The sequence below is a fragment of the Cornus florida genome, unplaced genomic scaffold (assembly GCF_030987335.1).
Source record: "Cornus florida cultivar Cherokee Brave unplaced genomic scaffold, ASM3098733v1 CherokeeBrave_3.0.0_Hap2_Chr02, whole genome shotgun sequence".
In the NCBI taxonomy this organism is placed as follows: domain Eukaryota; kingdom Viridiplantae; phylum Streptophyta; class Magnoliopsida; order Cornales; family Cornaceae; genus Cornus; species Cornus florida.
Window position 1 is genome coordinate 45164670 of NW_026775572.1, and position 72089 is coordinate 45236758.

The 72089-nt window shown below is 34.7% G+C and overlaps 2 protein-coding genes and 1 pseudogene across 2 annotated transcripts in view; all 3 read right to left on the reverse strand.

The window, feature by feature from the left end:
- Positions 1-23101: 23101 nt before the first annotated feature.
- Positions 23102-44521, reverse strand: LOC132296164 (amino acid transporter AVT1I-like; annotated as a pseudogene).
- A 6536-nt stretch (positions 44522-51057) lies between these two features.
- LOC132286905 (amino acid transporter AVT1I-like) lies at positions 51058-54508 on the reverse strand. The gene is made up of 3 exons (XM_059789334.1): positions 54415-54508; positions 53413-54023; positions 51058-51570 (listed from the first exon to the last, which is right to left on the reverse strand). Exons 1-3 carry the CDS (start codon positions 54506-54508, stop codon positions 51058-51060), a joined length of 1218 nt encoding a protein of 405 aa, XP_059645317.1.
- Positions 54509-70443: 15935 nt separating this feature from the next.
- The window catches only part of LOC132294851 (amino acid transporter AVT1I-like), a 3046-nt gene continuing 1400 nt past the window's right edge, over positions 70444-72089 (reverse strand). Inside the window, exon 3 of the mRNA XM_059792855.1 lies at positions 70444-71033. Coding sequence (XP_059648838.1) covers positions 70512-71033 — 522 coding nt within the window. The 3' untranslated portion in view covers positions 70444-70511. The remainder of the gene's footprint in view (positions 71034-72089) is intronic.

Genomic DNA, 72089 nt, shown 5'->3' on the forward strand with positions numbered 1-72089 from the left:
TGTGAAAGAACTCCTAGCCTTTTCCCAAGTATCTGTCTGAACAACCGGTGCTGGTATCGGTGCCGGCTATACCTGAGGCTGATTCCGAAGTGCAGCTGTTACCCCTGCTTCTATAGCCCGAGCAAAAAAGTCGTGGATGTGAGAAGGATACTCTGGATTTCTACCCTGATCCTGAGCCTGCTGAACTTCTTCCTGCTCTTCCTGGAACTGACCATCATCTTGAAACCCAAGCATTTGTTGCTCTTCCTCTATTTGCTGACGCCGTAGGAGATATTGTTGCCTACGTGCCGTTCTCCTTTCCTTTCTTGTTCCTTGCATGTTCTGTCCTCTTCTAGCGTAAACCATCTGTTAACACAGAAAGACTGACATCAGTACCATTTCTAAACGAACCGTAAAGGAATACAATGAATCCTAAACTTAAACTCTAATCAAGAGAAAACGCTATACGGAAGTCTTATACGATAGAATCCTAGAGACACTGAACCTGGAGTGCTCTGATACCAACTGTGATACCCCTCGGATCTGATACATGGGTTGATCAAGCCCAAGCCCAAACCCGAGGGAATATCAAATAATTAATAATTGAAACAAACACGGATTACAAAAATGAAATAAGACTTAAATAATTAAGAGCTGAAAGAAATCTAAGTTTAAAAGTCCTTGAATAAAATAAAATTAAAATCCAGAAATTCAATCCTCCATAAAACCTCAAATAATTAAACAACTCGGGAATCCATCTCTAGTGGACCCCTAATAAAAATCCAAACGGAAATGAAACTACTAAAAACACATCTAAAGTAAACCATAGAGAGAAGTCCTATGTCGTCAAAAAAGTGAGTGATAGTCTCTACTCAGCACGATCAAGCCTATGACTGGAACTGTCGAACACCTGAAAAATAGAAGTGGGTCAGGCCCATAAACAAGTTTTATCCTTCTACAATCCAAGCAGAGACTCGATACGCATGTACATCCTAACCAACTCAACAATAATTATATAGTCCGTGAATATATATATATATATATATATATATATATATTCACACTAAAGGACTCTCACTGGACTACAAGCCGGTCTCAACCTGAATAGAGGCAACATGCAAAACGCACCTGAAGTGGGCATGTATACTTAAGCGTAACAGGGTACACCTCCAACCATCATAGCTAGCTATGCATCCCAATGCATATACGCGCCTTAACCATCGATCCTGAGACTCAAGCTCATATCGAGGTACCATAACAATATATTTAAAATCCATCCAGAATCCATAGTAGTGCCACTCAACCATTCGTTGCCTTGACACTACAAATCAATAGGATTTAACTTTTAGTTAATCCATTCCTTAATTCCATAGTAGGGAGGACTTAGCATTTTTGAGCTAATCCCCTTAGTATGCCACCGTCCCATACCGGTGCATATAATTCATCCATCCAACAGTTGATAATACAAACAAGGAATGTAAATAGCAACTAATCCATACATCCAATGATTGATAATTAAAATATCAAATATAAACATCAATTATTCCATACTAAGCATGATAAAATCCTGTAATTTAACATGCTTATTTGATACAACTCCGCACAGTCCAATAATTGATAATACAGATCCTACATGTAAACATCAATTAATTCCAAGTAAGCATAATAGAATATATAAATTCGCATGCTTATTTATAACACTGGAACATGATTTAAACTATAAAATCATTTTTGAAAAATTGCTAAAACAATGATGAACAATTTTAATCCTCCACATCTAAAATAGTATACCAATTTGAGTAAGAATTTTATACTGTTCAAACTATAATACAAGGTAATTAATTATGCATTAACAAGGCTCTTGGGAGTTTTAAATAAGCTCAAGACACCTCTGAGAACCTCCAGTATAGTTTCTAATTAAACTGGAACATCAAAATCCAAGTATAGGAGTAAAATCCATCGCTGAAATAAAAAAACAAATTGAAAATCTACGAAGGAGCAGGCTCCAAAAAGATGTAGAGTAGGCTCGAATTTAAGGTAGAGGAGGCTCAACTTTTAGGTAAAGGAGGCTCAACTTAGGTAGAGGGGGCTTAACTTTTAGGTAGAGAAGGTTTAACTTAGGTAGAGGGGGCTCAACTTTTAGGTAGATGAGGCTCAACTTAGGTAGAGGGGACTCAACTTTATGGTAGAGCAGGCTCAACTCCCTTGGAGCCGCCTCTACATCATGTGGAGCCGGCTCCACTTTAATGGAGCCGCCTCCATTGAAGGGTGCAACCACCTCCACTCTTCCCAGCCTTCGTCTTCCCCGACGCCGGCTATTTTCTGACTTTCTGATTGTCCTTGCTAAGGTTCCTAACCCTCTATTCTAGGTTCCAAACAGTCCCAACAATTTATTAAATTCATTATGCATCAATTAACATCAATTAAAACATGAATTATGCTAGGAAAATTACAAACAAGCAAACACCAATTCATGTAAAGGCATATTGTTATAATTGAAATTAACATGCGAACTAGATAATCTTTAATGTCTATTTACTCCTGAAGTTGTGTTAGGCATGTAAAGAACACGAGTCAAAGAGAAAGAGTTAGGAATAGAACTTGCCTTTGAGATTTCGGTTCAAAATCTCAGCGTCGTCTTCCTAAGGTTTCTGGCGAACGCTCTGCCTTCTCTCTCTGTCTTCTCCTTGGTTCAACCCTCGAACACACCCCTTTAATCTTTCCTTGGTTTAGCCTTAGTCCTAGCTAAACCCTAAACATAGTATTATGTTCCTCTCTGTTTCTTTCCGTCTCTCTGTGTACATGAACAGGGTTTACAAACCCTTGGCATACAGTTTTATTTATAGGTTTCACTAAAAACCTTAATTCTAGTTTAATTTAGAGACAGGAAAAGAACCATTCATATTATATCTAAGTCGGCTAAACATGAAGAACCTAAAACCCTAAAAAAATTAATAAAAAAAAATAATTAAACAATTAAATCAAATTTGCACGTAAACATATATTTAAGACAGAAAATAATTAAAACAAATATTCAATTAAATAATTCAAATAAATACAATAAATAAATAAAACAAATACTGCAATTAACTCAATTAATTAACCACAATTAAAACAAATAAGCAAGCAGCCAAATAAACCCATAAAAATGCAAAAATTACAATAAAACCATAAAATAAACTACCGAGACTATCCTTTTAAAATTAGGGGTATTACAAAAATGATTAAGTGTGCGCATCATGCGCAACCAATGACCCTAGCACGTGAGGACCATGCGCTGGCCCATCCGAAGCGAGAAGGAGCATGGCAGCGCGTGCCATGCACTGCCAGCTTCCACAAGTGCGTGTGGCACGTGGAAGGCGTTTCGCTAGCACGTGTGAGCGCGTGGGGGAGCAGTGTACCTGATTCTTGGCTCCTAGGCTACACAGGACATTACGGTGGACCTCCAGTCTTGTTTTTAGGACTATTTTGTACTGTTTTCGCTCATTAGAGAGTGAATTATTGCCCCAAAGTGGATTTTAAAGTTATTGTCCATTATTTAAAGATAGCGGGAGTTTAATGAGGTGCAATAATTATAGCACTTAGTAGTTATTTAGTTTTTAATGTTAAAAGCTAAATCCATTGGCCATTTCATTTATTTGTTTTTGCATGTCATTTATTTATTTATGTGATGTATGAAATGCATGGAATAGATAATTATTAATTAATTATTGTTCATGCAGATCCATAATATTTATTTAAATGACTTAATTTATATTAATTAAATTATGAAAATTAATTGGATTTAATTACTAATTAATTAGAGGGCACTTAAAGGGAAATGAAAAATTATTTTTTAAAAGGTGTGCCTCAAATTAAATATTAGTGAATCATTTAAAGTTCAAATATTTTCTAAATTTAACTGGATTAAGATCATGGCGTTTTGTATGCATTATATCATGTAAATGAATAAATTGAAAACCCTAATTATAAATGATTAAAAATTGAGTGGGAGCGGGGATTTATTTACATTACCCCATGGCCTTCGTTATTATAACCATTGTAATTAGATCTTCAAAAATAAGGTCCCACGCATGATTTAAAGAGTCTAAAAATTACAAGAATAGTTGTCTCATGAAAATAAAAATACTAAATGTTCATTATAATTAGATCTTTAAAAATAAGGCCCTACGCATGATTTAAAGAGTCTAGATTATAATGATAAGATATTTAATGTTTTATTTTTCGTTAGAGTATTAATAACGTTATACACTCAATCTAAAATTAATAGTATTAGCTCCCCAACGGAGTGGTCTACACTAGGTGATTTTAGAAAGGCTAAACAGAATCGGGAATCATTTCATATACATAGATAAGACATTATCTTAAGATATATGGAAATGATGGAATTTGCCTGCCAATAGCAATAATGAACTTCGTCAACCGAATAAGTTATTGGCGTATTGGTTATCCAATTTTTCATGCGCAGTGGTTAAGGACACACAAATATTTTAATAGAAGTGCTCACCCAATAGCAAATAAAACTCAACAATAGTAATAATGAACTCCTTCATCAGGATAAGTTATTGACGTATTGATTGTGTGATTTATTATACTACGAAGTTGAGGGACCCACATTAATTAAAGGGATTGTTCACCAATAGTGATATTGAATTCTTATTCTATTGAAACATGTGGTTGACAAACTCATTTTAATTTTAAATATGTATGATAGTATTAATAAGTCACCTTATTTATTGTATGAATGCATTTATATTCAGATTTTATGTCTAATCTATTTCATCTGCTTGCTAAATATATTCAATACAACTGGACCTCATTTATACGAACTAAAAAAGGAACTTAGATATTTTACTCACAACGTAAGAGTACAAAATGTGTTTACTACTCCTATACCTAATCATTTTACTTTAAGATACCCAATTTGACATTAATGCTTTTAATAAGTGAAATAAAGCAAATGATATAACTTGGTCCAATATTCTAAAGTTTATCTCGAATACGCTCCAAAACTAACATTTGCATTATTTCATTTTCTTCAAGTATCATGTTAAATGTCAATGAGTTGTTTTGGTGAGATTAGATAGAGTGTATGCCTTAGTACTGTGTCAAACTTGAATACCATTGAGATAGCCTAAGGAACTCCAGAAAAAGATCATATTTTGAAAATGATTGTTTATTATTTAAAAATTAACTAGAGATCAATGGAGCTGACTTGGGTGGTATTTTCAAGTTGACATGATTATTGCCTTGTTACTAAACTCGTTCGAATCTTTTAGTGAACTTAATAAGGAACCAGTTTGAGTTCACAATCGCCGATATTCTTATTGAGTTGGTAACATATGAAGGGATAATTAAAAGTACAGGCGTTTCTATCAATTTAACCTAGTCTATACCATCTTCTTCTAGGCACAAGTGGATGGGCAAAGGAAAAGAAGAAGGATGAAAATAGGACCAAGCTAGCACAAAACATGGGCATCCAAAAGGTTAAAGGAAATAAGGCAGTGTATGTTGAGGGCGAAGGAAACTGTTTCTTTTGCGGCCAACTAAGACACTCAAGGATGAACTGTCTAAGCAACTACGTAGCATAAAAAATATATATTTAATCATTGAGCGATGTTATGTGGTTGCATCTATTAATTCCTGATGGATAGTTTTGGAGCCACTAAACGTGTTTGCAATTCGTTGCAAGGATTTCAGAAATCCAGAAGTCTTGATGATATGGATATATATTTGTGTTTTGACCTGATGCCTAGGTTGTAGTTAAGTCAGTGGGAGTATTACATCTGAAATTAGAGAGTATGGGGATATTAGTATTAAATAACTATCTTTATGCACAAATATTAGACGCAATCTTATTCTTGTTTCACTTTTGGTTTATAAAAATTGTACTGTTACGTTTGATAAAACTACTTTTATAAAATTGAATAGATGTGTGATTACTTCTGGTGCATTGAAGATGGTTAATATACTACAATCAGAAACTCTTAATATTTGCAAGATGTAGAAACTAATTTTGCATTTTCTGGATTGAATGTTAAGAGAAAAATTTATTACTCATTGTATTTTTAGTATCTATTATTGGGTTATAATCAGTCAAAATGAGATTCAAAGATTGGTCAAAGAAGGTTTATTATTTAGTGAGGCGGGGGAGCCTAAACCAAACTTGTGAATCATGTATTGAACGACAGATAACCCTAAGGGTTTTAATCAGCCAAATGAAATAGACATAAAAAAACAATTAGAGTAGGTACACACTGACATGTGTGGTCTTATGAACATCCAAGCAAGACTACTCACGTTTTGGATACATTTACCTAATGCGCCACAAGTCTTAAACTTTTGGTGTATTTCGAGATTTTCAAGACTGATGTGGAGCCCAGATTAAGTAAACTTACCAAAACACTTCGATCTGATCGTGGATATGAGTATTTCTTGGGATAGTGCAAATACTATATGGTCAATAAGGGTGTTGTGTATCAATTTTTCTGGAATTGACGCTCAATGAATTGAGGTGTCAAATAGGAATAACAGAATTCTGTTTAACATGGTTAGATCTATGATCAGTTATGCTACATCATCTCTTTCATTTTAGAATTTAGCCTTAACAATATCGATACACATTATGAATTGCATTCCATCTTAGTTTGTCTCAAGGATACTTTTTGAGCTATGTTTTAACTAAATCTTAGTTTGAATCACATGCACAAGTGGGGTAGTCTTGCACATGTGCGCTTAATATGGACAAGTAAGTTGGAAGCAGATCATAGGCATGCTTGATTTGATGGCTACTCTAAAGGTACTAGGATGGAGTATTTTATGATCTCACTGATAAAAGCTGATTGTTTACACTCACTATTTATCTATAGGAGGATCATATTATGAATTTTTAATACATAGTGGCATAATGTTAGAGAATATGGTATGAATACCAGATGTACCACATATGAATACACTTATTATAGAGATTAAGAATTATATATGAATTCCCTATTGATGCGTTAACATCATCTAGTACACAGATTCCTGCATCGGTTGTGATACCCCTTAATTTTGGAACACGGGTTGATCAAGTCTGCGCACAAAACCAGGGGATATCAAAACAATTAAAGTATTTAAACAAGCACAGAATACAAGAAGAAATAAAAAGAATAAATAACTCGCTGAAGGAAAATCTATTAAAAAAACATTTCCATTAATAATTCTCCAAAAGTTATAACTCGGGAATCCCATAACTCAAGGACCCCTTAAAACATTATCCAATAATCTAATACCACTTAAAAATACACAAAATGAATAGATGAATGACAGTCTCCCAGCTACGGATCCTCAACCTCGAGACTGGAACCCTTAATAACCTAAAAAATAAATCGTGGGTTAAACCCTACGAGCAAGTTCTCTCTACCAGACCTCTGAAAACCAATAAGTAGATCATCTATGATCAAAACCAAACCTAATAAAGTTTTAAGTTTAATAACAATGATACACATATATATCAATAGTTATATATAGTATAACATTCACATCCCTTAATAGTTTCATTAATTTTCAAAACCATTAAATCATGATTAAAACATAATCATACCTAAACCAATTCAAAACTCCTTCTCTTTTAAAGAGAAACCCCTTCAACCTTAACCCCATTTTAAATAATTATTTAATCATTTAAATAATAAAATATAATTCAAGAAAAATTATATTTAATCCAAAACCCAATAATGAATTTAATTATTTAAACCATATAGCCAATACCTAGGCTTCGACAAATCATCCATGTCTCTACCAATATTATTTTATTAATATATATAAAATAATACACTAACGTCACTACTAGATTATTCTAATTTAAGAATATCTAATCCTAATCCAACTTATACATACAGTATCCATTGATGAATTTTAATCATCTAATACACAGGAATTTAATTATACTTTAGCAATTCAATCATGCCATTACGAATATATTTATTTATATATTGCCAACTCAACCATGCCTCTTTAAGTATATATATTTATACTTTGACAATTCAACCATGCCACCATAAATATATTATGACGACCCTAATTTTTAGGCCAGCGTGTCCTGTGATGAACCGTAAGGATGATCCGATAACGGATCCGAATGCGAAAGCAAAAACAGAAAATAAAACTCTAAGAAGTCAAAGTGACGTTCCATGAGGTCTTGGAACTCAACAAGAACTGATGCGGAAGCAAAAGATCGAAAATATGACAAATAAGCCCCCAGGGGCAAAATAGTCATTTCTGAAAATTGTAGATTCGGGTGCCACCGAGCACACCGCTGGAAGGACAATGAAAAACTAATCAAGATGGACTCAAGAATCGCATGATTCGGAGTCCGGACGAAAGAGAAACGGCATGACGAAAAAAAACGAGCACTTAAGGCAAAAAGAGTAAACTGGTAATTATTCAGGAAGAACCAGGTACAACGAGCACACCGTTGGAAAGACAGCGAAAAATTAGTCAACTTCAAAAAAAAATTCACTTGAATCGGAGTCCGGACGAAGGAGAAAAGCCCAAAAGAAGAGTTGACGTCGCGGCGGCCCGACGAGGGGGCCATGACAGCCCCTATGCACGCCCATGCGCGCGCCCATGCACGCCGCGCCCGCGCTGGGTGCACCATGGCTGGCAGCAACAGCCCATAAAGCTGCTGTGGGCTTATTTTCCAGAAAAATCCTGAACAGAGGCTGAATTTGGAGGCCTAGATGAATTTTTTTGCAAAAACACAAAGAAGAAACCCCCCTCAAAATTGAGTTTTCTACATGACTAGCGAAAGAATTCAAAAAAAAACACAATGTAAAATGCCCAAAATGCCCTCCCAAGAAATCTGGTCCAGAGGGTCGAAAAAGCTGCTATATAGAAAACTGAAAGCTGAACTTCGTAAGCGATTTCCGATGCCAAGACGACGTTTTCTGAAAAACTACGGAAAAGAAACCCCCCCTAAAATCATGTTTTCTATTCAACCATGTTGAAAGAAGAAAATAAAACCATCGTGAAAGGTCCATAATGCCCTTAGATCAGAATATGCAAAAAAAAATGCGAAATGAATTCACAAGAGGCTCAAAACACAAACGATAAGGTTTTACCCGGAAACGACGATGCACGCAAACGTAACTTACCTATTTGGACGTGCTACAACCACCGATACAAAACCCGACCCCCCAACGGGCAAAAAGGCAAAAATGGAACTTGGAATGAAAACTCGGAATCCAAAAATACAAAACGGGATCAAATGACTGTTTGGCCCTTGGCCACACTTCATACAAGATTAATAAGACCCTATAAAAAAATGAAAATGGAATTCCCACACCCGATGTAACCATGGTGAAGCAATGACTTGCGATTTTTTAAGATTTTCACAATATTTCATGAAGTTAAAAAGTACATAGAACACAATATACATGTCATTAGCCTCCGGTCTCGTCTCATACATATCAATTACATTGAAATGAGTGTACTTAAGTACATATTACATACATGGAATCAAATATATATATTTTGACATATAAGTCTACAAAATGACATTTCATGCTAACATTTGCATGAAATGGAAACTTGAAAGCTACACGACATCCAAGGAATGCTAGGCTTCACGAACCAAGTCTTCGTACCTGAAATATGCCCCAGTATCATAGGGGTGAGTAACATAAAGCTACTCGTAGGAGATGAGTATGCATCGACCTAGTATTTTACAAATTTATCACCTTAAGGTGAAACATGTTAAAGGGGCTCATGCCACCTAACATCTATGTCCAAGTGAGACTCGGGGAGCATCCTAAGCTACCTTAGAGTCTAAGCAACAAGAATCATGATATACATACGTGTATGAAACGAATCATGATTGGGATAATCCAAAGAACACGACAAGAAGAATGCTTGAGCATACATTAACATGAACTGCATTTTCAATACAATTGAACTAGATCTAGAGTAATCCATACAACATGACAAAAGCATATTTGAATACAAGTTAACAAGAATCACATTATCCATGCAATTCAACAACAAAAGAGCATGTTATACAATACAACAAGGTTTAAGTTCTCAAAGCCATCAACTTAGAATCTAAAGCACAAAATAACAGTAGTGGTTCATGCCACCTAACGTCTATGTTATAAAAGAATCAATAGGATCAATCCTAAGCTTTATTAGAACGTCAAAACACGATTTTCAATATCGATGCAATTTAACCAACATTGAAACTTCCAATACAACGCATAAAGCACAATTTCGCAAAGTTAACATCCTGTAACTTAAAACGGAACGACAAATAAGAAACAACAAGTTACAACATCATCTAGTTATCAACTTGAAAATGAAATGCGAAATCAAACAAAGTGGATACTCAGACGTCACGCCGGATCAGACCGACAACATAGTTACTTTAGGGTTACTAGCCCATGGGTAACCTCCATATGTGCGCACTAGACTATATATAGAGGGACTATCCTCCGTACTAGAACCACGTCCTAGCCATAGTCAAACAACGACATCCCCAAGTTTCCAAAATTAACAAGTTGTGCAACAACGCATATATCAACAGGAATATGCAAGATAATCAACTATCTACCAAGCACAACCAAATTTGAAAACCTATACAATCCATGCTCTAAGTCCACAACTAATATGATGTGATGAATATCGAATCTTCAATGCGATTCGTTACACGCTATGCATGAATGATGTTAAATACGAAGTGTGCAAATCATTACACGAGGCAATAATATATTCAATAAGGAAAACATATTCTCATGAATACAAACATAGCAACTATGTTATCCAATGTTCAAAACATAACCAAATGAATATACAATAAGTCTAAGTCCATGATTTGAATATAGAAACCACTTCTAAAACACAACTAGATCATGGAGCAAATTGATAGAATTTACATAGATAAACACAATTAAATTCTCTAGATTTCCGATTCAATTTCAATTAACCTCAATTTAATACATATTAAAGGGCATGGCAAGGTCATCACCTATATTCATTCTAAAACTCAATTAGGTTGTTAGAACAACAAAGTAGAACTTTAGTTAAATCATGCTAATTTAAATCCCAAGGTTCTAAAACAATTTCTAATAGTCCCAAATTAATATATACTAGTAAACAAGTCATGGCCAATACAAATATCAAGTTAAAACCTTAATTAAGCTAATGGGACCACGAAATAGATTTTAATTAATTCTTTTAATTAAAATCTCTAGATTTTTCAAACTTAACCAAATGCTCTCAATTTAACATATCTTAGAGAACATGCCAAGGACTAATGTAATATCACATTTCAAGCTTATTTCATGCAAGTTACACCTATGTAAATTAAACTTTCACTAAAGTTAAATATAAAATAAAGGTTGCAATTCTCATGCAATTAATCCCAATTTAATACATGTGAACAACCACACTAAAGCTTAATTTTCTAGCATGCCACAATTCAATTCCAAGTTGTATATCACCATGAGGATTAAATCTTAAACAAGGAAATTAATTAAATGAAAGGTTTCAAAACCTCACCGAATATTCTAAATCAAATATATGTGAAGCTATATGGCATGTAGATCAAGAATATCAAGTCAGAATTCGAATGGAGTGAATAGTGCACTCGGGGCAAATTAATTAATAATTACTAATTTTCAAAACACCTCCAATTACTTTCAAATTCAACTATATTGAAGAGCATGCTAAGGCCTAATATAATATGCTAACACATATTAATTTCAAGCTAGTTAAGGCCATGTGAATTAATCTTTCACCTAAGATAAATATTAAATAAAATCTTTAATACTTATTCAAATATTTTAATTTTAATACACGACAGTGAGCATATCAAGGGGCAATATAAAATCATGCTACATGTTTAAACCAAGTCATAAGCAACCGGAAAAATTAGATCCCATACAAGAAAAATAAATAATAAAATCTCTAGATTTTATATTTAATCATGCAAACAAGTAGTATAAGCATCACAAGCATGCTATATAACAAGAATTTAAACCTAGAACATCTCCTACCTCAATTTGAGATGAAAATCCCAAAGGCCCACCAAAATAAAAGTGCTCCGAATTCGACGATACCGAAAGGTTTTGTCAGGGACAACACCGTGAATAAGAATCCGCAAGAAGCCCCATGAAAATCATAACTTGGTCTCAAAACCAAACTCAAGAAATGGTCAAAACTAAATTCTAATAAGGGGGAAAGGTAGAGCACGGCGAGGGGAACAACAAACGTTAAGGCCGAAGACTTTCCATCAAGGAAAAGTGAACCAAAAGAGGAGAGAGAATATGGCAGCACCCCTTGGGCTACCATGGGAGCTCCAGGTCGTGCATGAAGAGGGGAGAAGATGAAAAATGAAATATCTCACCCCTCTTTTATAGAAATCTCAAAAAGTGCCCTGAACGGGCCCCGCCGGGTCCGAAAAAGTAAAATTTGAGCAAACGCGCTTAAATGACAAAACTTTGTGAACAAAAAAGATTCAAAATGATAAAATATGAACAACGGAAGAAACAGCGTCAAAAACCAAATCCCGAGCAGAAAGTTATGCCCAAAACAAGTTTGACGAAAATTGAGGCCAGAAACCTTAAAACTAGAAAACATCGACCAGGAGGAAATTCCAAGAATACACAACTCGACAAAATGTGAAAATGAATCCCATACGAGGATCCAGGCTCAAAACAAGACATTTTGCAATAACTTTCATTAATTGCACAATGGCCCCTCCAAAAAGTTAAAACTGCACTTATGGCCCAGAATGAAAATATCTTCCAAAAATATTTTCTTAAAAATCCCTGAAATAAAATATCTTCAAAAGATATTTACAAAAAATACCCCAAGAAAAGAAAATAATTTCAAAGAACTTTGCATCCATGCCCCAATGGACACCGGGAGCAACCAAAGTACTTTCTTACAAAAGTAAAGATACATATTTCGTGGAAACCACTCAAAATGAAGACACGTGAAGTCAAAAACCAACTCTGAGCATGAGAAGTGTGGTTGTGCCAAAAACTGACAAACAGAGATAAGACAGAATAGGGAAAAGGACGAAATAACGCATAGTGTCGAAAAACGAAAAATGTGAAAATGACTCGGTCCTCAAAGGAAGTTGTCAATCCATGGAAAAGAGTCTCAGGAACCAATTCTGAGCACTTGAGATGACACTAAGCGACACAAAACAGAGCTCAGAAAAGAAATTTAAACGAAAAAAATTCATTCGTAAAATTTCAGGAAAAAAGAAAGGAAGGCAAATGACTGGGTCGTTACATATATTTATTTATACATTGACAATTCAACCATGCCTCTATAAGTATATATCTTATACTTTTAAACTAGCAACTCACCCATGCTTCCTATGTATATATTTTATTCATACAAATACTTAGGCACTATATTTACGCCTATGACAACTCATCTATGCCTACTACTTAACTATGTATCAACTTTAAACTTAATAGTAAGCTAATTCATACGTAAACATCTCCTGCAGATTATAAGCATATCATAAATTTGCTAACCAGCCTCTTCAGATATATCAAATAAAAAAATAATAATAATAATAATCATCTTAATTAATATACATATACATACACATATATTATATAATATATAAATATGTATAATACCATCCATAATAATCTTTGATTATTTAAATCATATATATACATATATATCAATATATATATATATATATATACACAAATACTTCCTTCCATAACAATATATAAATTTAATTATATTTACGCAATTTAAATACTACTAAATATCGTCAGAAAAAGTTTCCCATAAAAACTCCATCTCGGTAAATAATTTTCTGATACTGTCTCACTAAAACTTAAATACCTCCTAGTATGATGGGAATTTGATAATGAAATTGGTACCATTGAAAAGAGGACAAAAAATTCTTGAATTTGAGCTCAAGAATGACCTAATTTCGATTTAAGATGACTAAGTTATAACCGTTTTAATTTTATGATACAAACAGGCAAAATAATTGGCTAAAATCAATTGCTACTGTAAGCATGACCGCATTGGATCACTTCTATGTTGACTAGACCACATCTAAGGTCTAGATGTACATGCGCACCATCTCTCCAACACCGTGATGCACTGGATCATTTGTCCTTCATCCTCACACTTCAATGGCCATAATCCGCATGCTCATGGCACTCATGTACACCGCACCACACACAATCATTATCCTATTGACCCTATAATATCTACGACCCAGATCTGCATGCACCACTATCTACCATAATCATACCACACTGGATTACTCCCCTGGTTTAACTCATCAGTAGCAACCGTCCAGTGTACAAGCGTCCAATGTGTGTGTATATATATATATATATATTCCAATCAAATATAATCCATAAATTAAATATAATCCCAAAAAAATATTAAAACATTATCAAAAAATTATAAAAAAATTCCCAGAAAATCTATAAACCCTAATTAACCCTCCTAGGTCATAAATCAAACATAATAGTTGAATTTAAAAATAAATACAACACATACATCAACAATTTAATATCCAATGATAAAAGAAAATAAAATATAATAATTTATTCTTTTAATTAATCCGATCTAATGATTTTTAAACCAATAAATTTAATCTTAATTTGATACCCAAGGTGAAATCCTTATGAGTTCTAAGAGGAAAGTTAGAGAAGAACTCGCCTGAAGGTTTCAAAACGAAACCAACGCTTCAAGTTTTGATTGTATCTTCTAATCCCAACGTCTTCCTTCTTATATCCAACCTCCTCCTTGTCAGCCCTTCTTCTTCCTCTCTCTCTGCATCTCTTATTATTATTTTTTTTTAACGTATAAAACCTTTAACCCTAAAGCCTTATGTCTATATTTATACATATTAGAATCAAAATCCTATTCCTACTAGGACTTTCAAATAAAATAATAATCCTTAAATAATATATATTAATAAATATATATTATATTACATATATATATATATATATACCTTCCATAATTAACCAATTGGTTAATTAAATCATATATACCTATATATCAATAAATATATATCTTTCCATAACAATTATTAATTAATTATATATAATTATATATATATATATATATTTATAATTAATACAAAAATGATCATTTAAATAATTAAATAACCATGACCTTTATTAATTAACCCAATAAGACTTCATACAAGCCCAAGACCATATCTTTTGGTCCAACTTCCCTTAAGCCCAAATTCAATTAATTTAAATAAATCAAATAATTAAATAAACATTTAAATTAAAAAAAACTAATTACACTAAGCACATAAATAAAACAATAAATTACAACCAAGTCACACCATATCAATAAAATCAACACGCCAATAATTCAATCAATAATTAAGTACACACACAACAATCATCATATCAATAATTCACGAAATATAAATAAAATAAAATAATTAATCTAAGCACTCAATAAAACAAATCAATTAAAAATTAAAATAAATGCAATTAATTCAAATTGAATCAAATAAATTATTTAAAAATAAAATAAAAGTAATTAATTTCAATTAATAAATCCTTTAAAATATCGGGGTATTACATCGGTACATTGATGTAGTGGGAGGTTTATCATCCAATTCGACAATCAAATTTTTAGGTAAGACCTTTATGGACATCCCTGTTAACATGAGTTAGACCCAGTAAGCTACACGAAATGTGAACCGATATGGATAGAGATCGTTTTGGCGAGTTACTATGAAATCAGAATTGGAATCTATGTATTCTAATAAAATATGGGGTCTTGTAGAACTTTCTAGTAAGGTAATACCTATGGAAGGCAAGTTAATCTACAAAATGATACTAGAAGATTTCTTAGTGAATAAATCATAAGTGTACAAGGGAATATCATTATTTTTCTAATTCTATATATATTAATGACATCCTACCCATTTAGAATGACATGGAAAGTTTCGTAATCAGTAAAGAGGTAGTTGTTCAATTACTTTGAAATGAAGGATTTTAAAGATATAAGTTATATTCCTAGAATTAAGCTTTTGCAAGATCGGGTTAAAATGAAAATAGACTTATCTTAACAAACCTACATTGATAAAGTTTTGACCAGGTTTGGTATATAAACTCAAAGAATGAGTTCTTACTTTATTAACATGGATTGCTCTATTTATTAAATAGTTTTCCAAGACTAGCAGACGAGATTGAGCAAATGAGAGTGGAATAATATGCTTCGGCATGTGGGATTCTCATATATGCTATGGTCTATACCAAACAAGACATCCGCTATATTGTAGGCAGGGGCGGAGCCAGGATTTCAAAGTGGGCAGGGCTAAAGATAAGAAAATTTGAAGAGCACAATAATTCTTATTGCAAAGATATGTTATATATATTTAAAAATAAAAAATAAATAAATAAATGATGATGTTCTCATATATCAAATCAACCACATCATATGCAGCATTCTCAATAGAAAAGGGATTTTTTTTTTGGGTAAATAAAAACTTAAAAAGGGGTTTTTATTTTGCTTGAAATTAATTTATGTTATTAGAAAGAAAATGAAAACTAACTATGCATCACTCAAACAAAGCACACCAGAACTAGACTAATGAAAATTAAAAATCACTTGTAATTTGTAAATGGAATTTCCACCGCGCGGTGTGTGTTGAGATGAAGATGAAGAGGAAGAGTAGTTTCCAGTTTCCACCGTCCCTCGTTGGAGCCACCTGAATCATGGCCACTACAAAAATGAATTTCAATAGATATACTATATATATGTGATAAAAACTCAAACCCATTTATTTTATTTTTTTATTTAGTTTTCTATTCATCATTGACTAAGACAACCAACAGAGCATTCAAACTACACAAATAAAAACTCAAACCCATTTGCTTCATTTTTTTTTATTTATTATTATTTAGTTTTCTACACAAACTACATAACACTCAAAGACCTAACAAACTACACAAATAAATTTGTAAATGATTTTTTTTTTCCCTTGCCATTGAATCGTGACCAAGTGTTATGCATACTGGGTATTAAATTATTAATTACTAAATCTCCCATTTTTCAAGAACAAACCCTAGATTTGATAAAAACCAACACTAACAGAGTATTCAAATTTCAAACTACACAAATACATTTGCAAATGAATTTTTTTTTTTTCCATGCCATTGAATCATGAAATGATGAAACTCTAGATTAAAGTACTTGAAACCCTAGATTAAAGTATGCAAATATTAATACACACATATATATATATATATATATATATATATATATATATGTATATAGATGCATCTACAATTTAAATTTGAGCACATAGTAAGCGCTCACTCGAGTGGGTAAATCATGGGATTTAGGTTCTTGTTAAGTCTTCAACATCATCCTCTATACTGGTGTTTCATTCCACCCAAATACCCAATAAAGGGTTTCGGCTGAGCGTCAGTATATGTTTCCAAAATCTGTGTTTGCTAATTGCCTTGAATAGTTAGGTACTTAAGTCTTCTTCTAGGATTAGTTTTGGTTTGTTGGGCTAGTGGGTTGGTGTGATACCCCTCGATTCTAGAGCCACGGGTGATCAAGTCCGAGCACAGATCCGATGGATACCAAACAATCAATATGTAAACAAGTAGGAATAAAACTGAATTAAGATTAAAATAATAATGCGCTGAAAAAACACTAAAATGAAAATCCTCAAACCTTAAATAATAAATTAATATAACTAAAAATCGTACAACTCGGGAATCCACCTAGTGGACCCCTAATCCCAAATCTTTAAATACATTTACAGAGTTAAAATCCAAAACCAGAATAGAAAGAAAGTTCTATGTAAGCGGAAGAGTGAGTGTCTGTATCTGCATCAACACGATTAAGCTCTAAGTCTGGTACTGGCGAACACCTAAAAAATAGGAGTGGGTCAGGCCCACATGCAAGTTCCAATCTACTATAATCCGTACATAAACCCGATACGCAGATACATCCTAGATAGCTCGGCAATATCTAAACATAGTCCATATATATATATATATATATATATATATATATATATATATATATATACACACACACACACACACACTATAGGATACTCACTAACCTATATTCATCACACCTGAGTAGAAGGTAACACGCAAAATGCCGTAGCGTCGTCATGCACACCCAGACCTACCAGGGAACGTCATTAGGTCCAGTTATCCCTCCATGCGATATACGCACCCTAACCGTGATCAGGAGACTCAAGCTCGTACCACAGTACCATAAGTATATATATAAATTCCTTCCTAATACAGAGAAGTAAAGCAAACATCTATTATGTTGTTCAACTGTCTTAGTTGACAGGACATGCATCCATGTAGGATTTAACTGTTTTAGTTAATCCATTCCTTATGTATGAATGGGTAGGGATTAGCATTTTGATCTAATTTGTCCCTCCGTATGCCACCGTCCCATACCGGTGCATATCATGCAAATGATCCGTAAATGATGCAACATTTTAAGTAGTTCATCAAATCAAATCCACGTAATCCAAATAGTTGATATACAGAATTTAAACAGTTCATGAACTAGCAATCCAGAATCCATCCACGTAAGACAAGGTTTAATAGTTCACCAAGTTAAAATCCAGCATCCATCTATGTAATTGACAGAAAATATATATAGTTATTTCTTCAATTAATTCCAGGCCAACACCCAATTAAATTAACAGAACCTAAATATTAGTTCAGCAATTTAAGTCCAAACTATAACCCAAGTAATTGTAGAATAGTGCTTAATATTACATCAATTACTATCCAAGCTTAAATCCATATATCGCAGAATAGAATTTGTATTTCATCAAGTAATATCCAAAGTATGCATAGATCAAACATGATATATAAATGATCCTAGCATACTACCATAATAACATTTATAAAGATATATATACGTCGCTAAACAGCTAAAATTAAACTGGGCAATAAACCCATTCCTTCCGTTAATAGCCTGCACCGTTGTACCTTCCTATGGTTAAATCCATGAATATAAAGACATTAATTTATCAAGTGTGGCTCTTACTTAGCATAATATCATATTTAAAGTCCATGCTTAAATCCATTAAATTTTTTAAACAAGATTTAGCAATTTAGTCCGTCCTATCCGTTAGTAGCGTACAAAGTTGTTTATTCTTACCCTTTTTATTCCAATTGCCTTATAGACCAAATTATACAATTAGAGGGATTAAAATCCATTGTAATTACTTTCAGAATTCTCATTCCAGTCCCTGAAACCATTTAAAATCTCAAATAGTGCCCAAACAGTGTCCAAACCACGTCCAAACATCACCCAACCAAGGGAGCCTGTTCTAAAATCAAAGAGCAGGCTCTTTGCCACTTAGAGCCAGCTCCCTAACCCCTTGGAGCTGGCTCTTTGAAGGGGGGGAGCCGGCTCCCACATTCTGGAGTCGGCTCTCTCCTCTTTGAGCCCTCTCCTCTGCTCCTTTGTTCGTCTTCTTCTTCCACGGCGAACTTCAACCTTCTGTTTCCAGTTTTTCTAAAGTTTTTAGAGTTCAAACAAGGTCAAAACAGCCCTAGAAATTCTTTGAATTCCATTATAAATTGATTTACAGAGGTTTAAATCCGAATCAAAGCAGTCTATACAAGAAAGCAAACACAGTTATACCCAAAACGTAGAACAGATTTCAATTTAATTCATTATGCATAAACACTTATTTTAAAGTTTTATTACATCCCTGGAGTCTATTTAGAATGCACAGAACACAAGTTTATAGGAAAGGAATAGACTGAAACTTGCCTTAAGATTCCAGTTTGAAATCTTCACCGCCGTCTCTAAGTTTCAAAATTTCCAAAACTGTTCCTTCCTCCTCTGTCCACTGCCCTCTACTTTGGTTGCTCCTTGGCTTAACCTATGAGCAATTCCCTCCGTCTAACTCTCAAGACACTCTATGTTTCTCTTTCTATGTTTTCCTCTCCAAACTGCTCTCTAGTTTTTCCTCCCAACCTCTCAACTTCTCTCTTCTCTAGTTACGGGGAGAAGAGTTATTTTTAAAACCCATGCAGAATATACACTTATATATATATATATATATATATATATATATATATATATATATATAGATATGCTCTATAAAACCCTAATCCTAAACCCAGCCTAACCCTATGTCGGCTAAACTAATTACATAAAACAAAACCCTAATATCATAATCATACAACATACTCTAACACACGTTATTTAAAACCATTAAATCAAATAATTAAATTAACTCACAAATAATTAATTCAACAATTAAATTAAATACATATAAATAATAATTAAGTAATTGAGCAAATACACATAAAATATAATTCGCCAAATAAAACAATCAATTTAAACAACTAAGTCATATAATTAAATAAAAATGAAATAAAAACCAAAATTCAAAATTAAATTTCCATTTTTGTCCTTTTGAAAACTAGGGGTATTACAGCTGGGCCATTTACCATGGATTGGGCAATTTAGGTTGGGCTACAACTGGTAGGAAATAGTAGTAGTAAATTTTTTTTTGGAAAGGGCTCCGCCACTGATTGTAGGGATAGTTAGTAGATATCAGTTCAATCCTGGACTTGATAACTGGTCTGTTATGAAAAATATCATAAAGTACCTTAGCAAAACCAATGATCTCATGCTCATTTATGGATGTGCTGATGTGGTCCCAATCGAGTATGCTAGTTTTGATTTTCAATCAGATATAGATACTATGAGGTTCATGACTTGGTGTATGTTCACTCAATAGAAGGGAAATCAGTTGGTAGAATGTTAATTAAATTTTAACTGCTTACTCAAACATGAAGGTGGAGTACATTCTAGCCTTAAAGGAAGCATTTTGGTTTGATCTCACTGATTTAGAGGTTGTGGAGCATACTAGCCTGCCTATTAAGCTATATTGCGACAATAGTGCAAAAGTAGCCTAAACCAATAACCCAAGGCTCCATAGAGGAACAAGGTACATTGAGAGGAAGTATCATGTTTTACATGATATTGTACGGCAAGAAAATGTACTCATGGGTAGAACATTGCATTAGAACACAACTTTGTTGATCTATTAACAAAGGTGTCATCGATCAATAGTTTTGATCGTCACCTGGATAATATTGGAGTTAGATGCAATTTGAATTGGCTATGAGGGCAAGTGGGAGCTGTTGGGATTTATATGTCCTGGAATAGTAAATTCTTATTTGGATTATAGTGACATATGTTCCTGACATATCTGAAATATTTATGATTTATATAATTTATGAATTCAATGTATTATGTTTCGATTCATTATGGAATTGATAGTGTCCACTTGATTTCAAGAGATATTTATATATATATATATATATATATGATGGTGATCAATACATGAATATAAATAGTAATCATAAATTGTTCATAGTCGGTAATTATGGATGGACTGATTATTAACTAAGACTTGAACTGGATCCGCATTAGGTTGAGATATATTGCGAGAGCCGTCGTATGCAATTGTTTCCTACCACTGTCATGGCATTTGACTCTCAAGCATGAGAGAAGTATAGACTCCTTTATTAATTAATAATTACTTTGATTTGTTCGGCAGATACTTTGGGATTCATAGATCGACACTTTAGGTAGTTATGTAATTAATAGTTAGAGGGTTATATTCTCAATATTTGCATCAATACTACTTGTATTTATTTTGTATTGATTATGGTTGATCACAAATTAAATTCGAAGGCCTTCATATATTTTAGACAAAGTGTTTTCTATTATTTATTTAGTAAATTATTATTTTTTATTAAATAAATATTTTATTGTGATCAAGCCGGAAATAATCAAAGGTAATAAAATAATTATGTTAATTATGTTGTCGGATTGATGGTTTTATAATCTGATAAATAATTATGCATAGAGGGGTCAAAGTGCAACATTGACTTAGAGGTTATTTACTATTTAATTGGAGTGCAATTAATTTCTTTTGGTGGAGTAGAAATTAATTTATAAATTAATTAAATTGAGTTCATGGTTTAATGGACTAGACCAATTATTAATTTATAGTAGCCAAGAAAATAGTAAGCTCAAAGGATTCTCACCTATAGCCCAAGTTGATATTGGAGTCCTATTATAATTGAGATATGTGAATTAGAGATTGAGAATGATTTATTGTTTTCTTTCCTTATTTTTATGTTGCCTATATATACATGGGTCCATGTATATTTTAAGGGAGACTTTTGAAAGGAAAAGGAATATATTTTCTTTTTTTATTTTTAGGGTTTGTTTTCTCTTCTAAAGGAGACTACCACAAGCCTTACCTACAAGGTCATTCATCAAGGTATATTAGTGATTCCTAAAGAGAAGATTATTATCAAGAAGAAGGAGAGATGATCTTTGCTGAGGGATCTACAATAAGTGAGAACATTCACTTTAAATGAAAGATTTAAAGGTTTTTTTAAACCTTTGATGTAAGTATTCAATCTATTAATTGAATGATACATCATATTTTATTTTATACATAAAACTTATCTTTATGTGATAAATCAAGATCTATGTATGAAAATTACTCAAAAAGTTTTTAAAACTTGCACGTTTCCCAACAGACATCACTTGTAATTGTATAATCAAAACCACCAGCATTCAACTAAATTTAATGATCTGTTAGCCACAACATGAATAGAAATGTCAACCACGTACAATGTCACATGATCATAGGAAGTTTGTGTCATCCATATTATATGGACAAGACAATCCTATATATGGGGACCCTTCTCACTCTCTCTCTATATCTCACACATGGACCAGTTCGGAAACGAATAGTAATGTTATGTTTGGGAGCACCAAATTGATAGCTTAGATTTAGGATCGGAGGAATTTCAAATTCAAAGCATTGATTCGGTGCTACCAAACGCAACATAAGAGTATTTTCTAGAAATTTAAGGACTGGATTTAAACTACACAAACTGAAATGGAACCTTGGCTGAGTCCACCGAGTTGTATCTTGGCCAATTTGTATCTCTATTTAAGCAGTGCTTGGAGTTAAGGACACATCTTTTTCCCTACGTGAGCTTCAAAGGAAAACAGAGCATGTTACAACCCCAAGGGGTTGGCCCAGTGGCAGTGGCAAGGTCACTTGGCCCTGGTATTTCATAAAGCATTAGATTTAAGGTTAGACTTGCACCGAGTACAAACAATTTGATTTGGGAGCCACCCCAGGTTAATCTAAAAATATATATATATATATATACATTACACTAATTTACCCTGTTCCTAGAATTTGATTTTTTTTTTTTTTTCTTTCTCGACCCTGTGGCTAAAAATCAAGCATAGTACATGTTTTTATCAGTTTTAACATCATGTTCAAGCAAAAAAACATGTGCAAGTTACTGATTTTATTATATATTGGCAGTCTATGGTGAACTGTCACGAGTCAAGTTGGTCTGATATGGTTTACAATGTTTTTTACAGAAGTATATGTACCTAAGACAGAAACAAGAACTCCCATGACCAGAATTGCCACAATAAGCATCATCTCCGATCCGAAACTCAGAGAACCTTTGTTGATCTTCAGGTATCGAAGGCAGGGGAACAAAATCGAGACACTAACGCTCAGAAATGCTCCAATAAACGCCATCATATAGCCGAAAAAGGGAATGGTTAGCGCCACAAAAACAGTGCTGATCACCAGAACCGTTTTGATGAGGAGACTGATGGATCTGCTGTTTTTGAAAGGAAATGTGGCCTCAAGAGCTGTGGCAATTGAATATACAATTATGGCATATTTGGTGATGGGGTTGATTAATGTGGTGTATATTGCTATTTTGGAGCTTATGTTTCTTGTAGGGAGATTTAATGTCACTTGAGGCATCAAATTTTCTCCATACATTAGGTAGCCTATAACTGCCATTGATCCATAGCTGACGGTGCTTAGAATAAAGCACACAAGTAGAACCTGCAATGAAAGTAAGTACAATGAGAAAGGTAATCATCTTATCCAACCAAAATTGCTTATAATAGTACACTAATTGTTAGCCTTTCATGGAATTACTAAGAAGGGTAAAACGGACTTTAGGCCAGTTTTGCTTATGAAAAAACAAAATTGACAAGTTTTTGTTTTGCCGGTTTTGGACACAGATTTTAGTCTCTATGGTAACCGAAATATAAAAGTATTAGGATTGAGAACACTAAAAATCGAGATTGAGAGTGAAAGAAACAAAGGATGTATTGGGATTAGGGTTTTGAGAGACTTTTAACTTTCTTTTTCATATAGTCAAAACTCTCCATAGATCTTTATTGTAGACGTAACTATAAGTTGAACTATGATAAATTATTTCGTTTTGTGTGATGTTCAATTTTTGTTTTATGTGAATTCTTAATTATTTCGTTCTTAACTCTCTCTTCTTCAATTTTTATTTATTTTTTATTATTTTTTTATTTGTTATTTTTTTTTTTAAAAAAAAGTCCCTTTAAATCAAAATTTGAGGTTCTAACCCTCTTATCTGGTTAGAGATAATCACATGACAGATTAATAAATGCATAATTATTATTTGGTAATTCAACTTGACAATTTGTTCTCCCAACTATTTGGATATCATTTTTGTACTTTGTAAGGCAAGTGTCACATCTTGATTCACTGTTAACTAAAGGTAGTTTTGGTGTTCCCCTTTCCAATACTGCATTACCTTCAAGTTCAACATGCAAATTGTCACTTTTATTTGTTCTTACATTTTATTTGCTTTCCCTATCTTAATTGACTTGTAAGCAATTTAGTAGTCTATCCATAATTAATTAAATATATTATTTATATATGCATATAGGAGAGGTTGCACCCTTAGAATTAATAGTCACATATAAAGAGTTGTGTCGGTTGATGGAACCAACACGTCTCTTCACTTATGAATGAAGCGGTCCCAACCCTCACTATATATGTGTGTAAAAGGCCTTGGAGTCCATCATCCAGTATTGCAGACATAGGAGAGGGTTGAAGATCGTTTCGGCTCTAGTGTTCTCTTCAATATAGTTTCTATATCGGGTATATCTTATCTATCTAATTTATGCATTGGAGCCATGAATTCTATTTGGACTCTAATTGCTTACATGTGGTATCAGAGCCAACATGGACTCTGATGCATAAATTTGATTTATTTGTTAACAATATATTATTAATAGTATAGTATGAAATTTATATGCAATACATGTTTGAAATGGAAAAAGACATAGATATATATGTATATATATATATACTCTATTTTTCATGTACACGCATATATACACACTATGTATGCATGAAAGTATCAAATATTTTAGTACAATTATATTGTATTACAAACATATATGCCCAAGATCTTCAAATTTATGTGCATGCAAAGCAAAGATATATATATATGTACGTTATTATTTTGGGACAAACATTTGTATAATAGGATAATGCATATGCATGTACTGAATATGAAATACAGGAATAGTTTTTATACAATTGTTATCACAGTTTTTTTAACATGGATGTGTTGAACAACAACGTGAATGTAATTTTGGATATTCATGTCTCTATAAGAGTGTCATGTGTTGGACAAGAACTGTGACATTTATAGAGACATGAACACATTCTTGAAAGAATTGTCACTTCTTTGGGTGTCATACATATCACGTTAGGCGGCAACATGAATTCCTAACATTCATGTACCAGTGTTACCAGTGTTACGTACTGTCAATAATATTAAATGGTATTTTGATTCATTTGGGAAAATTGAATTATTTTGCAATCCTAAGTACAAGTGTCATTAAGTTTGATCGAGTGTTTAGTCACCAAAGTGGCATACTCATGAAAATTTTAATGATATTTGTAGCTAGTGACAAAATTATTATTTTGTTAAAGTTAAAGGATTGTGTTGGCGTTTAGTAAGGACGAGCAATGATCAAGCCCAAAGGTGGGTCATTGAGTTTGTCCAACTAAGCAGATTGAGGTAATTAGTGTAGAAGACACAACTGATGACTCACTGCGCCCAAAGGAGTATAAGTTGTTATTGTGTTTTCTTTGATTAATTAGCTTCAAAGGTGAAAGCTATTTCACCAGTGGGAGACTAATATATGATAATTTTGGCCCAAAGGAAAGCTTATTATATGTTATGTTGATCCCATTCAGAGTTAATTGTTTTAAGATATTATTTAATTAACTCTGGAAAGTTTAGTTGACCTTCCCATCAATTAAACTGTAAATGCGTGGCATTAGTTATTCTCAAAGTCAGTGGGAGTAAAATTCATCTTTAGTGTTAAATGTGGATGACAGTGACATTATTGTACATGATATTAAACAATTTAACTTCTCAAACATTTGAGATGAAGATGTTGGTGAAGCCTTTTTATTGGCATTAAGTTTCACCTAACTAAATCTCGTGAAATTTTGAAATGTCACAATTAAAGAACCTACTTTGATAGGGTTCTGAAAGTATTTGACATATAACACTATGGAGGTAGAATTGTACCTATTGAAAAAGTTGAGAAATTGGTAGTTTAAGGACCAAGAAAATATCTAGAGTAGAATTAAGTAAAAGGCATTTTTTTTACGCCTTTAGAAATCTAATGTATGCTCAGGTTTTGTATATGGTTAACTATAAAATAGCATATGATAGACAGATATCACATTGATCCTGGTTTGGATCCACAGTAAGTGGCAAAGAAATTTATCAGGTATCTATAAATAGTTAAGAACCATATATTTATAGGAGTGGTGAAAACTGACTTTGCTGGTTGTCAGGAAAGTATACAAATCCACTTCAAGTATTGTTTTACTATTATAATAAGTGATAGAAACGTAGTTTATTTGCGTGTTAGAAGGCCACATTTTATGTTTTATAAAATATCAGTTTTGGACTTTAGGTCAATACCGCAGTCTTGTATTAAAGAAATAACAAGAGTTCAAGTTGGTCTAAAATATGACCGTTAATACCTTGTTGTGAAATAGAGGATACAGAACCAGCTAGTGCCTCATTGAGCACATTGATACCCAACAAAAGATTGTTGATCCCATAACTAAGGGGTTGCCGCTAATGTTGTATGGTAAGCATGCAAATTTCTCTTTAACAACATAAATTTACTTAGTTAGTAGGAGGTTGTATTTGGCTCAGGTAAAGACAATTTTATTTTATGGTCACAGTTATTATCCTCATTTACTAGATTTTTCATATTAGTACACGTGTGTATGGAAAATTTGTGACTTAAGTATCTAGTTTTGAGACACAGTGTGTCCTTATTGAGACATGGTAGGACCAATGCATGGCATGAATATTGTATTGAATAGATGCACATGCAAAATATATGTGATGTTGGAATTGAGTTTGTTAGTATCAGTGACCATTGATGTCTTATATCATTGATGATATAATGACGCCCTTGATCCTATATTAGTAAACTCGAAGGTACTCCAAATGGTAGAGGTGTTTCTTATAAATATATGGATTAATTTTTTGTAGTACACTCAATGATCATTTTGATCTTGAAGTAATCGTAATTAATTATTGTTAGACTAAGTGGGAGAATGTAAGCAAATTAGTAGTCTATCAATAATTAATTAAATATATTATTTATATATGCATATAAGAGAGGTTGCACCCTTAGAATGAATAGTCACATATAAAGAGTTGTGTCGGTTGATGGAACCAACACGTCTCTTCACTTATGAATGAAGCAGTCCCAACCCTCACTATATATATGTGTAAAAGGCCTTGGAGTCCATCATCCTGCAGACATAGGAGAGGGTTGAAGATCGTTTCCGCTCTAGTGTTCTCTTCAATATAGTTTCTATATCGGGTATGTCTTATCTATCTAATTTATGCATTGGAGCCATGAATTCTATTTGGACTCTAATTGCTTACATGACTCTCTCATTTCCGATCAATTTGACATGAATAAGAATTGATGTTATATGAGAAAAGGTAAAACCATGAAAAAAAATGCACTAAGCAACATCTTTAACTTGAATACTAAATGATGAGCACTAGCCTAAGTGAATAAAGGGGAGGTTGAGAGTAAGTTTTCCTTAGGGTCCGTTTGGTTAGACGGAAATTATGATAGAAAGTGAAAGTGAAAGAAAAGAAAAGGAAATCAAGTTTGCATTGTGCATTTGGTTAGCAAGAATTTTTTTCAAGAAAGTTATGTGAAAATATTATTTTGTGAGTTTGGAAAGCATGAAAGTGAAAAGAAAGTGAGTGTAGTTGCCAAAATTACCCTTTTAGTTATAAGATTACTTTGTACTCTTTTGAGACATTACTTTATCTTTTGAATTATGAACAAAATTAAAATTTTAAGTTCAAAATGAAACAATGAATATGATATTTAATAATTTGATATATGTGATTATAGGTACAAGTTAGAAAGAAAAAAAAGTTTTGAGTCTAAACAAAATATAGTGCTTCAACTAAATTAGTTTGATACATCTAGTATATGTATAATTAAAACTAAATTAGTTTGGTACATCTAATTTACTTAGAGTCCTAAAGTCGAGAGAAGTCTATGTATGAATTAAATTGTAAATTGTATACGTAGAGACATTAATCCTAGTTTTTCACTCCTAAATATTCAAATATATATATATATATATATATATATATCACTCTAAATCATTATTAATTATGAAAAGAAAAAAATATAATAAATTTTAATTTTATATGCACACATATAAAACTATATATAATTAAATTAATATACATTATCATATAAGCAATTTACAATAGAAGGGAACTGACCTATTAATGAAGTTTGCGGAGAAAGTGGCATGGGCATAATAGGAAACTAAACTATGAAGGCACCACTTTTACGGGAAAGTAAAATTTCCTTGTGTTTTTTTGCGAGAAACATTTTGAGGAAAATTAAGCGATTGTGAGAATTTACTTTCCTAAAAAATTTCTCTTTCACGCCAACCAAACTCCTAACAAATTTAAAAAAATTCTGTTTCTTTTCCTTTCTATCTATTTCATGCTAACCAAACGAACCCTTAGACACAAAATATTATGTGTAGGGTTGATTGGTAAGAATTTAGAAAAAGTAGGCTTAGATGGTCTGAACACATATAACAGAGACCTAGCGACGCTTTGATGAAGCGAGGAAACCTAGTTATAATTGAAGGTAAGAGATGAAGAGGACGTCCAAAAATAAAATGCGATGAGGTTATTAAAAATGACTTTAAAAGGTTAAACATTAAGGATGCGGCAAGTGGCATGGGCCGGATATGGATCGCGGAAACGAGATCGGGTCGAATGATTGAAGTAGGATCCATGCCAAAGCACCCTGGAATGGGCCAAACCTGGGGGGTTCACCGAGGAAGGTCAAGCCCATTGCAAGACCCAGCCCAGAAGGAAGAGAGCTTTCGGATATAAGCCCAATGTAATTGGTTAACTGCAAAAAAAGGTCATAGCCTATAAATAGACCATGACGAGTGGAAATTGGGAAGGAGGCTGGAGAGAGAGAGAGAGAAGAAACGAAATCTTGTATCTTCAATTGGCGCCGTCTGTGGGAATCGAGGACGAAGATCAATTCGAGCCCGATCAATACCATATTAGTTCAATCAAGTTTGTGAATATGTAGTGTGACTTCTGGAAGTTGAATCCAGATCTGTGAGATTGTAGTTTGTTCCGAGAGAATTCTTACTTATTGTGGATTCTGAGTCATTTGCTTTGGAAGGACGCAATTGTGATTTGCTCAGTTGCAGTTAGATCCGACTAGTTTGAAGTTAGAAAAGTTCAGATCTATCAAACAGCGATCACGATTCGGTAAAGTTAAGCCCAGATCTAGCGGAGTTTGCATCGGTAACGCTTAGATCTGTTTCGAAGTTCGTAATTCATGCCTTTGCTTCGATCCGGAATCATGATAGGGGGTGACAACTCTAATACAGTTGAGAACGTCCAGCAAGTGAAACTTGATGAGTTGATGAACATGATCGAAGCTCTCCGGAGAGAAAATGCAGATTTAAGGAATGAAATACAGCGTCAAGAAGCTCCAGTAATTCCACGACCACTTCCGGTAGAAGAAGAAGGTGCACGTACCGATGTAACACATCACGGTGAAGAGGTTGAAAACAATCTAGTAGATCATCATCGCGAGGAAATCCGGCTAGACGGTTTGCCGCTAAATCTTCGTCGTATGGATGATCGTGAAGGATCGATTCACATGGATCCACGGCGTGAGCAGATCAGGCGAAACGAAGCAATGACTTTTGATCCACATCAAGAAATGCTCAACCGAGGTGAAGTAACAGAGTTGATTCGTCAGAAAGCTATGCCTCCATGGCGCAAGGACTTCGTTGAGGATAGATCATTCGATCCGACCTATCGGCCTTCCATGACAATGTTCGACTATCACAGCTCAGAGAGGAGATCAGTAGACCAGAGAGCAGCAGCGGGGTTCCAGAGGGAAAATGAAGCACTCCGTTCAGTAGCTCGAACGGTGGATTCACCGTTCACTGATGAGATTCTGAATGCTCCGAGTCCGAGGAAATTTTCCATGCCCGTTTTCATTCTATTCGACGGAACAACTGATCCGATCGATCATGTGTATCACATCCAGCTAAAAATGGCTCTAAACACTGACAATGATTCTTTGATGTGCAAGTGCTTTCCTATGAGTCTGGCCGGACCAGCTCTGAATTGGTTCAAGAACCTGCCGAGGGGTTCGGTGGATAGTTTTCAAAGCCTGTGCGATCGGTTCATAAGCCAATACTATGGAAACAAGCTTCCAGCGAAAGATATTTTGAGCTTATTCACAATGAAGCAACACGCTGAAGAGCGTCTCCAGGCTTTCCTAACCAGGTTTAACCTTACCAAGAGCATGGTTATTGAATGTCACCCTTCAATGGCAGTTCAAGCATTCATTCTGGCTATGAATCGTGGCACCCCGTTCCACATAAGCTTGGTGGTCAACACGCCGAGGACTATGGATGAACTTAATGAAAGAGCCGATGGATTTGTGCGCTTAGAATAAGAAGAGGCGGCAAACGCTCGGAAGACATCCGTTATATCCACGGAAGAAAAGACTAAAGCAAAGATCAGGCAAAAACAGGTCCAACCGTAACGTTCCTCGTGGAAATCCGAGAAGAGGCCCAGAAAGGAAGAGCTGATTACTCCATTGAAAGTTACCCTAGCAAGACTGTACCAAGAAAATAAAGATAAGTTCCGACCTCCTTTACCAATCAGACAACCTCTCGAACAGAGGGATCAGTCTAAACACTGTGCATTTCATTCTGATTTTGGCCACCAGACTAACGAATGCAGGAACCTAAGGAGACAGGTAGAGATGCTGATAGCCAGAGGGGAGTTCACAAGTTATATTTAAGGACCAGCGGTGGAGCAGAACCGGCCAATGGAGCATGTGAAGAAGAATCAGAAGTCGAATTCTCACAATATGCAACCAGTTCGAGTAATTAATGCAATTCATGATCGGCCAGAACCTGCTGAGGAATCAGATGAATTGCTTCGAACACGCCTTCGTCAGGCACAGATGAAGAGAAGGATAGGCAGTGTAAACACTCTGCACCAGCAGAGCGCATCAACGCAGATAAAGTTTGACGCAGCAAACTTGTTGCGTGTTCAGATCCCTCATGAGGACCCGCTGGTAGTAAGTTTGACAGTGGCCAAATGCTTGGTGCGCAGAGTTCTAATTGACCCTGGAAGTAGTGCGAACATCATGCCAAGAGATACATTCAATCGGCTCGAGATCAAACAGGATCAGCTGAAATCCACCGGGAATCCACTAGTAGGGTTTGATGGAAAGCGAGTGGAGCCCGTCGGCACGGTGGAGGTAGCGGTATAGGCTGCCGAGAGGGTTATGATGGAAACCTTTGTAGTTGTTGAAATTCATCCCTTTTACAATCTTCTGATGGGCAGAGGGTGGATCCACAGAGTTCGAGGTGTTCCTTCCACTCTGCATCAGGTAATGAGATGCCTGGCACCAGACGGAACCAAAGTGATTGACATTCATGGAGACCAAATTGTAGCAAAAGTGTTATTCTGTAACGATGAAACATGCCAGAAAGGGGAAAGCTCCCATTCATTCAGTAAGTCCGAGATAGCAATTACAGGAGCCTCCCTCCAAGAAGAATGGAGAGGAGGAACCAATAGACTTGACTAAAGAACCCCTGCTTGATGTGCAGATCGATCAGTTCTGACCAGAACGAACAACCAGAGTAGGAGAGCGACTCGTTGAGGAGGAAAAGCAGGAATTAGTTGATTTTTTGTCTCAAAACGCAGATGTGTTCGCATGGAGTCACCTGGACATGCCCGGGATCGATCCTTCGGTATCCTGTCATTCCTTGAACGTTAACCCCAATGCAAAACCTGTAAAGCAGAAACAGCGACGGTTTGCCCCCGAGCGCAACCGAATTATTGTCGAGGAAGTTGATAAGCTGCTTGATGCGGGGTTCGTAAGAGAAGTGTACTACCCCGACTGGCAATCGAATGTGGTCGTTATGCAAAAGAAAAATGGGAAATAGCGCGTATGCATTGATTTTACCAATTTAAACAAAGCTTGTCTAAAGGATAGCTTCCCGCTGCCAAAGATTGATCAGATGGTGGATGCAACTACTGGATATGAACGCTTGACCTTTTTAGATGCTTATTCGGGTTATAATTAGATCCCCATGGACCCCGCTGATGAAGAAAAAACTTCTTTCGTTACTGAACGCGGGACGTATTGCTACAAAGTTATGCCGTTCGGACTAAAGAACGCCGGGGCAACTTACCAAAGACTTATTAGCAAGATTTTTAAGGAACAAATAGGGAAGACAGTGGAGGCTTACATTGATGATATGGTGGTCAAAAGTAAGAAGAAAGCTGATCAAGTGCAGCATCTTCGAGGCGTGTTTGATGTTTTGCGGCGATATGGAATGAAGCTCAATCAGACCAAGTGCTCGTTCGGTGTAAGTTCAGGCCAATTCCTAGCGCACGTGGTTAATCTCAGAGGCATCGAGGCAAGCCCTGCCTAAGCAGATGCTCTGACTAAGAATGCCGAGCCGACGACAATCAAAGAGGTGCAAACACTTACGGGACGGATTGCTGCATTGAGCCGTTTCATTTCCAAATTGTCAGATCGATGCAAACCATTTTTTGACACAATCCGGAGCCACGGCAGGCAGGTTTGGGGAGATGAACAACGCCTAGCGTTAACTGCTCTGAAAAAATATATGCAGAACCTTCCGGTACTGTCCGCTCCTGAATTGGGCGAAAAACTGTTTTTGTATCTTGGAGTGTCCAGCATCGCGACAAGTGGCGTTCTGGTCCGCTACGCAGAAGGGAAACAATATCCAGTGTTTTATGTTAGTAAGACAATGACTGAGGCCAAAAGACGTTATTCAAAGGCAGAACGGGTGATACTCTCGCTAGTGCATGCGAAAAGAAAGCTCAGACATTATTTTGAATCCCATCCTATTATCATTCTAACCACTTTCCCTATCAGAATAATCCTGCACAAACCGGATCTCTCCGGAAGAATGACGAAGTGGGCTATAGAGTTAAGCTCATTTGATATCACGTACGAACCTAGAACAGCAGTCAAGGGGTAGGCGGTGGCAGATTTTTTACTAGAATGTGATTCAGAAGACGTGGAGGAAGATCTTTGTAAGTGCTTATGGAAACTCTTCGTTGATGGATCCTCAAATCAGATGGGTGCAGGCATTGGGATCAAGCTGCAGACGCCAGAAGGTACAGCCTTAAGCCAAGCGCTTCGGCTTGAATTCGCAGCCACGAACAATGAAGCAGAGTATGAAGCGTTGCTGGCAGGAATAAAGCTTGCCAAAGAACTTAAGGTCAGGAATTTAAATGTTTTTAGTGACTCACAGTTAATCGTTCGGCAGGTGAGGGGTGAGTATGAAACCAAGGATGAAACGATGGAAGCATATCGTTCTGCTGTTATGCGGGAGGCGAAGAACTTTGAAAAAATTGAATTCATTCAGATTCCAAGGGAGTATAACGAAGATGCCGACAGGCTAGCATGTAGCGCCTCGGGTTCTGGAGAAACATTGGCAAGAGTGGTTCTAGTAGGAATATTAAATCAGCCATCCATTTTCAAAGAACCTTCAGGCTCGGATCCTTGGAAAGTGAATGTTATTCCATATGAGCCAAGTTGGATTGATCCGATCATAACTTACATCCGAGATGATACTCTGCCTGAACAAAGAAATGAGGCTAGGAAAATCAAAGCGAATGCTGCCAAGTACGCCATAGTGCATAACCAGTTATACAGAAGATCTTTTTCCGGACCGTACTTAAAGTGTGTTACCCCCACAGAGGCTCGGCAAATATTACGAGCTATTCATGAAAGCGTATATGGAAACCACTCAGGGGGGAGATCATTAGCACACAAGGCAATGGCTCAAGGGTACTTCTGGCCAAACATGTCGCGAGATTCGGAAGAATTGTCCAGAAGGTGCGATAAGTGCCAAAGGTTCGGACCACTGATTCACCAACCGCCTGAAGACTTGCATGTAATGGCCACACCATGGCCTTTCGCACAATGGGGGATGGATGTAGTTGGTCCTCTACCAACTGCCAGAGCTCAGAACAAGTATGTATTACTGACTACAGACTACTTTACTAAGTGGGTGGAAGCAGAGCCATATCCGAGCGTTACTCAAACTCATGTGAGACGATTCATTTGGAATAATATTATTTGCCGGTTTGGTGTTCCGAGGTCAATCGTCATGGATAATGGTACCAACCTTGACAGTAAGCAAGTAAGAGAGCTGTTGGAGGAATATGGAATTAATCAAAAGTTGGCAGCAGTAAGTCACCCACAGGCCAATGGACAAGCGAAAATTACAAACAGAACAATCTTTACTTGTATCAAGAAGAAACTAGAGGAAAGGAAAGGAAGGTGGTTAGATGAACTGCCGAACGTCTTATGGGCCTACAGAACGACCCCTAGACGACCGACCGGAGAAAGCCCATTCACCATGGCGTATGGAACCGAGGCAGTTATACCAGTCGAGCACTTAGTTCCGACTGTTCGAAGCTTGGCATGGAACCGTGAGCATAATGACAGTATGCTAAGGTTTAACCTCGATTTGCTGGAAGAAAAAAGAGATGCAACAGCGGTAAGGCTCGCATCTTACCAGCAGACGCTCACGAACAGCCATAACAGGAAAGTAAAGCACAGAGACTTTAGGCCAGGTGACCTGGTTCTGAAAAAGAAGATAGGGATAGTAAAAAAGATGATGCCACCATGGGAAGGCCCATACAGAATTGCAGAGGCCATAGGAAAAGGTGCATATACCTTAGAAACCATAGCCGGAAGGCTGGTTAACAAGCCTTGGAATGCTACTTCTCTAAAGAGGTATTATCAATAAAAAGTTGAGATTCAGTACTGAATTTTGTTTATTTTAAATTGAAAACAGTTGAATGTATGAGTTTCTGAGATTTATAAGGATTGCACTCCTCTCTAAAATCTTAAGCAAATAAGTGGCAGCTGGCACTATGAGCCGAACGCCAAACACTTGCTAAGAAAAATAAAAGGCCAAGTGGCAAGTGGCATTCTGGCCAAGCGAAAGGCACCTAAGCAAATAAGTGGCAGCTGGCACTATGAGCCGAATGCCAAACACTTGTTAAGAAAAATAAAAGGCCAAGTGGCAAATGGCATTCTAGCCAAGCGCCAGGCACCTAAGCAAATAAGTGGCAGCTGGCACTATGAGCCGAACGCCAAACACTTGCTAAGAAAAATAAAAGGCCAAGTGACAAGTGGCATTCTAGCCAAGCGCTAGGCACCTAAGCAAATAAGTGGCAGCTGGCACTATGAGCCGAACGCCAAACACTTGCTAAGAAAAATAAAGGGCCAAGTGGCAAGAGGCATTCCAGCCGAGCGCCAGGCACCTATTCAAAGTAAGTGGCAGTTGGCACTATGAGCCGAACGCCAAACACTTACTAAAAAAAATTAGAGGACCAAGTGGCAAGTGGCATTCTAGCTGAACGCCTGAGCAAAGTAAGCGGCAGTTGGCACAATGAGCCGAACGCCAAACACTTGCCCAAAAAAAAAAAAAAAAAGAGGTAAGTTGACACAAAAAGTTTGATCAAAAGTCGGCCATCTCATTAATAAAGTACAGAGGGTTATAAAAAATGAGGTGTAAAGATGGCGAATATGCCAAAGTCAGTACATTAAAAAAAAAAAAAAAAAAGTTCTAACTAAGAAGCGTTTGCTTCGTCGGCCTCTTGATGATGTTTAGCTACTTCCTCGTTGTTGGTGATGTCGCCATCCTTACGAGGTGGGGAGTCGAGGTGAATGACAGAATCGTTCTGTTGAGTCCTACCCTCAACAGCGTTGGAAGAATCATTCTGTTGGGGGTTATCTTCAGCAGTAACGGCAGATGAAGTCAGAGTGGACAGAGGAAGAATGTCCAAAGTCAGAGTAGCAGCAGGAGTAGGAGTGATCCGAGAAGACTCAATCTCCTGACATTCATCAAATATGCCCTCGGCAGTGGTGGAGTCTGGATCGGTATAAACACCAGGAAGGTCAATATCCAGGTCCTTATCAACATCATCAGGGGTAGAGCCAGTCTGACCCTCATCCGGGACGCGATCGGCGTAACCCTCACGGAACCCCTGAGCATATCTGAGAGCTCTAACTCTAGAGAACCGAGCATGCAGAGCCAGCATACCACCATTTACCCTACTGATGGTATCAAATAAAGCGTTGCGCTCGTCCAAGGCCCTTTTCTCAAAGGCCATCTGAGCGGATTGCTCCTCACTCAGAAGGCGCAGCAGTTCTTCCTTCTCGGCCCTAAGGGATTCCCGCTCAGTCTGCCAGACGCTCTTTTTAAGCTGCAGAGCATTTCTCTCATCCTGAAGAGAGTTAGTCTCCTTCCTCAGCAAATCCCTCTCTTTTTCAGTTTTGCCAAGTTGAACCATCAACCCGGTCTTCTGAGCAGCTAAATTATCATTCTCCTTGTTCGCCGCGCTAAGGCTGTTAGAAAGCGCACGGACCTTGGCATTCACCTGCTCAACTTGCTTTTGCATAGCCATCATCCCGTACAATGTCTGTAGAGATATACAGGACAACTGGTTAAGCCGAGCAGATGGTTAGAAGAAAATAAGTGTCAAGAGTACGTAAAGATTTATTGACTAAGGGGTAGAAGTTACCTCCATGGCGGACAAGGGGAATCGGCTGAACACCTCCCTCTGAGACAGACCTTTGGCTACCTCGATGTCCTTGGGAGTCCACATACTCCTGTAGTAAGCCATTGTGGTCTGACCATCTTTGAACATGGTCTCAGTCGGTTTCACAGATGATTTGTCTGTTCGAATGAAGCGAGGGCTCCATGGCGCCGTTCCAGAAGCGAAGGCATGCCCAGAAGGGGTGGGGGGCCTAGCTTGGGGAGGTCTCGCCAGGGATTTCACGTTCGGCCCAGAGGGCCTAACCCTCTGAGATAAGGGAATATCATCAATGCTGAGGGCACTATCAGGTTGATGCCTCTTTCCTCTGGCCTTTTCCTGTGCGGAAGCAACAGTGGAACCAGGAGGATTGTTGACAGAGGGGGCAGCGTTCGGACTGGCAGTCGCCGTGTTGGCGACCGGGTCAGTAGCCGTCGCGGATGGATCGGTGGAAGGAGTGGTATCAGAAAGGCTAGCAGAGGAAGATGCTGAAGCCGGTGAGGAATTTGATGTAGGGGTGGTAACAGGCCTGGGGGCAGTTTTCTTCCTGCCGAAGGAAGGGATCTGGAGTTGGCTCATTGTCTTGCCGAGGACTGAGATATCGAGGAGATTATCTGAGGTGAGAAGGTCCGAGCAAGAGGGAACGTTGGTCAGAACGTACCGCTTCAAGTAGTTATCCTTATCCCTGCACACACTGTAGCTCAAGTCATCACAAGGAATGCCTAAGGAATGGCACAAGAAAGAACAAAAACGAGGAATGCAAATCTCGCAAGGACAGTCACTCTTATGGTTTTTATATTTCTTGTAAAAAGAGACAGAGCACTCTCCGAAAGCGCTCGGGATAGGGAAATCCTCCGCAGCTGGAGAGAACTAGGCTTCCCTAACCCCAATAATGTTTTTCCTCCAACCCTTCTCAGATTTGATCTTATCCGTGCAGATAAACCTCTTCTCAATGGGGAAAAAGTGGTAAAATGGTTCGTCAGTTCTGATTTTGCTGACCTTGTAACAGAGGAGGAGATCTACGAGGTCCAGATCCAGACCTCTGTCACGAATCAGGAGTAGCATAACGGATAAAATTCTAAGGAAATTGGGGTTTACTTGTAAGGGGGAAAGATTTAGCTTGTTAAAAACATAGCAAAAGAAAGGATGTAAAGGAAATCTAAAGAGATTGAGGTGGAGGAGTGAAAACAAGGCCTCGCCGGGAAGAAGGCCAGCACCGGTTCTAATATTCACTTCCCGGGGGCAGTTTCTAATTTCTACATCGTCAGGAAGTTGAAGTTTCATGCGAAGAATGTCTAGATCTACTGTCATGGTGAGAGTGGATGAGGATTCCGGGGAGAAGAAAGAAGTCTTCCAAAAGAAAATGCAAATGAAACTAACCTTAGAGAGTGAAAACGGCAGAGAGAATTGCAAAGCCACTGGAAGGAAGATCTTTCGCAAGAGATCGCCGGAGAGGATTCAAGCAGCAAAAGGTGAGATGGAGATGGTAAAGAGGATCAATGGAGAATCAATGGAGCTTATAAAGGCGAGATGAGCCCAAGAGCCGAGGAGTCAGGAAAGCGATGGGTTGTCTTTTTGAATCTCGAAGCGCCGACCCCTAGATCTAACCGTCCATTCTCCCACACGATCTCCTCGAGCCGTCAGGTCATCATTAACAGCCTCTAATAATTACCCCCTAATCAATAAGGGGTAATTATGGGGGCAGTTAAGGATGCGGCAAATGGCATGGGCCGGATATGGATCGCAGAAATGAGATCGAGTCGAATGATTGAAGTAGGATCCATGCCAAAGCACCCTGGAATGGGCCGAACCTAGGGGGTCCGCCGAGGAAGGTCAAGCCCATTGCAAGACCCAGCTCAGACAAGAGAGCTTTCGGATATAAGCCCAATGTAATTGGTTAACTGCAAAAAAGGTCATGGCCTATAAATAGACCATGACGAGTGGAAAGTGGGAAGGAGGCTGGAGAGAGAGAGAGAGAGAGAGAAGAAACGAAATCTTGTATCTTCAAACATAATAGGGGAAATGACATGCAATAGAAAAAATTAGAGAGGGAATTCATGTGGTTGACCACATTTATATGGAATTAAGGCAAGAATGATGATGAAGACGACGACGACGACGATCATAAGAGAAAAATGTAGTGCATGAGTTTGCTTGAACTTCAAGGGAAAACAAAAAAAACTTGAATAATTGGGGTACTATTTCTTACCTTAGGAAACTGGCTCCTATCTTTCATGGAATTGCAGAGTGTGGGGAAGACTGCATGACCACAATAACAAAAGGTAAACAAGCTCATGGTTGTAGGCATTCCTCTCCAATTGACAAGCTCTCCTCTTTCATGAAACCCCACACCATGATCAACTGCACCAGCACTGAAAACAGAACCAACCAGAACAATGGAGGCCAAAACCCCACCCGCCGATACATAAGCCAGCAACCCCAAACTCCTTAACCATGTTGTTGGCAATATGACAAGGGCAATGAGCAGAACAAAGCCTTGTTTACCTCCGAACTTGAGGCCAGCAATGTGAAAGTCGGTGTTGGGGAACAGCTTATTCAAATTGTCCCCTTCCAATATCAGGAACTCAACTGCAACCAAATAGAGCTCAAGATACATGAAAGTGGACACCATGGCTCTTCCTTTACCCCCAAGGCCAGCTCGCCTATGTCCGGATAAGTTTTGACCAGTGGGTGAGCATCCATGCATCGTCGTAGTAGTAGTCCTGTGTAAAAAAGAGAACTGCTACAACGAAAAGTATAATCAAGCTCAGCCACCCTCCCTGAGACAGTGCATATGGAATTGACAGTATCCCAACACCTGAGAAAGCAAAGTATGAAACATTAGTCCTCTATGAGTGCATTTACAATAGCCAAAGTCATAAATGTGATTGTATATATTGATATTGTCTGCTTTGCATACCCTCCGTATTCACGATTTTCAAATCATGTTTACACAGTTATAAGACAAGTGCCAACAATATCTTTCCTAAGCCACAAGGGATGTGACAGTTTGGGAGATAAATTTAACTCCTTTGAATGATATGGAGTAGGAAATGATGGTGAATGCATCAAGAAAACACACATACAGACTGCTATACATATACACACATAGGGAGAGAGAGAGAGAGAGAGAGACCTGACAAGGCATTAAGCCCATTGAAGTAAGTTCTAATAAAAGAGGTGCCTTCGCTTGGTTGCTGTAATTGTGGAGGCTGGTTTTGGCTCTCTATCTTCTCTGCACTCTATGAGTCCATCTTTTGGTGCCTACAATCCAAAATGTTGGTTCAAATAATAGAAAAGATGATAATGAAAAGAGGTGACAAATCATATATATATATAGTCTTCTTTTTCTTCAAAAAAAAAAAAAAACACAAAAGAAAAGAAAAGAAAAGAAAGATGCATAAATACTTGGTTGTGGAAAGAAGATTGTTGGGATAAGTAGATTGCCATTCAAGTTCAGCACCCAAAAAAATAAAAATTCATGGTCTGGTACAATCTCAACAGGAAAAAAAATTGCTTGGTCAGGCACAATCACAATCACATTCTTAAAGTATTATTCATACATTTTTTTGTTGATCATAGTTTATCAAATTTGAACAACTTTTTAATTCCGTAGCCGATCTCGATCTTGATATGATAACTTAAAAATTACAACTTAATCGGACGACACTAAAATTAACCAAATTACAAAAAATATTTTTGCAAGTGGGTGGTCAATGTACTTACCAAACATATTTCAATTCATGTTCTCCAGTAGTCCATAAAGGTATTTATTTAATACTACCTTTTAAGTAATTAACTTAGTGTTAGTCCAAAAAAATATATATATCATTAATATTGTGTAAACAGACAAAAAATAAATAAATTACGCATGTATTTGTCGAATAAAATATGTCCTTGATGATATATATATATATATATTATTAATTACACACAAGATTTAAAATATATAGCATACAAACAAGTGCAAGATTAGATGGCCTGAACTGTTTCTTGAAAGTGTTCTGGAAGATGCATTCCAAGCAAGGCCAAAATCTCACATTATTTTTGCAAGTGCGTGGTCAATGTAGAAGACTTTGACTTTGACTTTTAAAGTGACAAGTCACTGACAAAATTGAATGAAAAATAAAAGAATAAAACAAATGGAACGTGTAGAAAATTGAATGAAAAATAAAAGAATAAAACAAATGGAACGTGTAGAAAAAGGTGGAGTAATGGTGGGTGAAATAGTAAGTCATTTTTAACATTTTGGAATAAGTGGTGGAGGATTGGCCACATCAATTAAAAATTTTGGGTAATTAAATTTTCACTACCCTTGTATTTTATATATAAAAATTTTAAATATTGTATTTCATATATATAAACATATTTAAATATTGCATTCAAAATACCTTATCTTCTTCCAAAATATGTTAAATACCTTATCTTCTTCCAAAATATGTCGTCAAGGACTCATAGTAACTTTTGAACTTCAAAGTTTCACTTCAAAACCCAAACATACTCCAAAAACCCATATAATTTCACTTGAGTATTATGCAAAAACTCCAGAGTATCATTCATAAATCTAAGCTTTATTAATGTAAATCTCGATTTTTGGTTTATTTTTTCTTATCTGATTAAAAAGCACAAACATGCATTATTGGCTCGCACTCTTTTTAGTAGAATTTTGTTGGGATTTTAGGTATAACATAAGCATGAAATATAGTTAGTACTGTTTGGGATACAAAATACGTATTGCTTGGGATGTTAAGTAGGATCATGTTAGGATATTACGTACAACTTATACGGACTTAAATTACAAAATGTTGGGATGTTATGTACAAATAATCTATTAGGATTATGTTGGGATGCTGCATACAACTTATATTGACTTAAATTAGAGAATTGTTTGGGATGTTATGCAGTACACAAATAATTAAACAAAAAAATCATGTCAGTCTAGATGTTGCTCTATTCCAATATTGCTATGTTAATTTGGAATAAAATGACCTAATATACGAACAAAGGGAAGTAAAAATTTATGGAAACATTAAATTTATGGAAACAAATGAATGGAGAAATAGATCTAGGGAAACAAAGGAATTGAGAAATAAATGTGTGATTTTTTTGTGATTTGTTTTGGAAACAAATCAAAGAGAATTATCAAAAGAAGAAGAAGAAAATAAATAAAGGGAAAATTATATTTTGGTGACCAAAATTAAATATAATTGCTATATAGTGACCTTAAAGTCAAGAAAAGGTGAATAGTAACTAATTTTGAAACTTAATTGATATTAAGTGACCATTTGATGGTTTATTACCTAAATAGCCTTTTATAATATATTATTATGTAAGTAGACAAATTTACCCTCTACATTAACCTAAATAAACACTTACTTACATTGACTAACAAAAAGACGACAGATTATTAGGGTGAGTCTCTGAAGAAAAGATCAAGATGGGAGAGAACTGATAATGGATATTATACATCATTTTCTTCAAGATTCTAAGAGACATGATGAGAAAATTGTAAATTTTCTTCTTATTCATTATTTTCAAGGTATAGTTATTATACTTTACGAGTTGATTTGTCTGAGAGATCTTCCTTAAGATATAAGATTATAATTTTTAGAAATTTTTAATACTACTTAGTTATAGTTCAAGAAATAATGACTATTGTTGATTAATTTCATAATTTTACTAACTGTTAAATGGTGTTTCAAAAGTATGATTTGTCACTGTAAATGTTATGAGAGTTCATGCGGGAGAGCCTTGAAAAATAAATAAATGATGGAAAAGAGATAATGTTGATAAAGAAATTTTAATTTTTTAAATTGGTAAATTGTATGGTTGAAAGCTTTGAAAAATAGATAAAGGGTGAAAAAAAAGATAATGTTGATAAAGAAATCTTAATTTTTTAAATTGGTAAATTATAAACTAAAAAGGTAAAAAAGAAAACGTTGGATTAGAGAGAGAGAGAGTAAGAGGAGGATGAATTTAATGACTTATTATTTATATTGGATGGCAATTTTGTCATCTAAAATTTATTTTTAAAATGTTTATTAAACTTTTAAGTGTTTTTGACCAAATTATCCTTAAATGGTCACTTAATATCAATTAAGTTTCAAGATTGGTCATTATTCACATTTTCTTGACTTTAAGGTCACTATATAGCAATTATGTTTAATTTTGGTCACCAAAATATAATTTTCCCAGTAAAGGACAATCTCTTTCTTTCTCTAACTTTCTCTCTCTCAAACCTCTCTGAAACATTTGGGCAAATCTAAGCAATGCGGGATTTGGGTTGATTGAAATATCATCAATAGTCCTTCTCGTGTTCCAAGTCTCTACACAAACTGCAAAATCTAGGTTACTAAAATATTTTGGAAAGAAATCAAAATTTGGGTTGTTGAAATGGCGGGATTTTGGAAAAAAATCAAAATCAATATTTTGGGAGAGAAGAAAATGGCGGGATTTGGGTTGCTGAAAATAAGGGAAGGAAGAAGAAATAATATTTGTGAACCGTGTATCGTGTATATATATATATATATATATATATATATGAAAATTGTGTATAAAACAAATAAATATTTTTATCCACCTTAATAATTATTGTTCATTAACACAAAAAATAAAAAATGGGCTACTGTGGGATTGGAGGTGATTCTGGTCTGGAATATGGTAGGGTTCAAATATAGTTAGTTGTAAGCAAAGATCACCAGGACTGACCAATTCATAAAGCAGGTTTTTTTTTTTTTTTTTTTTTTTTTGAAAAATAACAGAATAAAACAAATGGAACGTGTAGAAAAAGGTGGAGTATGGTAGGGTTCAAATATAGTGAGTTGTAAGCTATGAAGCACGGACACTCCTCCTAGGGGCCCCGTACCCGTGTCGGATACTTTTCGGATACCGACACCCGTGTCCGAGGCTCGGACACGTGTCCGACACTTCTGTAAAGTGTCCAAATATTATTTTTTATTGGACACGCGTGTCCGAGGCTCGGACACACAGTCCGACACTTCTGTGAGACAAAATTTACTTTCTCTCACTCCTCTCGGTCTCTCCTCTTCTTCAATTATCTCTCTTCATGAACAAGATATATATATATATATATATATAAAAGTTACATGAACAAAACTTTGTGAAAGACTAAAATTATATATGGTTATTCATATACATATTTAGTTCATTATAACTATGTCTCTTCTGCACATCTTCTTTTGGAATTTGGATCAACTTTATTTTTCATTTATTTTCTGTTTTGTCTTGTCTATATTTTTCTTATAACAGAAATGAAATTATTGAAATTGATTCTGTTCTTTATTGTTATTTTATTTTTCTGTACAAGATTCTAGTAATTATATTTTGAATATATAATTATATATAGGCGTATCCCCGCCGTGTCCGTGTCCTATTTTTTTGAAATTTGTCGTGTCACCGTATCCGTGTCGTGTCGTACCCATATCCCGTATTCGTGTCCGTGCTTCATAGGTTGTAAGCAATGATCACCAGGACTGACCAATTCATAAAGCAGGTTTGTTTTTTTTCTTTTTTTCTTTTTTTCTTTTTTTTTTTGTGAAAAATAAAACAAATGGAGCGTGTAGAAAAAGGTTAACTGTGGTAGGGTTCAAATATGGTTAGTTGTAAGCAATGATCACCTGACCACCTGACCAATTCATAAAGCAGGTTTGTTTTATAGACACGGACTAGGACCAGTGGGGGGCTCACTGGATTTTTATATTTTTATTTTATACCTAAATATTTTAGAAATTTTTTTTTTCTTGCATTTTAAACTTTAAATTCTTTAAAATTTATGAAGAAAACTCTATTGAAATTACAAAAATGAACCCACTATATAAATTTGCCTCTACATTTTAAAAAACTCTCACTTCACAAAATTTTCTGGCTCCGTCACTGATTATACCTACGTAAAACAGATCAAGTGCAGAAAATATTCCTAAAGTATTCTTACCGTGCATATCACACTCCTCACGTACAAAAAATACCCCTAAAGTTTCAATTTGGTGTAAATAAGTCTCTTTGACAAATTTAAACCTTAAGTTGACTAAATTACACTTACGAACTATTTTGTAAAATATATAAAAATAAATAATTTTATAAAATGGAATCCATGTTCAATTTGTTCATTAACGCGTAGAAGGGAATCCATGTTCTATTTGTCCATTAACGCATAATTTAGTTGTTGTGAGTAGACTTGTTAATAAAGCGGATCCTAATCCTGATCTGGATCCGATCCAATTAGTCGGATATAGATTGAACAAAAAATTCAATAACTCGATTACGATCCGAATCCGATAATCCCTTTAACCTAACTAATCGGATATGAATTATACTGATTTGATCGGATAATAATCCGATCCGATCCGAATAAATTTATATATATATATATATATATATATATATATATATCATAATGTTATATGTATAATAGTGCGATGTTTTTTTTTTTTTTTTTTTTCTTTCCTGGGTAATAGTGCGATGTTCTCATTCACATACTAATAAATCTCCTAATATACATACCAATTATATCATACCCTTTTATTCATTAACAAAGAATAAATATTTTTTTTCTTTTCTTTTTATATTTTACTTATTATTTTTTTTTATATCTTTTTCTTATAATCATTGTTTTTTTATTTTTAAATTCCCATTTGACATTAATTTATATATTTTTCTTTTTTTTAATAAAAAACTACATTTTTATTGGATCGGATCGGATTATCGGATCGAATATCCGTTTATTAACAAATCAGATTCGGATTGACATACAAAATATTCGTCGAATTATCGGATCAGATCGAATAAAATGATTATCGGATTCGGATCGGATTAGACCTAATCCGACCGAATCCAATTAAATTGTCAAAAACCAATAGAAAAGCATTAAGTACAGGAAAGGAGGCCAAACATAGAGTGTGTTTGGATTGAGGAAAGTAGATAAGAAGGCAGGGAGGATTTATTATGTTTGGTTTAACAACGATGAGATAAGGGGTAAGTGTAAAAAATACACTTGAAGTATACTTTTCATAGCACTTTTACTCCTTATTTAAAAAAAATGTACAAAAAATACTTCTATTCTTTTTAATTTGTACGAAAACACCTCTCAATTAATATAATACTCATTTTACCCTTTTATTCTTCAAAAAATACCCCAACCAAACCTTACTTCTTATTCTTATTCTTATTCTTATTCTTATTCTTCTTTGCGTATGTGTTCTCTCCAAGTGATTTTTAGACTACAAGAATGTATTTGATGGAATGATTTAAAAGTTTATATAGCAGCAAAATGACCATTTTTTAGTGGACTATGGTTTGACTTGTACGGATTCTTTAAATATCAAATAATTTAATTTGTTCATATCTATTTGACCATAAAAATGCAAAGATTTACCATATCTGGCAACTGATTAACTACATACGCAGTATACAATTTAATATGGTTTAATTTGTTCATATCTGGCAACTGATTAACTACATACGCAGTATACAATTTAATATGCAAGGACGGACTTTTACTCCATAGTGAGAGACACGGAGAGGAATACCAGTGGAGGAAAATGGTTCACACGGTGTAATAGGTAGAGGAAGACACCAAGTCTCTCAAACCACTAATGGTCAGTAAGGCTTAAAAGCCTTAAATCGGGGGCAAGCAAGCTACAACAAACTGAGTTTGGTTTCGCCGACGTGAACTGGTTTCGCCGGCATGAATTGGTCGGTAAGGCTTAAAAGCCTTAACCACGAACTGAGTTTGGTTTCGCCCACACTAGGAGCTCGCCATTGCTTTGTCGTCGCTTGGGAGATCACGCCGACGTGAACTGGGTTTCGGTACTTGGATCGTCACCGGAAAGAAAGGAAGTTTATGTTTGAAGCTTTAGAAAGATGGATTCTGGTAAAGTCGTGCCCATCCAAGCCCGGCCTTTCCACTCTATAGATCCACATCCGCCGCATCACAAGGAGAAATTTGAGGAAGAGTCGTTCATTCGACCCGCCGTTTGTTCCGGAGTGTATCGATTTCTCTTTTTATTGTTGTCATTCTTTCATCCCGTCTTCCGGTCAGATTTCAGTCACTAGACACCAACCCCAATACCTATGAAAAAAAAAAAAAAATTCCACTATGACTACCGACTATATTATCCAACTCTCAGTCTAGTCCTTTGGACCAGAAGAGCAGTGGTACTGATAGAGTTTTGCAACTTTCCAAAATATGTGGGATTATTTGGCTTGTTGCCGGTGATAACCAGGACGGAGCCAGTATAGGACGGGGCACGTGCGATTTTTTCCTTTTCTTATTTTATATATATATTTTCCTATAATAGGTATATATTTTAAAAAAAAGTGTAAAAGTACCCCCAAATTTCTCCTTCCCTTTTATACTCTATATGTTTCCTTAATTTTTTTTTTCTTAAATTATTTCATTATATTCTTATCTATGTAATTTATTAATTTACCTCATTCTAAAAATATCAATCTCTATCTATATTTATCCACCTATTTCTCTTTTTGTATATATACTTCATAAATATTAATTTATATTTATTTAGTGTACAATGTGCCCCCTGAACAAAATTCTGGCTTCGTCCCGAGTGATAACAAGTTGGAGTTCTTATGGGATTATTTGGAGTGGGTCTTGATAACTTGGAGTTATTGTTCACCGACGACGGGTCTACAACTCACCAGAGATGACGGGTCTTCTCCAGTGTTCCCTTTCCTCTCTGCGGCAACTCACCAAGATGAAGAAGAAGAAGGGTCAAACCCTTTTTAGTCCGTTCACAAATTTTTTTTATTTATATACATTATAAAATGTGTTGCCAATGGTATTTTAGTCTAATTTTTATAAATAAGATCTATTTGCACAAATGTCATTATTTAGGGATATTTTTTGCGTGGAGAGGTACAATATGCACCGTATACATATTAAAAAGGTATTTTCTACAATTTACCCATTAGAAAAAGGAAATGACAAGGATGAAAAAGGAAGAATTTTATTAACCACTTGAGCAGTACCTTTGTTGTTACGGAAAAGAATAATAATAAAGGAAATCTCAAGCCAAATTTGTACTTGGCAGACCTAAATCCCGCACTTTAAATTCAGACACATCAATATCTTGTTGAACTCCACTTTGAATTTTTTTATTGGAACTGAATTTGTAAGCAGTAAAATTTAATAAGACGATGATGTGATCAAATTTGGATCTCAAAATTCAGGTCTGCAAAGTCCAGAAAATATATTTAGCTGGAGAGGTTCCTTGTTGAAGATATTTGCCATTATTATTATTATTATTGGGTTATGTAAAAGTTCTCCATTTTTCACTGTTTTGCACACGCCATATGTAATCCCATCAACTATTTGAAAGCTACAACTTATATTCAATCCGTTAAAGTGTTGTTAACATATATATCTAATATACCATTTTACTAGTTAAAAAATGAAAATTAAAAAAAACATTGGTTTTAAAATGACAAAAATATTAGGATATATATATATATATATATATATATATATATATATATATATATATATATATTAATATGGATAACTGTTTATAGGTCAATTCATAGATCTAAAAATTTTTGATGAATGAAGAAGGGTAGTATATGAAGATTTCAGGTCCAAAATTGTCAATTTTTCGTCACTATCCTCAAATGGGATTATGGGAGGGGTATCTGCGTATATATTTTGTGAATAGTATGAGGGGTTTTGTATAAAAATGAAAGTTTAGGGAAGTTTTTTACAAAATCATGAAAGTTGAAGGGATTTTTATTTTTATTTTTTTTCTTTCAGTTTACCCTATTATTATTATTATTATTATTGTAACAAGTGAATTCCTATTTTATCTTCTTTTTCTCTTTTGTTATCATTTTTCCTCCACTTTCCCTTTGTTATAAAAATATGATCTATAAACCCTTTTTTAATTCTCCTTCCATTAAATACTCTTTTTGTTCATCATTGGAAATCATTGCCGCTTGTTTACTACTAGATTAGATCATTGCCAACTCTTAACCAGCAACCATGCGATTTATACTTTGTACATGAAATTGCAATCAACTTTTATCTATGTAAAGATTATTTTCTAGAAAATTAAGGACTGGATTTAAACTACACAAACTGGAATGGAACAATGGCTGAGTCCACTGAGTTGTATCTTGGCCAATTTGTATCCCCATTTGAGCAGTGTTTGGAGTTAAGGACACAACTTTTTCCCCAAGTGAGCTTCAAAGGAAAACAGAGCACGTTACAACCCCAAAAGGTTGGCCCAGTGGCAAGGTCACTTGGCGCTGGTGCCTCATAAAATGTTAGATTTGAGATTCGACTTGCACTGAGTACAGGGGCAGAGCCAGAAATTTAAGGTTGGGGGCCAGATTTGAACTATGTAACAAAATTTAAAAAAGAAAAAACTTATAAATCAATTGTAATATAACTTATTTTTAAATATTGGTCATAATCTTGAGAAAATTCAAAAATGAAAAAAAATACAACTTGGACACAAAAAAAAAAAAAAAAAAATGATGCTAGAAGAAAATTATGGAGAAGAAATGTAAAGAACTGGAAGAAGAAAATTAAGTAAATTCCACAATTCAACAACATAATGAATTTTAACTCAATTTTTAGCTGAAAAAAAAAAAAAAAAATCAACACAATTATTATTGAGTTATTAAACAAGATACAAATAATTATAAAATTTGTTATTTAGAAAGTAATAACTAAAAGTATACAGATGATATTATTATTGCTATTGAGAGTTTCACAATACTTTAATTTATCTTCTTTCCAAATATTCCTAGGACTTGCCAATAAAGATTGTTATATAATTTTAGATATTTTCTTGTAAATACCATTTTATAATAATGTTTTTACCAAACATGAGTGAACATTAATATTTTTATTCTTTTTTTTTTATCTCTTGAATTAATATTATAGGTATTGTACATGTATATATAAATAAAATAACAATGTGTTGAGATAACAACTATAATAATTATTTACCAAAAATAAAAAAATTGACTAAAATAATAATGAGTTTAAAATTTTGTTTCATAATATTTGAGCTTTTAAAAGAATAGTTAAAAGAGTGCAAGTTGAAAATTATTTAAATTTCAAGGAGACACAAATTAAATTTATTTTCAAACTCTTCTTTTTGTGTAAATATATGTGTTTTGAAAAAGATTGGGGGGGCCAATTGAAATTTTTAATTAATTTTAGGGACAAAATTTACAAATTAATTAATATTTTAGGGCTGGGCAAAATTTGTAAATTATTTAACAATTAATAGGTAATAAAAAAAAAATCCATTTATGAAAAAAAAATAAAAATAAAAATCCAAAAATTTTGGGGCGGCCATGGCCCCTACTGGCCCCCTCTAGCTCCGCGCCTGACTGAGTACAAACAATTTGATTTGAGAGCCACCCAGGTTAATCTAAAAAAAAATTACATTACACTAATTTCTTTTTTTCTCGGCATTGTGGCAAAAAATTAGGCATAGTACACGTTCTTATCAGTTTTAACATATTATATATTGGCAGTCTACGGTGAACTTGTTGGCTTTTTCTCTAATACCACTTCGTTGTCATTTGCTCTGATACCACTTTGTTGGATAAGTGGACGGGCTAGAGACACAAACAACACAATAATATGAAATAGGAATTGTGGAAAGGAACACTTAAAAATATATTATATTCTACTCATACTATTCCATCTTATTCTCTAACGTACTTTTTTTCCCTACATAAAATAGGTATAATAGATGAATTTATACAAGTTATAAGACATATATAAACAATTACATTTCAATGCCCAATTACTCCCACTAATCCCACTAACATGTATACAAACTCTCACTGTCACACCATTAACATAAATACAAACTCCCACTAACACACAATTAATACACCATATTAAAGGAGTTGTAACCTTCACAAAAACACTAAAAAACACCTAATCAAGTTTAATTTCCAACAGGACTGTCATAATTCAAGTTGGTCAGATACGGTTTACAATGTTTTTTACAGAAGCATATGTACCTAAGACAGAAACAAAAACTCCCATGACCAGAATTGCCACAATAAGCATCATCTCAGATCCGAAACTCAGAGAACCTTTGTTGATCTTCAGGTAACAAAGGCAGGGTAACAAAATCGAGACACCAACGCTCAGAAATGCTCCTATAAACGCCATCACATAGCCAAAAAAGGGAACGGCTAGCGCCACAAAAACAGTGCTGATCACCAGAACCGTTCTGATGAGGAGACTGATGGATCTGCTATTTTCGAAAGGAAATGCGGCCTCAAGAGCTGTGACAATTGGAGATACCATTATGGCATATTTAGTGACGGGATTGATTAATGTGGTGTATATTGCTATTTTGGAACTTATGTTTCTTGTAGGGAGATTTAGTGTCACTTGAGACATCAAATTTTCTCCATACATTAGGTAGCCTATAACTGCCATTGATCCATAGCTGACGGTGCTTAGAACAAAGCACACAAGTAGAACCTGCAATGAAAGTAAGTACAATGAGAAAGGTAATCATCATATCCAACCAAAATTGCTTATAATAGTACACTAATGGTTACCCTTTCATGGAATTTCTAAGAAGGGTAAAACGGACTTTAGGCCAGTTTTGCTTATGTAAAAACAAAATTGACATGTTTTTGTTTTGCGTGTCTTGGACCCAGATTTTAGTCTCTATCCTAACCCGAAATATAAAAGTATTAGGATTTAAACTTTTATGAGAGAACACTGAAAATTGAGATTGAGAGTGAAAGAGGAAGGATGTATTGGGATTTGGGAGTTGAGAGACTTTTAAATTCCTTTATTTTTCACATGGTCAAAATTCCTCACCGACCTTTACTGTAGACGTAGTTATAAGCTGAACTAAGATATATTTTTTCGTTTGTATGGTGTGCGATTTTTGTTTTCTATCAATTCTTGATTATTTCATTCTTCACTCTCTCTTCTTCATTTTTTTTTAATAAAAAATTTCCCTTTAAATATATATTTAAGGTTATTTAAATCTGGTTAGAGATAATCAAATGACAGATTAATAAATGTATAATTATTATTTGGTAATTCAACTTGACAACGTGTTCTCCCAAATATTTGGTTGTCATTTCTATACTTTGTAAGTCAAGTGTCACATCTTGATTAACTATCAACTAAAGGTAGTTTTGGTATTCTCCTTTCCAATACGTCAGTACCCTCAAATTCAACAGGGAACTTGTCACTTTTATTTGTTGTTACATTTTATTAGCTTTCCCTATCTTGATTGATTCTCTCGTCTCCAATCAATTTGACATGAATAAGAATAGATAAAAACATGATGTTATATGAGAAAAAGTAAAACAATGAAAAAAAGATAATAATAAAAATAAAAATAAAAAAATCTTTAACTTGAATACTTATGTTATGTTCGGTAAGGAGGAAGGAATAAGTGTGGAGAAAAAATAAGAAGAAATAAACAAATTTTCTTTATTCGGTAAAGATATAAGAAAAGAAAAGAAAATTGGAAGGATGATCCATTCTTTCTCCTTTACAAATTTTTATCCGTTCAAAAATGGGCGGAAGAAATGAGAAAAGACAAGTAAACTATCATAGAAATTTTAAATTAAATACTATTATAAATTATACAAGTTTTTAATTATAATACTATCCTCTATAAATTACAATATTATAAATATTATTGGATATTATTGTAAAAATAATTAAAATCTTGTCTTTCCTTCTCTCTTAAGGAAGATAGGAAATTTTAAATTTATTCTCTTTTCTTCTATCCAACAGAACAAAAAAAAAAAGAAATACACAATCTATTCCCTAAGGATATCTCATCCATCTTTTCTCCTCTCCCTTCCATCTAATTTTTTTCTTCCCTGCACAAATGATGAGCATTAGCCTAAGTGAATAAAGATAGGTTGAGTATAAGTTTTCCTTCTAGAGACAAAATATTATGTATAGGATTAATCGGTAAGAATTTAGAAAGAGTTAGACTAAGATGGTTTTGACACATATAGCGGAGATCTAGTGACGCGCTGGTGAAGCAAGAAAGATTAGTTGTAATAGAAAGTAAGAGACGAAGAGGGCTTCCAAAAATAAAATGTGACGAAATTATTAAAATTGACTTTAAAAAGTTAAACATAATAGGGTAAACATTGACACGCCATAGAAAAAATTGGAGAAGGAATTCATGTGGTTGACTCCATTCATATAGGATTAAGGTAAAAATGATGATGAAAATGACGACAACAATGATCATAAGAGAAAAATATAGTGCTTGCGTTTGCTTGAACTTTAACGGAAAAACAAAATACTTGAATATATACTTGGGGTACTATTTCTTACCTTAGGAAACTGGCTCCTATCTTTCATGGAATTGCTGAGTGTAGGGAAGACTGCATGACCACAATAACAAAAGGTAAACAAGCTCATGGTTATAGGCATTCCTCTCCAATTCAAAAGTTCTCCTCTTTCATGAAACCCCGCACCATGATCAACTGCACCAGCACAAAAAACAGAGCCAACCAGAACAATGGAGGCGAAAACCCCGCCAGCCGATACATAAGCCAGCAAATCCAAACTCCTTAACCATGTTGTTGGCAATATGACTAGGGCACTGAGCAGAACAAAGCCTTGTTTGCCTCCTAACTTGAGGCCAGCAATGTGAAAGTTGGTGTTGGGAAACAGTTTATTCAAATTGTCCCCTTCTAATATCAGAAACTCAACTGCAACCAAATAGAGCTCAAGATAAATGAAAGTGGACACCATGGCTCTTCCTTTACCCCCAAAGGCCTGCCCGCCTATGTCCGGATAAGTTTTGATCAGCGGCTGAGCATCCATGCATCGTCGTAGGAGTAGTCCTGTGTAGAAACAGAAAATTGCTACCACGAAAAGCATAATCAAGCTCAGCCACCCTCCCTGAGACAGTGCATATGGAATTGAGAGTATCCCAACACCTGAGAAAGCAGAGTATGAAACATTAGCCCACTATTAGTGCATTTTTTCAATAACTGAGGTGTCCTGGGCTTTGCCTGGACTATTCCACAAGACTTTGCAAGGTTCTATTAGTGCATTTACAAGAGCCAAATTCATTGTATATATTGATGAAATTGGTTTTATGTCACGACGGTCCCACCCTGTGTAGATATTGTCCGCTTTGCATATTTTCTATGCGTTTTCAAAACATGTTTATATGTTATGAAACGTTCACACATATACATGTGACAAGGGACATCACGGTTTGGGAGATAATTTTAACTCCTTGAATGATATGGAGTAGGAAATGATGGTGAATGCATCAAGAAAACACACTTGCAAACAGCTATACACACATATATAGAGAGAGACCTGATAAGGCATTAAGCCCATTGAAGCAAGTTCTAATAAAAGAGGTGCCATCGCTTGGTTGCTGTAATTGTGGAGGCTGGTTTTGGCTCTCCATCTTCTCTGCACTATATGAGTCCATCTTTTGGTGTCTACAATCCAAAATGTTGGTTTATATAATAGAGAAGATGGTGAAATGTGAAAAGAGGTGACAAATCATATACATATATAGTCTTTTTTTTCTTCAAAAAAAATAAAAAAGGAAAGAAAGAATTTTAAATACTTTGTTGTGGAAAGAAGATTGTGGGGATGAGTAGATTGCCATTCAAGTTCAGCACCAAAAATAAAAAAATAAAAATAAAAAAATGCATGGTCTGGTACAATCTCAACAGGGAAAAAAATTGCTTCGTCACTTGCAATCACAATTACATTGCCAAATTCCACAACCGCCCACTAATAAATTAAATTTCCTCCTCTCTGAGGTGCTCCCTTGGGAAGAAACGTGTATCTTTTTTCTTTCAACTCAGGCAATATTTGTTAGCCTCTCTGATCATAACAAACTTTCAATCCGATTCTTGCTCTAACTATGCCTATCAACTAGGAAGCACAGAATCGGTTACGAGTATGACACAAATGCGGGATATGACATGATATCGATACAAGGATATATAAAATAGAAAACTATATAAAAATAAATTATTGTAAAAAAAAAAAAAATACTTTTTTCAATTTCTCAATAATACACATTTTAGAAGATGTCTCTACTTTTTCTTCTATTCTTTTATTTCTTCTTAGTTTTTTTTTTTTTAGTTGGCATTCACACACACATGCCTTCGCTGAGGTTCGAATTCCTGACCTTTCTTTGAGAAGTAGGGATTTGATACTGCTAGACCACTGGTCTATTGGTCTCTTCTTTTAAAAGGCTATTTCCGCTGCCGGGTTTTCCATCATTGATTTGGCTTACTTTTAATATGAAAACTGAAAAGAAAGCTTAGGTGCTATTTGATAAAACTGAAAATTTTAAGTACTGAATTTTAAGCGCTGAAATTTTAAGTGCTGAATGTATTAATTTAAAAACCTGTTTGATAATGTTTTAATTTTAAGCACTGAATTCATTAAGATTGTTTGTTATATGCAAAAACTGAATTCTAAAAGTTGTACAGATTATATTTTTGCCCTCAATATATGGTACTCATAACAATTTTATATTTATAATATAAAAATATTAATAAAATATACACATTAATTCACTCAATGAAATATATCAATTTAATAATGAATAATAATGTCAAATAATCAAAGAAATAATTGATGAAAATTTAAATATATGGATTTTGGATTACATAACATTTATGTAGGATATTGAAAAGGGTGTTACAAAGATTAAAGAAAGTAAAATTTAAAATATATGGGTTTTGGATTACATAATATTTGTTCTGTAAGATATCAAAAAAGGTGTTATAAAGATTAAAGAAAGTAAAATTTAAAATATATTGATTTTGGTTTACATAAAATTTATGTATGGTATTGAAAATGGTGTAAAATTTAAAATATATGGGTTTTGGATTATATAATATTTATATACAGTATCGAAAAGAATGTTAAAAATAAAAAAATAAAAAAGTAGGCGAAAAAGAATTCTTATCTAGAAATAGAATTCTATTATATAAATACTTGTGTTAAATCAATTTGTTGAAAAGGAAAGATTTGGTAGTAATACTACCAAATATTATTAGCTATAAATATAATATTTGGAGAATATTTTCTGTAAATAGAATATTGGTCAAATGCTATAAAATAGGAAATTATTAATTAGACCAGCTAGGTATGTACGTGTATTCTCTCCTATAAAGAGAACCTGTGTAAACTCGTGAATTGAGTGCTAATACAAAGAAAAAAGTTTTTCTATTTTTCTTTCATTTATAGTTTATATGGTATCAAAGTCACCCTAAGCCCTAATTTTCTTTTCTACACAATTTCTTCACTGATCAACCATGTCTAACGGTTCCTCCATGTCATCCTCGCCATCACAACCCAGTCAACAAATCCAACAACCCAAGCCCCTAGTACCGATTCTCACTCGGTTCAGATCACCAATATTTGCCTTAATGGTGACAATTATTTACAGTGGTCCCAGTCCGTTCGGATGTACATCAGAGGGCAGGGAAAGATCGGGTACCTGACGGGAGACAAGAAGGCACCAGCATCGGAGGACCCAACGTACGTAACCTGGGATGCAGAAAATTCAATGGTGATGACTTGGCTTGTGAACTCCATGGACGAGGATATTAGCTCCAACTATATGTGCTACTCCACAGCTAAGGAGCTCTGGGACAACGTAAATCAGATGTACTCTGATTTGGGAAATCAGTCTCAGATCTACAAATTGACTCTAAAACTTGGTGAGATTCGGTAGGGAGAAGACTCGATCACCAAGTATTTCAATTCATTAAAGCGCATTTGGCAGGACATGGATCTATTCAATGATTATGAATGGAAATCCACTGAAGATGCCAGTCACTACAAACGGACCTTAGAGGCTCATCGTATTTACAAATTTCTTGTTGGGCTTAACGTGGAATTTGATGAAGTACAAGGACGGATCATTAGCAGGACTCCACTTCCTCCAATTGGTGAAGTGTTTGCTGAGGTTCGAAGAGAAGAGAGCCGCAGACATGTAATGTTGGGGAAGAAAACTACCACCGGATCTGTTGAAAGTTCTGCCCTTATTGTTGCCGAGACTGCTGCTAATAAAGCAGTCAATTTTAAGAAAAAAAACCTAAAAAAAAGCCACGGGTTTGGTACGACTTCTGCAACAAACCACGCCATACTCGAGAGAACTGCTAGAAAATCCACGGAAAACCAGCGAATTGGAAGAGTAGCACTAGTGACAAAAAGAGGCGTGCGATTCCTACTGCCAATGAAGCTGAGACAAGTCCCTTAAGCAAGGAGCAGATGGATCACCTTCTGAAGCTGCTGAAATTTAATTCCTCATCTGGTATTCCTAATGTTTCTCTTGCACAAACAGGTAGTGCACTTAATACCCTTTCTTGTTGTTTAAATTATACTCCATGGATCATCGATTCTGGAGCCTCTAATCATATGACCAGCCTTTCCAATCTTTTCAGCACTTACTCACCATGTTCTGGTCTTGAAAAAATTAGAATTGCAGATGGTAGTTTCTCACCTATGGCAGGAAAAGGTTTGATAAAATTATTTGAGAATAGAAATCTTAAAAAAGTTCTCCATGTCCCTAAACTAGCCTATAACATTTTGTCTGCGAGTAAACTAACCAAAGAATCTAATTATCGTGTAATTTTCTGTGATTCTTACTGTGTATTTCAGGACCGGAGCTCGGGAAAGAAGATTGGCAGTGCTAAGATAATAGATGGACTTTACTACTTTGATGGGGACTTCTCCAGTAATAAAAAGGCTCAAGGCCTTAGTAGTGTTAGTTCTAACTCTGTTTATGAACAAATAATGTTTTGGTATTTAAGACAAGGACATCCTAGCTTTCCATATCTTAAACATTTGTTTCCTACTTTATTTAAAGGTTTGGATTGTTCATTGTTCTATTGTGAAAGTTATTGTTTATCTAAGAGTCATCGTACTACTTATTTGCCAAAACCTTATACTTCTTCAAAACCATTTTATTTAATACATAGTGATGTTTGGGGACCTTCAAGAGTCACTACTATCTCTAGGAAAAAATGGTTTGTTACTTTTATAGATGATCATACCCGTTTATGTTGGGTTTATTTGATGAATGAAAATTCTGAGGTTGGAAAAATTTTTAAGGATTTTTACACAACGGTTGAAACTCAGTTTCAAGCAAAAATTAGCATTTTTCACACCGATAATGGAACCAAGTATTTTAATGAAATTTTGATGAGTTTTTTGAAAGAAAAGGGTATTCATCATCAGTCTACGTGTGTGGATACCCCTCAACAAAATGGAATTGCTGAAAGAAAAAATAAACATTTACTTGAAGTGGCTCGTGCTATAATGTTTCAATGAATATTCCAAAATACCTTTGGGGGGAAACTGTTTTAACAATTTCGTATTTGATTAATAGAATACCTTCACGTGTTTTAAAATACAGCACGCCATTAGAATGTTTCAAAAGAACTTTTCCATTATCAAGGATATACTCGGATTTACCTCTAAAGGTTTTTGGCTGCATAGCTTTTGTTCATATACCCAATAATACTCAGTCCAAACTTGATCCTCAAGCTGAAAAATGTGTTTTCATAGGGTATGCTTCTAATCAAAAGGGATATAAGTGTTTTAATCCCTAAACAAGAAAATTTTATGTAAGAATGGATGTCTCTTTCTTTGAAAATAAATCCTACTTTCCCAAAAATTCTTTTCAGGGGGAGAATGAGGTGATGGAAGAAAATTTTTAGGATTTATCTCCTACTCTTTTACCAAATGTGATTTTAACTTCTTTACCTCATCATACTGTTATTCCCGAAATTCAAAGTCAGGAACAATGTGATAAAATCAATGAAAACAATGAAGAGAATCCTAGTCATAAAGTGCCAAACATTATTGTATCTGAAACAGGGGAAGAATCACTACAACCGGGCACAAAAGTTCTCAATACTGAGCCTCTGGTTTATACTAGGAGAATACTTCATCAAAACAGTCAAAGTCAACCTATTCCTCTTAGAATTGATCAATCTCAACCTCCGGGAACTGGACTTCCAGATATCATAGGTAATTCTGATCCTAACTCATCTTCAGTTCCTATTGCTTCTCCTACTCAAGAACCATCAGACCTTGATATTCCTATAGCTGTTAGGAAAGGTATTCGAATCAAATATCCAAATCCAAAATATCCCATTGCCAAATACCTTTCTTATGACAAACTCTCTCATATTCATAGGGCTTTTGCGTCAAAAATCTCACACTTATTTGTCCTGAGAAACATTCAGGAAGCTCTTGATGATCCAAATTAGAAGTTAGCAGTGATGGAAGAGATGAATGCTCTTAGAAGAAGTGGTACTTGGGAGATAGTTGATTTACCTAAGGAAAAAAGAACAGTAGGTTGCAAGTGGGTCTTTACGGTGAAATGTAAAGCTGATGGAAGCATAGAGAGGTACAAGGCAAGACTAGTAACAAAAGAGTTCACCCAGACCTATAGAATTGATTATCAAGAAACTTTTGCTCTTGTAGCCAAGATAAACTCAATCAAAATTTTGTTATGTTTGGCTGTGAATTTTAGCTGGCCATTACACCAATTAGATGTAAAAAATGTCTTTTTAAATGGAGATCTTGAAGAGGAGGTCTTTATGAATCTACCACCTGGGTTTGAGGGAAAATTGGGACCTAATAAAGTCTGTAGACTAAAGAAATCTTTATATGGTCTCAAACAGTCCCCTAGAGCTTGGTTTGAGAGATTTGGGAGAGCTGTGAAGAATTGTGGCTACTGTCAGAGCCAAACTGACCATACCATGTTCTACAAACACAGTAGAGAAGGTAAGGTTGCAGTGTTAATTGTCTATGTGGATGATATAGTCTTGATAGGTAATGACAATGAAGAATTACAGAGACTGAAAAAGAGACTTGCAGCTGACTTTGAGATCAAGGATTTGGGTGCGTTAAAATACTTTCTTAGAATAGAGTTTGCTAGATCCAAAGAAGGTATATTTGTGAATCAACGTAAATATGTTCTTGATTTACTTAGTGAGACAGGTCTGCTAGGATGTAAACCAGCCGAGACACCAATTGAGCCCAACCTGAAGCTGCAGCATTCTAAAGATGAAGAAGTTCTTAATAGAGAGTAGTATCAAAGACTTGTTGGAAGACTGATCTACTTGTCACATACACGTCCAGATATAGCTTTTGCAGTCAGCATGGTTAGCCAGTTCATGCATTCACCTAGACGAGAACACTTTAATTGTAATGTTGTGATATATATGTATATATATATTATTAAGGTTAAAAGAAAAAGAAATAAAACAAGTGGGCCCCACCACTATTAAAAACATCAAAAAGGCCATAAGGCCATTACAGATGCTCTCTCTCGGCAGTTTCCAAGTTCTCTCTCTGGACCATTTGTTTTATTTTTTTGCTTTCACCATTCAAACCTTGATCTTGCTTTTTCCTTTGGGAATTTGGTAAAACATTGTGAAGCAAAATTGTTGAGCTCGTCGAGGCCGTCAATTTGATAGGAACCAATCATCATGAAGCATGAAGTATTCATGCATCCATTGGGAAAGAGAAAGGGGGAAAAATAATTGTTAGAACAAATAAAAATTATTTTGGGGAAAATATTTTCTAAAAGTATTGTGAAAACCGGACGCCTAGGAGGCGCCTAGTGGTCCGTGATGTTGGTGTAGTCTAGAAGGGAATGTAGTTGAGGTAACTAGGCCGGGTTCGACGCCTTGGAGGTGCCTTGTGGTCGTGGATAGTTAACCAACTTTCCTTTCGTGACGCCATGGAGGTGCCTTAGGTCGGACTACACTAACGGTTTGGTTGTTGAAACGGAATTGTTTCGGAAATGGGGAGTGACATTTGCATAACATTGCACTTCATGACATCGTGGTAAATTTGTGATTGGTTGATATTTGTTATTTACTTGTTATTGTGGTTGAGAATGGGTGTTTTCCGATGGCATGATCCCGTTCACTTTTTATTTATTCATTGTATGGATTCACGGGGACATAAGAAGTGTGTCTTAGACACTTCTTACTGAGCTTATGCTCACCCCCTTATTTTTAACATTTTTTCAGGATATGGAAAAGAGGTGGCGGACGACAGTCCACCACAGGTTTAGATGAGCTTGAAGACCCATTCTATTTTGTTATCTTTTGTATTAGACTCTAATATTTTGTAAATGTAATATTAACTACCTTATGACACTTTAGTTTAATTAGTATAATGTTGTAAGCTATGGACTTTTAATTCTAGCTACATTTTATGGACTGTAATTTGATGTAACTTAAGTGGGTTCCATGTTTGGATGAGATGGAGGAACAGGACTTTTGTATGCATGTAACTATTTTGGGAATGTAGTATAATATTTGAATTGTGCGTTGAGACAGGATAAGTTAGATTTAAGGCCCAGTGAGGCCATTGCATTTATTTTTGTATTTCTACAGGTTGTTGAGGGACATTTTCTGTGGAAGTCATGCCGAAATTTTTATAGATTTTATTATTATTTTAGTATCTTTTCGAGTCGTTACATTAATGCAGTCTACAGAATTCTTAAATACCTAAAGGGGACCCCTGGAAGAGGTCTATTGTTAAAAAACCGTGGGCATTTACAAGTTGAAGCCTATACTGATGCAGATTGGGCTGGGTGTGCTATTGATAGACGGTCAACTTCTGGCTACTGCACCTTTGTTGGAGGTAACCTTGTCACCTGGCGGAGTAAAAAACAGAATTTAGTAGCGAGAAGCAGCGCAGAGGCCGAGTTTAAATCAGTTGCTCGTGGAATTTGTGAGGTGTTATGGATTGAGAGACTATTGGATGAATTAAAGGTCTCTAATCCATTGCCTATGAAATTGTACTGTGACAATAAAGCTGCTATTTCGATCGCTCACAATCCAGTGCTTCATGACAGAACAAAGCACGTGGAGCTAGACAAACACTTCATCAAGGAAAAGCTCGAAAATAGATTAATCTGTATGCCATACATTCCTACTACCGAGCAAGTTACAGATGTGCTTACAAAGGGACTTCCTACAAGACAGTTCGACCGACTAATTAGCAAGCTGGCCATGGAGGATATCTTCAAACCAGCTTGAGGAGGAGTGTTGAAAAGGAAAGATTTGGTAGTAATACTACCAAATATTTTTAGCTATAAATATAATATTTGGAGAATATTTTCTGTAAATAGAATATTGATCAAATGCTGTAAAATAGGAAATTATTAATTAGGCCAGTTAGGTATGTACGTGTATTCTCTCCTATAAAGAGAACCTGTGTAAACTCGTGAATTAAGTGCTAATACAAAGGAAAAGGTTTTTCTATTTTTCTTTCCTTTATAGTTTATACAATTTGAATAGGTAACCAAAAGAGACGTGTTTATAAATTTGGTAAAATTATATATTTTTTAAAGAATTTGTTCTAAAAAAAAAAAAAAAAAGTGACAACCAACCAAATATATATAGAAAAGTTTTTCAATTTTAAACAAATTGCAGAGAGAAGCCCTACAGAAATTGCAGAGAGAAGCCTAGAAGAAAGAGCGTGATTATTGAAGGGTAGAGTGTTATTAAAAAAATAGTTTTAAAACCTAATCACTTAGGGCCTGTTTGATTTCCTAATTTAGCGTTACGGTAGTAATTTTTAAAAATAAGTTTGTTTGATAAAATTTTAGGACACCACTTAACATGGTAAGTACCGCTTAAAAGAGGCCAAAATTTTAAGCGTGGGGAATGTTACTTATTGCTTATCGCAGAACACGATAAGTGGTTGGGTTTAAAAAATAACTTGTTAATGACTACTCTATCCTCATATAATTGTGTTATCTCTTTGAGGGTTTCTCTTTGCGATTTTTCTTATGAAAATGAATTACATGTAACAAATTCCAAAAAAATAAAAAAAACATAATTATACCTAATATATTTTAATTTTTAAAATAGCCTTTTGGTTACCATTTACATTGATTCACTCTAAAAACAATTATTTATGTAACAAAATTATATTCAATTTCACGAACTTTCTTTAATATTTTTAACTCTATTTTTATACCCACACCATTTTTATACCCTACAAAAATATTATATAATTATTTATACTACAAAAATATTATGTAATTATTTATATAATAGAATTTTATTATCAGAGAAAAATTGTCTTTCACATACTTTATTAACACTCTTTTCAATACTCTACCATGTAATCCAAAACCCATATATTTTAAATTTTACTTTCTTTAATCTTTTGTAACATTCTTTTTGATATCCAAAACCTATATAGTTTAAATTTTTATTAATTATTTATATAATAGAATTAATTTTTAATTTTTGTTAATTGTGGGTGTCCGAGCCAGCTTGCGCGCACATTGACTAATCCCACGAGGCCCTGAAAATATATAATAGAATTGTGTTCCTAGATAAGAATTCTTTTTCACTTTCCTTAATTTTTGTAACACATTTTTTAATACCATACATAAATATTATGTAATTTAAAACACATATATTTTAAATTTTACTTTCTTTAATTTTCGTAACACCATACCTACAGAAATATTATGTAATCCAAAACCAATTGATTTAAAATTTCTATCAAATATTTATATAATAGAATTTTATTCCTAAATAATTCTTTTTCAAATTTTTTCCTTAATTTTTGTAACACCCTTTTCAATACCCTACCTAAACATTATTCAATCCAAAACTCATATATTTTAAATATTATGTAATACAAAATCCATATATTTATTTATTTTATTGAGTGAATGTATTTGCTTTATTAATACTTTTGGATTATAAATATAAAACTGTTATGAGTATCAGATATTGATGGCAAAAATGCAATATGTATAACTTTCAGACTTCAGCTTTTGTATATGTAATACCCCTAATTTCAAAAAGATAGTCCTGGTATTTAATTTATTGTTTTAATTGAATTTTAAATTGTTTAAATTGTTGATTGGAGTGTTTACGTGCAATAAGTGATGGCTTGTTATTTAATGGTGATTATGTGACTTAATTAATTATTAAATTGTATTTTATTTCTGTATTAATTATAAACTTGTTTTATTTTCTGTATTACGTTAAATTGGAGTTTATTGTTTTCCTTTAATTGAATTGATTATTAAATGTTTTAATTTAAGAAGAATTTTAATTAATTGTTCGTTATGAAAATATAATTAGGGTTTTGTTTTTAGAAGGCACGTAGGTAGCCGATGCAGGGTTTAAATAAAGTTTTCTCTTGGCCGGTTAGGTTTTTGTTAGGGCTTAATTAATTTAGGTTTTGTATACCTCTATAAATAAACATATTAATGTTAGGCCTAGGGTTTAGAACCCTATTCACGTCTGTGGAGGTAGAGAAAGAACAGAGGAGAGATTTTAGTTGGGATCACCGGAACCTTTAAAGACGACGTAGAGATTTTGAACAAAAGTCTCAAAGGCAAGTTCTAATCCTATCTCTATTCCTTAGACTCGTGTTCTTTGCATGTCTAATACAACTCCAGGAAGATAATAATGATTAAAAATTAATCTACGTCTTCATGTTTCTAATGTTTTAAAACTGATCGTCGTTGTATGATTAAGTACTGTTGTTTTGAGGTTTCTTGTTTAACCTTTAATTGAATGATGTAAATTGATGTATATAAGGTTTTAATTAATCTCGAACATATGGGAATATAGTGGAATTAAACTGGATCATAGGGTTAAATGCTGTAATCAGTGAGTGTTCAGGAATAAACGATTACTTCGTTTTAAGTTTTGTTGTGTAAATTGTGTTCCGAAGTATAACTGGGTTTGTATAAAGATTTAAATTGTCTATTGAACATACTGAAACTCAATTTAGAGACCTAGAAATCTTAGGAATTGAGGACAGACAAACTGAACGTCGCCGAAGTGGACACAGGGGAAGAAAACAAGCAGAGAGGAGGAGAAGGGGAAGAGGCGGCTCCATGGAATCATGGAGCCGGCTCTAAAAGGATTTGGAGGTGGCTCCAAATAGGTTAGAGCCGGCTCCATCATGTTTGGAGATGGCTCCAAACGAGTTGGAGCCGGCTCCTTCACGGTTTTTCAAGGTTTTCCAGTTTTGGTGTTTTTTGGCAATAGTTTGGGCTACGGAACTCGGATTCTGGGATTTTCAGATTCTGTAGGAAGCTGTTCTTGGGTGTTTTGAGATGTTCTAAGTCTAGTTAACACTTGAGAGAGTGGATTAATACTTAATAAACCAATAGGAGTTTATAGCTTGAACACGGGTAAGTCTCGACGGAAAGTGTTTTATTTCAGTGTAGAGAATTTCTAAATCACTGAACCTTATTTTATTTATTCTCTGTGAATGGAAATTTTATTAATATGATATTATTAATAGTGGACAAGTATGATAATTAATATAGTTTTATTAGACTTGTCATGGTTTATGGACGAGAAGAATAAATTATCTGTTTGCTCAGAGTAAGATAATTTGTAACGAAGATATGGGATGAACATGATGTTTATCTATTTAATTTATGTTCATCATGGAATTAATTGATACATCTTATTATTTTGATCTATCAGTTACTGGAGTAAGCATGTTAGTCTATATTTCTATTTATGCTTATTATGTTTCAGTTGTTATGTGCATTGATTATGTATGTTATCAACTGTTGGATGGATTGGATTGTATGTACCGGTATGGGACGGTGACATACTAGGTTTGGATTAGCTCAAATTGCTTAGTCCTACCTAAGGGAACGGATGACAAAAATAAAATCCTCCTTATGTATAAGTCTGTGCAGTTGAATAAGCTGAACGACTTAAGTCTGTGCAGTTGAATAAGTTGAACGGCTTACTGGATTTCTTATGGATGAATGTGAATGGATTTTAAATATATTATTTTGGTACTGTGACTTGAGCTTGAGTCAAAGAGCCAACGGTTAGGGAGCATATATACAATAGGACGCATAACTGGCTATGCTGATTTAGGTGTACCCTGTTAGGCTTAGGTAGTTATGCCCACTCAGGTGCGTTTTGCATGTTACCTTCTACTCAGGTTGAGACCCGTATCATAGTCCAGTGAGAGTCCATAGTGTGGATATATATATATATAGACATGGAGTATATAGTTATGGTTGAGTTAGTTAGAGTGTATATGCGTATCGAGTCTCTGCTTGGATTGTAGTAGGTTAGAACTTGTTTGTAGGCCTGACCCACTCCTATTTTTTCAGGTGTACCTCAGTTCCAGGCTTGAGCTTGTTCGTGCTGAGCAGAGACGATCTTCCATTTTACCGACGATGTAGGATTTCTTTCCAAATCTTGGATTTGGATTTTATCTTCAGTTTTACTTTCATTCAGCTTGGGTTTTCTATTAGGGGTCCACTAAAGATGGATTCCCGAGTTGTTTAGTTTATGGAGGTTGTTTTGGATTATTGGGATTTAAGTATATTTAATATTAAAGGATTTTATATTTTAGTTTCTTTTAGCTCATAATATTATTTCTTTAATCACTTTGTATTCTGTGTTCGATTTAAAATACTTTAATTGTTTGATATCCCTCGAGTTTGAGCTCGGACCTGATCAACCTGCGTCTCGGATTCGAGAGGTATCACAGTATATAACAAACAATCTTAATGAATTCAGCACTTAAAATTAAAATGTAATCAAACAGGTTTTCAAATTAATATATTCAGTACTTAAAGTTTCAGCGCTTAAAATTCAGTTCTTGATATTTTCAGTGCTTAATTTTCAGTTTTATCAAACAACACCTTATTGTCTTCTCCGATAAGCGATAAGCAACTCTCTCCATACTTAAAATTTTGGCCTCTTTTAAGCGATACTTACCATATTAAGCGGCGTCCTAAAATTTTATCAAACACACTTATTTTTAAAAATCACTTACCATCTTTTGCATTCAGCGCTTAAATAGAAAATCAAACAGGCCCGACAAAAGAATAACGAGAAATATGTATACGTTTAAGATATGAATAAGCTTATGTTGGTGTTGGTGTATCCAGGCCATGCCTGTCTCAAGAAAATAATCATTTAAAAATATAAACACTTTTAGCTGTATTGGACACCCGTGTCCTCGTGCAGTGGCGGATCCAAGGGGGGGCTTCCCCCCCCCCCCTCCCCCCCCCCCAAAAAAAAAAAAAATTTCTTTGCCTAATGTTTTAAAAAAGAAAAAATCATTAATAGTATTAGTCCCCCAAATTTTAACCTATCCAAACAAGCCCAACATCTAAGTCACAATTTTAAAACAAAGGCTCAACCAAATAGGCCCAAGTTAAACTAGCCTTAAACATTCACTAAGTTAAAGCACAGAGAACTCCTAAATTCCTAATCTTGCACAAATCACAGAGTTCACTCATTCTCTCCTTCTAAAGTTTAACCATATTTCCTCTAAAATTTTATAACTCTTTAATTTTTCGATCCCTTATTCCCCCTTATTTAATATTAGCCCCCCATTACAATTTCTGGATTTGCCCTTGTTCTTGTGTCCAGGGACGGAGCCAGGAAAAAATTTCAGGACAGGCACATTATAGTATTGTATACCATACCATATATTTATAATATAATGTACATGTATATAAGTCAATATTTATGAATATATATATATAAAAAGAGATAATGATATTTTTGGAATGAAATTAATTTATAAATATAGAATATAAGGATTAAGGAAACAATTTAGGTTAAAAAATATATATATATTATTAGAAAATATATATAGAATATAAGAGAGAGAGAAAATCCAAGGGGGGCACGTGCCCCTCCTGGTCCTTAATTGGTTCCGTCCCTGCTCGTGTCCATGTTCGATACCATCACACCAATTTCGCTGGAGTGTCCATACTTCCTAGCATATGAATGATATCGGGTTTGTGTTTCAAACCAAGGGCATCATCTAATGAGATTGACAATGCAGGGTAATACAAAAGGCTACAAAATATAGTGAAAAAAAAAAAAAAAAAAAAAATTACATTTTTTAAATTAAGCAATTAAAGATCTTCAAGAAAATTGGAATACCTAAAATATCCTTAAAAAAAAAAAAAAAAAAAAAAAAAAACACTGATTTCAAAATTTTGAAATTTTTATAAATAAAAATTTTGGGGTTGGGTCTTTACCCAAAAAAAATTGGATTTTTATACAAATTGAAGATTAAAATACTTAAAAGGCTAATTTTTTTATAAAAAAAAATTAGTCAAAATCATAAGAATTTAAAAACATTCCACTAACAATGGTATCACCAATAAAGCAGGCCCTAATAGCCTTCCCCCTAACCACCTCATATTATATATATATATATATCAATTGTTCCTATCCGGAGTAAAAGCTTCCCCTTTCGATTTTGTCTGGTGTGTATTTTTCCACAACCTTTTTAGAAGTGCTTGACATTTCTAATTGCTTCTTGAAGTTGAACACTGAAGGTTAAAGTTGAGAGGGTAAAAAAAATGCCTAAAAAATATGTAATTTTTAGGTAAATATGTAGTGGAACATTATCATATTGCAAGGGTTGAGAGAAATTTGACAAAGATCTTGAAAAATCTAAAGTAAGAGCCACAAAAGTAACCATGATTGATATTTAAAATGTTGAATTGTTGTCAATATGACGAACCTAAATGTGCTAGTCTTTAGTTCAACCAGTCAGATTTGGATGCGCAAGCCTATATTTATATAAAAGGAATTCCATTAACTTTAAGGGTAGGTTTGAACAAAAGAGGGTCACATCCAGCTGTGTAGCAAACTCAGTGATGTCATTCAGTCAAACTCAGTGATGTCATTCAGTCAAACTCAATGATGTCATTCAATATTTATGGAGGTCACCGGTTCAAATCAAATAAATAACCTATTCGCATGTAGAGGTAAGACTGCATACCCTCTCAAGGAGAATATATTCGGTGTGCCCAGTGCACAGTGCACCGGGCCATCAAAGCTATCCGTGCCTACGCGTGGTGTGCACGAACAGTTCTAATGTGCCCAATGCACGATGCACCGGGTACACCGAATACCTGTTCCCTCCCCAGACTTTGTAATGGCAGAAGTCTTGTGTACTAAGTTAGCCCTTCTCAATAATAATAATAATAAACCGGAAAATAAAGAAAGGACTATTGGGCACATCAAATACATACTCCATCTCTAGACCATGTAATGACAGAAGTCTGGAGCATTGAGTTAGCCCTTCTCAATAATAATAATAATAATAATAAACTGAATGAATATATATATATATATATATATATATATATATATATATATATAAAAGTTAATAGGAATTGTATAAAAAAATATATTAGCTTTAAGGTATGATCATTTTAATGAAAAATAAGAAAAGAAACTTCCATGGGCACATTGGATTGCTTGTCTGCAAATCCAACTAATTTTCTTACCATTTTTATTCACCATAATCAGAAGCAGGATTAAATATATTAAAACTTTGGATTTAGAGGATTTGTGCCTAAATTACCATTTTGTCATAGCAACAATACACTGCATGGTCAGATATAAGGACTAGCAAACTTAAGATAATCCTTACTCTTCTCTACTAGTATCTTCCCAGATATTTATACACATGATCGGCATCACCTGTAATTGTATAATCAAAACCACCAACATTCAACTAAATTTCATGATCTGTTAGCCACAACATGAATTGAAATGTCAACCCCAGACAATGTCATCCATGAATCATGATCATAGGAAGTTTGTGTCGACCACATTATATGGACAAGACAATACTATACATGGGGACCCCTCTCACACACTCTACGATAAAGACCACATGTCAAAATTTCTAAGATTCAACTTAGGATAATGTAGAAGTTTTACTCGTAGTCCATTTTTCCCTCCACTTTCTCTTTGTTACCAAAATATGATCTATAACCCCTTTGTTTATTCTCCTTCCCTTAAATACTCTTTTTGTTCATTATTGGAAATCATTGCTGCTTGTTTACTACTAGGTTAGATCATTGCCAACTCTTAACCATCAACCATGCCATTTATACTTTGTACATGAAATTGCAATCAACTTTTATCTATGTAAATAATATTTTCTAGAAATTTAAGGGCTGGATTTAAACTACACAAACTGAAAAGGAACCTTGGCTGAGTCCACTGAGTTGTATCTTGGCCAATTTGTATCTCCATTTAAGCAGTGTTTGGAGTTAAGGACAGCTTTTTCCCCAGGTGAGCTTCAAAGGAAAACAGAGCAAGTTACAACCCCAATGGCAAGGTCACTAGGCCTTGTGCCTCATAAAGTATTAGAATTGACGTTCGACTTGCACTGAGTACAAACAATTTGATTTGGGAGCCACCCCAGGTTAATCTTAAAAAAAAATACATTACACTACCCTATTCCTAAAATTTGATTTTTTTTTTTTTTTCTCGGCCTTGTGGCTAAAAATCAAGCGTAGTTCATGTTTTTATTAGTTTTAACATCATGTTCTAGCAAAAAAAAAAGTGCAAGTTACTGATTTTATTATATATTGGCAGTCTATGGTGAACTGTCATGAGTCAAGTTGGTCTGATATGGTTTACAATGTTTTTTACAGAAGTATATGTACCTAAGACAGAAACAAAAACTCCCATGACTAGAATTGCCACAATAAGCATCATCTCCGATCCGAAACTCAGAGAACCTTTGTTGATCTTCAGGTAGCAAAGGCAGGGGAACAAAATCGAGACACTAACGCTCAGAAATGCTCCAATAAACGCCATCACATAGCCGAAAAAGGGAATGGCTAGCGCCACAAAAACAGTGCTGATCACCAGAACCGTTCTGATGAGGAGACTGATGGATCTGCTGTTTTTGAAAGGAAATGTGGCCTCAAGAGCTGTGGCAATTGGAGATACAATTATGGCATATTTGGTGATGGGGTTGATTAATGTGGTATATATTGCTATTTTTGAACTTACGTTTCTTGTAGGGAGATTTAATGTCACTTGAGACATCAAATTTTCTCCATACATTAGGTAGCCTATAACTGCCATTGATCCATAGCTGATGGTGCTTAGAACAAAGCACACAAGTAGAACCTGCAATGAAAGTGAATAAAATGAGAATGGTAATCATCATATCCAACCAAAATTGCTTATAATACTAGTACACTAATTGTTAGCCTTTCATGGAATTACTAACAAGGGTAAAACGGACTTTAGGCTAGTTTTGCTTATGAAAAAACAAAATTGAAATGTGTTTGTTTTGCGGGTCTCGGACCCAGATTTTAGTCTCTATCGTAACCCCAAATATAAAAGTATTAGGATTTAAACTGTTATGACTTATGAGAGAACACTAAAATTCGAGGTTGAGAGTGAAAAAAAACGAAGCATTTATTGGGATTAAGGTTTTGAGAGACTTCTAAATTCTTTTCTTTTTCACATAATCAAAACTCTTCACTGACCTCTATTGTGATGTAGTTATAAGCTGAACTATGACAAATCTTTTCGTTTTGTGCGATGTGCAATTTTTGTTTTCTGTCAATTCTTGATTATTTTGTTCTTAACTCTCTCTTCTTCATTTTTTTTTCTTTTCTTTTTTTTTAAAAAAAAAAAATTCCCTTTAAATCAAAATTTAAGGTTATAATCCTTTTAAATCTGGTTAGAGATAATCAAATGACAGATTAATAAATGTATAATTATTTTTTGGTAATTCAAACTGACAATGTGTTCTTCCAACTATTTGGAAGTAATTTCTGTACTTTAAAAGGCAAATGTCACATCTTGATTCACTATCAACTAAAGGTAGTGTTGGTGTTCTCCTTTCCAATACTGCAGTACCCTCAATTTCAACAGGGAACTTGTCACTTTTATTTGTTGTTACATTTTATTAGCTTTCCCTATCTTGATTGATTCTCTCATCTCCAATCAATTTGATATGAATAAGAATTGATAAAAAAAAAATGTTATACAAGAAAAACTAAAACCATGAAAAAAAAATCTAATCAAAGTGAATAAAGGGGAGGTTGAGGGTAAGTTTTCCTTATAGACAAAATATTATGCGTAGGGTTGATTGGTAATAATTTAGAAAGAGTTGACTAAGATGGTTTGGAGACATATAATAGAGATCTAGCGACGTGCTGGTGAAGCGAGAAA

Excerpts from the sequence above, each read along its gene's own strand:
- LOC132286905 (XM_059789334.1), bottom strand. The coding sequence starts at position 54,508 with ATGGAGAGCCAAAACCAGCCTCCACAATTACAGCAACCAAGCGATGGC. Across the intron at positions 54,024-54,414 it reads TGGGCTTAATGCCTTATCAG|GTGTTGGGATACTCTCAATT; the intron begins GTCTCTCTCTAT and ends CTGCTTTCTCAG. Across the intron at positions 51,571-53,412 it reads ATAGGAGCCAGTTTCCTAAG|GTTCTACTTGTGTGCTTTGT; the intron begins GTAAGAAATAGT and ends CTTTCATTGCAG.